We start from the raw sequence: 72,089 nt of genomic DNA on the forward strand, positions 1-72,089 counted from the left end.
GCCATGGTGGGATTTGATCCCTAGAGCATTACCCTGGGCTTCTGGATGACTAGTGTGGTGATAATACCACCAGGCATTGCCTATTGTGAAAGGCAGTATAGAACATATTCTATTTTGAGAAGATTTTATAACATCACTTCACAATATTCTGGAACAGATCTTCCAGTTCAGAATCTCCTGATGTGACTTTTGTCAGGTGAACATTTTCTCAGTTTGTCTTCAAGAAAAACAATGTTTTGTAAAGTCTTAAACAAATTAAAAGAAAGGACCTTCATTTATATGGACCTTCCATGACTTTAGGACACCCAAACTGCAGACAGTGAAGCACCTTTAAAGCATAGCCACTGTTGTAATATAGCAGGGTAATGCTCTAGGGATCAAATCCCACCATGGCAGATGGTGTAAATTAATTCAATTTTTAAAAATCTAAAAGTCTAATGATGACCATGAAACCATTGTCAACAGGTTCACTAATGTCCTTTAGGGAAAGAAATCTGCCATCCTTAGGTGGTCTGGCCTACATGTGACTCCAGATCCACAGCAGTTAATCTGTGCAATCAATGTCCCATATAAATGTTCAGAATTTTTAAATTGATGTTGGTTGAGAAATATCTTGATTGGCCAGGAAACCAGGGGAAAGATAGGTAGGAAAGTAAATTGTGCAAAGGACATAAGGAGGCTGCAAAAAGATATAGGCCAGAATTTTCCGACTGTTCACGCTATCAGGCTTTTCCCATCCCGCTGCAGTGAACTGAGATTTGGCTTGCTGCGGGAGTGTGGTGTTAATGGGTGGTAAGATCGTGCCCATAGATAGGTTAAGCGAGGGAGAAAGATCTGTATAAAGTGGGAAAAGAAATGGAGTATAAAGTGGGAAAATGTGAAATTGTCCATTTGGCAGGAAAGATACAAAAGAAGCATATTATCTAGAGGGCAAGAGATTGCAGAGTTCTGAGTGCAGAGGAATCTGGGTGTATTCATCTATGAATTGCAGATGGCTAGTATGCAGGTACAGCATGTAATTAGGAAAGCTAATACAATTTTATTTATTGCGAGGATATTGAATACAAAAGTAGGAAGCTTAAGCTTCAGTTGTCGGGGCACTAGTGAGGCTACATCTGAAATACTGTGTATTGTATTGGTCACCTCATTTAAGGATGTAAGTGTGTTAGCAGTAGTCCAGAGAAGGTTTACCAGATTAATATGCAGAATGTGTGTGTTGTCTTATGATGGAAGGTTGAATAGGCTAGTCTTGTATATGTTGGTGCTTAGAAGAGTAACATATAAGATCTTGAGAGGTCTTGACAGGGTGGATGTGGAATGGTGGTGTCCTCTTGTGGGAGAATCTAGAATTTGAGGTCATTGTTTAAAAATAAGGGATTGCCCATTTAAAATGGCGATGAGGTGAATTATTTTCCCTCAGAGGGTTGTGTCTCTTTGGAACTCTCGTCCTGAAAAGACAGTGGAAGCAAAGTCTTTGAATATTTTTAAGGCAGAGCTGGATTGATTATTGGTGAGCAAGGAGGTGATAAGTTATGGGGGGTAGGCAGGATGCAGATTTGAGGCCACGATCAGATTAGCTGTGATCTTGTTAAATGGCAGAGCATACTCAAGGGGCTGAATGGCCTATTTCTGCTCCTTGATCATATATTCATTCATATGAGAACACCCCTGCTGTTTTTGTAAATAATGCCATGTGATCCTTTGCAGAGTCAAAGCAAATTATGTGCTCCAGTTTGAAGTGGGGCCTGAATTCATAAACTTCAGAATTATAGATGGAATTACTACCAGAGTTTTAGGCTGACAACTAAAATCTTGTGATACAGTTGGCCATGAGAACACAACCTTTCATAATATATCTATTTGTTTATTGTTAATGTCAAGTGCCTGTGGAGGCCGAGACGTTGAGCGTCTTCAAGACAGAAATTGATAAATTCTTGATTTCTCGAGGAATTAAGGGCTATGGGGAGAGAGCGGGTAAATGGAGTTGAAATCAACCATGATTGAATGGTGGAGTGGACTCAATGGGCCGAATGGCCTTACTTCCGCTCCTATGTCTTATGGTTATGACCATTAGACATTACAAGATGGTTATGTTTTAAACTGTCTCCTGTAATTCAAGGTAAAATGGAATAGTTAGGAGTGGGGCATGTGACCTCCAATGGGAAGTGTCTGGAGACAAACCAAGAAGCCTGTTTATTAAGTTTAAATTTTAGTCTTCATAATAAAGTGCAACTTTTAACACCTGGACACAAAGAATCAAGCAGCCAGCCTTAAAGCAGTCCAGACTCCAAGACCCTCAGAGGCAGTCAAATCAACAATTTTGGGGAAGACCTACAATAAGACCAATATCAATACAATAGGGGCGGCACAATGGTTAGCATAGCTGCCTCACAGCGCCAGGGACCTGGGTTCGATTCCTGGCTTGGGTCACTGCCTATGTGGAATTTGCACATTCTCCTTGTGTCTGCATGGGTTTCCTCCTGCAGTTCAAAGATGTGCTGGTTAGATGCATTGGTTATGCTAAATTCTCCCTCAGTGTACCCAAACAGGTGCTGGAATGTGGTGACTAGGGGATTTTCACAGTAACTTCATTGCAGTGTGAATGTAATTCTACTTGTGACTGCTAAAGGTTGCTGGGTGAGCAGTTATGCTGTGCTAAAAACTGCAAGTTTTAAAAAATATACTTTTCCAATTCAATCAAATCAAGTCCAATTCAGAGTCTCAACAAGTTGAGACATTTCCGATCCAGGCTGACAAGACCTGTTCACACCTGTCTTGGGCCTGATCTACATGAGCCCAGCTGATTGGAGGAGGGGCTGGATCTCATTTGCATCTTAGCCAAAAGGCCGAGATGCCGCTTTTAAAAATTGCTTCATATGAATATGAAGCTTAAATGTAACCTAATGACCTCAACCAAGCGCAGCATCCTATCCATACTACACTTGATCTTAGCCAAAAGGCTGAGAAGCGAAACTGCAATTCCAGTATTTTACTGAGACTCACCAATGAAATATACAAAACGATGTGAAGTTACTGTGCATACCTGATATACACACACACGTAAAACTTAGCCATTCCAGTGGAAGTAAATTTGTAATGGCATGTTTAATCAGGCTGCCAAATCACCTTTTTGATATTGAAAACTAACATTGTCTCTAATCTCCATTTTTTTCCCTTTCCCTACTCAATTTGACATTCAAACTGACACTTCTTGGCACAGACTCTGCACTGCTCATTAGCAATTCTTCAATTTGATTGGCTAAGTGTTCATGCAGGTCTTCAGATTCCCTGAAGATGCTGCACTTTTGGGATGGTTACGTAACCTGCAGTTGTCCATGGACAAGTGTAATAGTCCTGCCTAATAAAATAATTCATTTTACAGCATAGACCCAAAATCAGTGTTTTCAGCCAATTTCTCTCACTCCCTTCCTAATGATTATACCAATAAAGGCAACGCCTCCCCCATACCACGAGATCTTAAGGAAACTATCAATACCTTTCAACCCCATCAGATAAAATACAGGACCTCAACTGTTGGATTCATCTAATTTTGTAATAATGGTAACCATCGGTAGCTTGCTTCTTTTAAAAATTAGCAATGATCTCCAGCCTCTAAAGCCCCGATTTTAATCTGATCCATCTGCTAAAAACAGAGGGGGGGGGGGGGGGGGGGGGGGTTGAATCTGCATTTTCATTTCAGAGTTAAAGCAGTATATGGTGCAAATTGTGTCTTGATCCCAAACAAACCTGCTTCTTAATTCACTTTGTTAACTCTACATTTGACAATTCCAATGCACAGCTGGTCAGTTGCCTACATTGTTCTGCATAAACTGGATGTCACCCAAAACATTGCTGGCTGTGATTAGTTCACCCATCACCTGTGCACATTGACCCACATAGGCCCCCAGTTAAGCAATGCCTCAAATTTTAATACTTATTTTCAAATCATGCATGGCCTCACCCTTCTGCATTCACCACCAACCCAAAATTTCAAATATCTGCACTATGCTGGAATACAACAGTTGTGGCATCTGCAAATAAAAGGTGCTCCACCATTAGTAGCTGTATCTTCCTTTGTCAATGTTATAAAGGTGCATCAGCTGAGGCTCAGTTGGGAGCACTCAAATTCAAGTTTGCTCAAGGGCTAGGACAGACACCCCAGGGGTGGGGCGGTGGTGTCTTTTGGGTGACATGTGCCCCAAAGATCTCATGTACTATTGCGAGGGAGTTATCCACACTGTCTTGGCTAATATTTTTAATCTCAAAATTGACATCTGGGTAGGATCACATTGCTGTTTGTGGAGAGTCAGGAGTCAGTACTGGCTTCTGCATTTCTAACAATGATTGCAGGTCAAAAGTTTTCACTGCAGAATTGTCCAATGGTCATGAAAATCCTTCCTCCCTAAAATTCTCCCTTGCTTTCCAAAAAAAACTACATTGCCCAAAGCCCCATTTCAACTTTCTCAGCAAGCTAGCCTAAACAGCAGTTTGTCCTAAAAATGCTAATAGTTTTGAATGGTCTGCAATTAAAAGGTGGCAGCTGTGGCTCAGTACCTCTGAGCCACTTGAGTTCAAGTTCTGCTCAAGGGCTTAAGCACAGAAATAAATGCAGGGCAGACACCCCCAGCGTAGTTTTTTTTTTGGGGGGGGGGGGGGGGGAAGAAGAGGGAGGAGATGGAAGAGAAGGGAGTATAGCACTGTCAGAGTTGATTTGATGGTCTGCTGAACTATTGAACTCCTTCTGGTGTGGATCAGTGGCATCTTGTTTTAGAATGTGAATCACCGTGGGATGTTTGATTGTAGGCACTATAAAAAATAAACATTTGTTGCATGTAATAAAATCCAATTTCTCTTCCATTTCTTTCAGTACCCAATTTGACTCATTGTCCCCATCTTTTGTTTGCAATTCCAATGAAGAAAATCCAGCTGGTCCTGGTTGTCCCTCCAGCCAATTGCAGTGTGAACAATGGAGCTGAAAGGAGCAGAACAAATTACAACCAAATGTCATGAGATGCCCTGCTCCATCAAGATTAGGCCCATTTACTTTAAATTCTGCCTAACTCTTGACCCCTGAACGTGATCCATTTAATCTCTTGAGTTTGGCATACCAAGCATTCAGCTCCTTTTTGAATACTATGACTATTACCTTGTGGGACAGCAGCTTTGTTTAAAAAAAAGGTACCAAACATCTAGCCTACTTCTCTGCTGACTAGAAGTTTGGGTTCTCCCAAACCTATGGATCTCAAATAATCTACCAAATATAAATTAAGATTTTGAAGTAGCAGCACTTGTGTGTGTGTATATATATATAGTCACCCACAAAGTTGCTTTAGACTTGCTGGAATGAAAATTCAATAGTGTAGTGCCCTCTGCAGGGGACTTAGAACCTGCATGTCAAGGGTAAGGACTGGTGTTCAACCAACGAGATTGAAAAACTGCAGAACAGTGCAAGACTAAAGGAAGTGCCAGTTAGAATTGGTGGGAAATTCAATACCAGATCAGGTACAGGAAAAGAGAAATTAAGTTAATTACAACTTCAAGGAATTAAAATGCACAATTGTAATAACTAATTGAACAGAGGCAGATTTGCAGCAGTAATTAAGTGGTTGTGCAGTTTAAAGAGGCACTTACTGGAATAGATAGGGCTCAGATCCCACATACAGCAGCTTTATGCCAATGTGATGTAATTTAAGCTAATGGAGCAACATAACTAGGAATGTTTTGAATTAAGAGTTTAATTCTACATCTGCCCCTAAAGTTGCCATATTAGTGCATACATATACAATATTAGCACTTGACAGAAAGATCCCAGCCAGGGAGGCAGTGGCACCATGGCATTGTCACTGGACTAGTAATCCAGAGAGCCTTGTGGACCAGGGCTCAAATCCCAAAGACTGAATTCAATAAAATCTAGAATTAAAAAAGTCTAGTGACCATGGGGTTGATTGTTGTAAATATCCATCTGGTTGTCATTTAGGGAAGAAAATCTGCTATCCTTCCCTGGCCCACGTGACTTCAGACCTACAGCAACATGGTTGACTCAATTCAAGGGCAAGTAGGGATGGGCAACAAATGCTGGTCCAGCCAGCAACACCCACATTGCATGAAAGAAACTTTCCCACTTAAATCTCCTTGGGGTGCTAGAATGAACAGCCTCTGCTTTGAATGAACCTTTTCTACAAGACTAAAACTGGGCAAAGCCTTCATGAAGCCTTTGTGCAGGGACAGAACATTATCCATTTCATCTTCCTGCCAATGTCTGTGGGGGTTTAATCTACTGGCATTCACACTTAAGGAATTAGGTATTCAAATCCCATTTTTAAAAAAAAAAATGAATGTATACTTCCAGTTAAAGAAAAGTAGACCACCACTCATGTAATAGATGGCATGAAATACCCATCTATCCCAAAGAAAAAAAATCTGCCCAAGAGTCTTTTACTCCTAAATCACTGTTAAACTCAATTTGCACCAGCAAATTTCAGTGCTATATTCCCCAAGTTTGCAGCAATACATCACACCCCTCAAAATCTCTCCAATCCAGACATTACACTTAGGATTTGGGACCTAATATCAAGCAGAACTGTTTTGTTGTAAGGTACTAAACAGTCTGGGAGAAGACAGACATTGTGTAAACACACTCCTTCCATTGGAAGCAAGCAGAGTGAAAAAGATCACAAAACCACAATCGGCTTCTATAATTAGTTTATTTAAATCAGGTAGCATACATATACCAAGGAAATCATTGAAAGATATTACATGTTCCTTTACACCTCATCTACACATTTAGTGCTAATTGAGAAATGGTAGGAGGCATAAATAGAAATCTACACTAAACTGACCCAGTGGAGAAAACTAGTCATCCATTTTCTATATGTCCATGTTCATCTCTTTCAGCCTTTTTTAAAAAGGGTATATCAAGAGTTTAATCAAGAAAGGTTGATGTCTTGCAGTGTGGCTCAGATATTTCCATAGTTTTCTATTTGATGCCAATGAAGTTCATTAATGATTAAAGGTTACATTATACAGTCCAAGTAACCCACTGGATCAAAATTGCAAACTTAAATGGTGAATTTTTCACATAAAAATAGTACTTTAGAACACTAAAAAAGTTGAAGATACGTCACCCATATATATGCAAGATACAACTACTTTCTTTGTAGCATTAGTGTTGTTAGATACATTCACCAGAGAGAGAATGTTTGAAATCCTAAGTAAGCACACAATATTGTGTTGGTGATTGTGATTACAGAAATTAAAAAAATCTAGGAAAGCATTGCTTTGCCTTTAGAAAATGCAGTAGTGTCTGTAAAATAGTTCATACCCACTACATCGTAGAAAAATAACTTTTAGTGTTCTATTACTTCCAATAGCATAAACTTCAATTTAAAAAAGTAAAATCTTCATGTCTGATGATTAAATTTTTGAAACAAGACAATGATCATAAATTCAAAGCTGTGAAAGTCTGAAACACAAGGCTCAAGTTAGTAAGTTCATAGCAGAGTGAAACTACAATACAAGGCCTTGCTGATTAAACAGATGTCTACATTTCTTACCAACCAGTTCGGCCGTACATACCTAAACTTCAAAAGATAAATGTGAAGAGTTTAAAAACTATTTTGTAGTACATTACACCATAAGCATGCAAAACATCTGTATGGTTTTGCTTGGGAGTAAATAACTCTGCTGGCTTGGTTCCTTCAACTGTACTGAGGTTCTGATGTTGATACAAGGGTCCTAAAAGAGAGCAAAATGTTTGAGTGAACCAAAGACAGCGATTAGTGTAATAAGCAAAACACTGGAATCTGAAAGAGGGTGCTGGAAAGCTCAGCAGCTGCTTTTCTCCTGATGGATACTGGAAGAACACTAGATTTTTCTAGCATCCTCTGTTCTTGATTAGTGCAATATTTGCTCATAGTGCCAGAAGTGGACAGGCTACCCTTCAAGCTATTTACAATTGCACTGCAATTTGTTTCCACGTTGAATGGCAGTTAAAGGGTAGAATGTATCATGTCAAATCCTGGGGAGTGGGATGGGGCAGGGGGGTGTGTGTGTCTGGATTTCACTATACAAAGTTTAGAATTTGTTTTACTCATTCATGGGAGGAGAACCATTGGCAAGACCAGCATATATTGACCATCACCAATTGTTCTCATGAAGAGTTGCCTTCTTGAACTGCTAGTGTTGTAGCTACACCCAGTGCTGTTAGGGAGGCAGTTTCAACATTTTAACCCAGTGACAGTGAAGGAAAAGCAATATATTTTCAAGTCAGCATGGTGAGTGGCTGCGAAGGGAATGGTCAGATGGTGTTCTCATTTATCTGGTGCCCTTCTCCTAATAGTGGAGGTGGGTTTGGAAGATGCTGCCTAAGGAGTCTTGGTGGGTTCCTGCAGTGCATCTTGTAGATGGTACACAATGCTGCCAGTGTATCAGTGCTGGAAGTACTGAACAGGCAGCTTTGTCCTGGATGGTGTCAAGCTTCTAGAGTATGGTTGGAGCTGCACTCATCCAGGCAGGTGGAGAGTATTCCATCAAACTCTTGAACTGTGGCTTGTAGATGGTGGACAGGCTTTGGGAGTAGGTGGCAAGTTACTCACCTCAGAATTCTTAGCCTCAGACTTGCTCTTATAGCCACTGTATTTTAGCTAGTCTAGTTCCTGATCAATGGTAATCCCATGATGTTGATCATGGGGGATTCAGCAATGGTAATGCCATTGAATGATGGTTAAATTCTCTTGGAGATGGTCATTGCCTAGCACTTGGAGCAAATGTTACCAGTCATTCATCAGCCCAAGCCTAGATATGGTCCAGGTCTTGCTGCATTTGGACAAGGATGGCTTCAGTATCTTTGTTGTTGTAAATAATGCTGAACATTGGATAATCAGCAAACATCCCACTTGACCTTATGACAGAAGGAAGCTCATTGATGATAAAGCAGATGACAATAGTTGGGTGTACAACACTACTGAGGAACTCCTACAGTGATGTCCTCGAACCAAGAGGATTGCCCTCCAACAACCAATATAACTTCCTTCCCCTGTCCCCCATTTCCACGGATTTCAATTTTGCTAGGGCTCTCCAATGCTATAGTCTGTCAAATGCTGCCTTGATGTCAAGGCCAGTCACTCCCACCTCACCTCTGGAATTCAGCTCTTTTGTCCATGTTTGAACCAAGGTGGTAATGAAATCAAGAGCTGAGTGACCCTGACAGAACCCAAACTGAAATTATCTTGAGGGAAAAAAAGGCACTGTCTAGGTTCATCACCCCTCGAGAACTGGAATCTCAACATGCCAGAGACAAACTGCACAGTCCAAAGATGTGCAAGTTAGGTTGGATTAGTTATGCTAAATTGACCATGTGTGTCAGGGGGACTAGCTAGGGCAAATACATGGGTTATGGGGATAGGGTCTGGATGTGATTGGTGGTCAGTGCAGACTTGATGGGCTAAATGGCCTCCTTCTGCAGTGTAGAATTCTATGATAATGGAGAAAATTTTACAGAATGCAAACATCCAACCAGTGATCAAAATGAGATTGTGCAATTCAGTTATGCAAAAACAAGATTGGGGGATTTGAATTCATACATCACCTGGCTAAGTCTGTTAAACCATTTCATATTGGTTGTTTGTGATATACCTAGACAGACAACAGGCCAGCAAGATCCCAATCAACTGTGGAGCAGGGAGGAGAAAGAGGAAATACAATTACCATTCAAATTAAAAACTATTTTTAAATACAGTTGCAAGGTAATGGAAATCTGGATGCTAGTTTACATAAATAATTCCTGAATGCAGATGCAATGAGAGACATAATAAAACCTTGTGCACATGGGTTTACAGCAGAGTTTGTGCACTATTTGGATGGAGTTTCTGTTGAACTGATAAGAGACAAGTTGGAAAATGATTCACATCATTGTATTGAAAGCCACAGGGAACACCATGGCAAGTATATCCTTCCTTAACCAAGCACACAATACTCCAGGTGCAGTCTCACCAAGGCTTTACACAATTACAGTTAAGACATTTTATTTTTTTGTTCAAGTCCTCTTGCAATAAAGCATTTGACTTCCCAATTGCTTGCTACACCTGCAAGTTAGCAAGACACCACTGAGCATTCAAGATGCTCTGCATTTGAGTTTCCTACCAAAGTGGAAAACTTCACTTTTCCATATTAAATTCCATCTGCTGTGTTCTTGCCCACTCTTTGGCCTGTCTAAATACACTAAGCCTTTTTACATTCTTAATTCAAATTCTCTAGTGTCAATCAAACTTGGGCATATTACATTTGATCCCCACATCCAAATCATTGATTAGATTGCAAATAGTTGGGGCCAAGTACTGACCCTTGTGGTACCCCACTAGTCATAGCCTGCCAACTGGACAAGGACTCACTTATTCCTACCATTTTCTATCCTTTAATCTATATACCACAAACCCATGGCTATCAAAAGCCTTCCAAAATACACCACATCCACTGATTTCCCCCCCCCCTTACCTGTTATCCTAGTTACATCCTCCACATTCTAAATAGATTTGAGCATTTTCTATTTACACGATGAGCCTGGGACCAAAGTCCACAGACAACTCATTTATGATCAACATTATGAAAGTCTAGTTGCAGGGCTATGTCACAGTACTGAACAACTGAAAAGGTGATTCACTTCTACAAAACTGGGCTGAGTCTATTGCAGCTCAATGACTGGAACCCTCCTAGATTAATTGCGAATACAGGCTCATGAAGACAATTGCTGCACTTGAAGAGTAATGCATCTGGAATATAGCCATGCTAGAATGAAACCGAATTAGTTCAAGTCAGAGTTTCACATTCAATAGAAAGTGAGGACCATGGCTGAATCTTCTGAAATGACCTTGCAAGGAAGCCACTAGAATTTTAACAGAACTCAAATCACGGAAATAGGAACAGAATCTCTTCAAACTGGAATTTAAATCTATACATGTGGATTGTCAGCAATTGCTTAAACCATGAAACATTGAAATTACACATCAGTCTTTGACAATACCAAACCAACATTAACTCAAAACTGTAGAACACATACCTGGAAAAAGCCAATTCCAAAAGCAATTCCAGCAATGATTCCAATATTCATCTCCATGAAATTAATGACCAATAGAATGCAACCCTGCAATAAAATGAAACCAGGCAATCAGTTGCCTCAGATACAAGTTTAATCTTCAATTTTAGACTGCAAAAATACTAGCAAAGCCTGTGCCCTTTTTCAGAACTAAAATGTTTAGATTTATCAGTTTCAAGTAGATAAATGCTGGAAGAAACAAACTTTAAATTGTTTTGGAAAATAGGTCACCTGTCTGAACATCATTTTTCCTTTCCACTAGAAGTTGGAGTTCCATCAATTACAATGGAGCATCAGCAATGTTAAAAGTAGTGTTACGTCCTGGTGCCAACTGGTTGATTTTTCTCCATGTTGGTATTGTATGCTTTCAATGGCCCACTAAGGATGTGTATCTGCATGCCAGGGTTGACAGCAAGCTGCTCTACTTGGCATGACTGTCAAGTGCATAATGTCCTGTTTTGAATTGCTGTCTGTCTTCGGAAGACACCACACTTGCATCCCATACTGCAGTTCAGCTTGTAGATTAGTTTGCCTGTGGTGCCTGCAAGACTTTTATACTGACAGTAAAAGCAAAGCTATTGGCTAGGACAGACTCCACATTCCATCAACCTCTCTGATCAACAGCTTCATATGCCTTAGATCAATTATCAGCAATCTGTCACTCGATGCCAAAGTCAGCACCAGGATTGATAGAAGAGCAGCTGCCTTATCAAAGTTGAGATTTGAGTGTTAGTCACCCGAAATACAAAAATTCTGTATTAGTCTTACAGGAGTGACACATGGACAATTCATGCTCGCCACGAAAAAGCAGCTGAACAGTTTCCACCTCCTCTACTTCCGATGAATATTGGATAAGATAGAGTACAACAGTGTGTAAGGATCCCCAGTTGCCACTGCTCATCTCCAGGCACTCTGCTCAAGTCAGGAAGGGTGTTGGAAGAGCAGAGGACAAAAGGAACTAACCACATGTTGGAATAAGGGCCCATCAGAAGGGGAAAAAGTGAACGTAAAAGTAGTCGATGCTATAATTTGTGTGTCAGCTGCAGATGGGGCCACTGCTCACAATTGGCCTTTAAAGTCAGATGGTTTTAAATGGAGAAGTGACATCTCCTGATGGACAGATGATTTGATTCATAATTTAGTATTTTAAATGCAGCATAACAATGGCATAACCAAAACAGGCAAGGCAGAAAAGGAATCAAGGATCCTGCTTAGTGACTACATGGACAGGTTCAAATTCTACACAATTTAAACACCATTTCTGCTTGTAAAAAGCTGATATTTTGGTGAGGGCTGTTGGCAACCAGGGATCTTCAGAAGTATCACTTTTACTGAAGGTGCTGACTAGGTTTCTTTGGAGGAGATAGGCAGGGTAATGAACATAAATGCTGGTGCTGGCAATGGAGGGACAAGACGACTGAAAGTAAATGTGACCATCAAATCATGGCTAAATCAAACAAAACTGCAAGTTTAACTTCTTTGCATTTCTATACATCAAATTTGAAGGAGGTCTTGAGAGCAAGTGACTTTACAATATCCAGCGTTTATATATACATACACACCATGATTAGATTTTTCAGTGAGTGATTGGATCAGACTCAAAGCAAGAGATGGTTATAACAATGAAGTTGGATCATCTATTATCAAACCTTTTGAAAGACTTTGTCTTTAGCAGTAGTCATGTTTTTCAGATCTCCTGGCTTACAGTCAGTATTATTTTTACAGCAGCTAACTGGAATTCCATGCATTTTGAAGTAGGCAGTTTCATTCCAATCAGTGTAGTTTTGAACACCACAGCAATGCAACTGGAAAACAAAAAAAATTAAAGTGCAAAGACAATTACAAGGTTCTGTACTATTTTGTAAGGTTGTCCACCATTTATCCTCTCAAAAGTTCATCATTTATAGCCAGTAGAGAAAACAAATGCTCTCCTGCTTGACAAGACAGCATAATGTGGAGTAAGTGCACTGGACATTGTTAACATGCAATTATAAAAATAGCGACAAGGACAGTAGTCTTTTTAAACAGAAAGATACTAGAACTTACGCAGAGGTAGGTTGGAGCTTGAACAACCACTATGCATTTCTAGCCATGTTCCAGTTTTGACCGAACATTAAGCAATGCTCAGATGAGAGCTAACGGTAATGTCAGTTTAGTGTTTGGAGTCTCAGAACTTGGATTCTACAATCTGGATTACAAAACTGGGCTTGATAAGAATGACCCAGACTAGGTGTGGCTGAACTGGATTGTTTTTACAGTGAAGGCAAGTGCTGTTAGCCAACACGTTTACATCAGCAGGGCTGTCACTGAACGTGCTGTGTTTTTTTTTAAATACTCAGAAGTGTTGAATTTGTTTGAAAGTATAGATCAATTACTTATTACAAAATAATTGCCATCTTGACAAACATCCAGGCAGTAGTTTAGATGAAGGTTGGGAAGAGGGTCACAATTTTGATGTAAAAGTTGAAAGGAGAAGATTCAACATGAACAGATGACCAACTTTAGATGGAGACACCTTGGAAAAACAGGGATTTAAATTATTAACTTGCACAACTACTTGTATACATCTTGGAACATCTGAAAGCAGTGGCCAAGAGGTGCAACACAAAAGGACAGAGGAACCAAAAATTAAGTGGGGAAGGGGAAACATTACAGCAGGAGAGTCAGATTGGCAGGCAAAACATGAAAGGAAGCCCACTATTCTGAGAGAAAAGAATTTGGAAAATATCAAAGTCAAAGACCATGGAACAAAAGGGGCAGCACGGGCCGAGAAGTTGGCTGAATGACAAGAACTGTTGAGTAGGGCAAAGGCTGTTTTCCCACTGGAGGAAGGTTCACAGAAGGATGCTGCTTTTCTTGGCAATATATTAAATGACCAAGATGTGTGTAGAGGGTGCAATCAAAAATTGCACTCAACATGAAGAATTGTGAACAGTGATGGACATGCTGGGCAAGTGGGATGATGCCTGAAAGATGAAATTTCATGGAGAAGCAATTTTCTGGGCAGGGAGGGGGTGGGTGAAGAAACAGGAGCCAATATCACCAAAAGGGAATACGAAAGGAGTGCAGAAACAGACATCTGGAGATTAACTTGCACACAATTTAGGCTGGAATTCATAAACAGAACCATAGTACAAAGGCAGGGACTTTTTAAAAAAAAATCATTGTAGGATGAGGGCATTGCTGGCAAGACCTGCATTTATTACCCATCCTTAGGTGCTCTTAAGGTGGTGAGCCACTGCAGTTGATGGTGTAGGTACAGCCAGTTAGAGGGGGAGTTCCAGGCTTTTGACCCAGGGACAGTGAAGAGAAAATTATACATTTAAGTCAGGATGGTCAATGGCTTGGAGAGGAACCTTCAGGTGTTCCAATTCATCTGCTGCCTTTGACCTTCTAGACAATAGCAGTCTTCATTTTGGAAGGTGTTGCCCAAGGAGCCTTGGTGAGTTCCTGCAGTATACCTTAAAGATGATACACACGGCTATTACTGTTAGTGGCAGAGGGATGTTTGTGGAATAGGTACCAAATGGGCTGCTTTGTCCAGGATGATGTCAAGCTTCTTCAGTGTTATTGGAACTGCACACATCCAGGCAAGTGGAGAGTATTCCATCACACTCCTGTCTTGTGCCTTTTGGAATGTGGACAGGTTTTGGGAGGTGTTGAGTTAGAGTTTCTGATCAATGGTAACTCCCAGGATGTTGATAGCGGGGGATTCATTGATGGTAATATCAAGGGACAATGGTTAGATTTTAGTTTGGAGTTACTTGCCAGTTGTCAGCTCACACCTGGATATTGTCTGGTCTTGTGCTGAAACATTGCCAGAACATCACTATTTCTGACAGAAGGAAGGTCATTGATGAAGAGCTGAAGATGACTAACCTCAATCACCACAACTATCTTCTAATGTGCCAGGTATGGCTCCAACTCGTGGTGGGTTGTCCTGATGTTACCACTGACTCCAGTTTTGCTAGGGCTCTTTGATGACAGTCAAATGCTGCTTTGATCAGGGACAGTTACTGTCACCTCTGAAAATCAGTTATTTTGCCCATGTCTGAACCAAGGCTGTGAGGAGGTCAGGAGTTGAATAACTCCTTTCATCACATTGATGAAGTGTAGACTGGTGGGCCTGTAATTGGTTGGGTTGATCCCATTAATTATGTAATAAGTAATTACATATTAAATACTACTCTGGACAATTTCCTACATTGCTGGCTCGATACCAATGTTGTACTGAAATGACTTGGCTAGGGGCATGTTCTGGAGCACAAGTCTGCTGTACCATTTCTGGATTATCAGGGTCCATAGCCTTTTGATATCATGTCATATCAAATAGGGCAGCACTGTGGTTAGCACTGCTGCCCCACATCACCAGGGATCCAGGTTTGATTCCCAGTTTGGGTCACTGGAGTTTCCACATTCTCCCCATGTCTGTGTGGGTTCCCTCCCACATTCTGAAAGACATGCTGGTTAGGGTACATTGACCCTAACAGGAGCTGGAGTGTGGCAACTTGGGGAATTTCACTGCCGTGTTAGTGCAAGCCTCACTTGTGACTCATAAATAAACTTCAACTGAAGACTGATATGATGCTGGGACTGCCAGAGGAAACAGAAATGAATCATGCACTTGCGGATGAAGATTGCAAAAGTTTCAGCCCTTTCTTTTGCACTGGTGCCAAGCTTCTCCACCATGGCAGATGGGGATATTAGCAGAACCTCTGCCTCTAGTGGGTTGTTAATTGGCTACCACCATTCACAACTGAATGTGGCAGGACTGCAGAGCTTAGCTCTGATCTGTTGGTTATATGATGGCTCAGCTTGATCTATACCTTACTCATGTTGTTTGGCACAAAAGTTGCCTTGTGTTTAATTTCACCAGGTTGACACTTCATTTTAGGAATGCCTGGTGTTGCTCTTGGCATGCTCTCCTGCACTTCATTGACTGGGGTTGATTCATTACCTTGGTGGTAATGGCAGAATGGAGGAATGCCAGGCCATGAGGTTACAGATTGGTGGAGCACAATCTGCTGCTGATGGATGCCCAGTCTGGAGTTGTTAAATTGGTTCAAATTCTATACCATTTAGCAGAGTGGTTGACAGATGACAATGTGGCTTTGAGGAAAGGTTGAGCCTTGGTGATAGAATAAAAGACAATCTTGTTGAAATGAAGGATTGAGGGGGCTTAACATGAGGATGTTTCCCCTCAATGGGGAAAATCTAGAACTAGAGAATGTAGTTCAGAATTAGAAGTGTCCCACAAAAGGAGAAACTCCTTTTTAAGGTTAACTAATCTTTGGAATGGTTCCCCCCCCCCCCCCCCCCCCCCACACAGTAAGCAGAGGGGGGTTGGGGATATGACAATTGAATACATTAATTGTTGAGTTAGGCAGATTGACCTACAAGCCAAAGTCATGCAGAGAATGCAGGAAGTAGAGTTCAAGGCCAGAGACCAACCATAATCTTGCTGAATGACAAAGCAGACTTGATGAGCCAAGTGGCCTACTCCCATCAATGATTTGGAATGCAGTGTAGATGAGTCAGATCTAATTGTGGATTTCAAAATGGAATGGAGAAATACCCAACGAGAGAAAACAACTGGAATGCAATTTGGTGGAATTAGCAACTTCCTTTGGACAGCCAATCATGACTGTCTGAATGTCTTCCACCTGCATGAAGTGTAGAATTCTTGAATCAAATGCACTGCTGCAAATTGGAAGTGTGAATCAAGAAACCAATGTAGGTGAGGATTGGGTCATTCAAATTCCACAGATGCTGCTGACCCAGTGTTTCCAGCATCTAAAAGTTTTTTTAAAAAGCACTCGTTTTGCAATATAGGAAACAAGGCAGCCAATTTGCACATAAGGTCCAAGAAACAGCACAATAAATGGCCAAATCCTTTGTACGAATGGACAGACCCCTTCAACTGCAACACTTGGTCAGCATTGCTCTGAAGTGCCAGCTTAAGATGGTGTTGTTTGATCTCATGGCCTTCTGATTTCAGTAACTGTGCTACTGCTAAGCCTAGGCTGAGCTCAGCAGCACAACAGAAGTTGCAAATAGTCTGGCTCAAGACACTGGTCAAGAAGGGGAGAGAATCTGCATCAGTGACTGAATTAGCAACTGTTTACAACTAGAACATGCAGTTGGGGGAAGGGGGAGACTGCACATGGTGCTGTGGGCATATATGGAAGACTCATTCCTTCTGATACTTGAAAAGGGCAGCATGTGATGGATAATGAGGCGTAAAGAGATTACTGCAAATTCTCTGGAAGAGTGGAACCAAGCAAGGGCAAATCTCAATGACCTAGAAACCAGGAGAAATTTGTAGGTGAACTGGTGAAGCACTGCAGGAAGAGGACAAGGACAGAAAAGGCACCCCTGACCATACAATGTTTGAATCTCCCAATTCTGGGCACAATATCCCAGTTGAAGCTGGACCAGTGTTTTTGCTGCAACTTATTTGTACTCTACTCCACCAAAAAGTCAAGGATACCTTAAGCCTTGTTAACCATATTCTAAATCTGTCCTGCCACCTTCAATTTGTGCAAATATACCTTCAAGTCCCTCTGATCCTGCACTCAAATTGCACCCTTCATATTGCTCTTCTCTATAAATGTATAATTTCAGTTTTTGGTATCAATTCTCATTGACCACCAGCCCATGTCCTCTTGGATGTTTTGTCACTATCCTCCTTAAGCTTCCAAGTTCAGTGTCATCTGCAAACATTGAAATTGTAGCTTGCGCACAACATAAATCAAATAGTCTATGAAAGAACCCAATGATAGTCCTCAAGTGAAAAAACAGCCATTCACACAATGTTTCCCCTCACTCAACCAACTTCACATCCATGTTGCCATTGCCCTTTTTATTCCATGGAGTTCAATTTTGCTTTTGGTAGTCCAACATTAGCAAACCAGCCGTTTAGTTTTTTAAAAAACTAGTCTAATGACTTTATGCCACTGTCCTCCCACCTGTTCCCCATTTACATTATACTCATCCCTCAAGAAACCTGTCAATGTCCATTTCCCCTTAAATCTATGATGGCTCATCATAATCAAATCAACACCTATTCACATTATTTAATTTTGTACTAAGTGGCATAAAATGTTTTCCACTAGAGGGTAAACTGACTTGCCTGAAGTAGTCAGGTGTTTTTCTTTCCACTTTTGTTCAAAATAGGTCAATTCTCTAGCCCCCTGGTACCACCCCTATATCTAAAAAAGGAGATAACCAAGTGATTATAGCCCAAGCCTCAGCAATGTTCACCCTTAATTCCTGTAGTACCTTTGATCAATCTAGCCCACCCTGCATCTCAACTTTGTGATTCTAGGTATGGAGGGATTTTCTTCTGAGTAGTGAATAGGTCAGGCTTGTACTCATTGGAGTACAGGATGAGGGGCAATTTTAAGACATGTAGGAGTCTAGGACTAGAGGGAATAATCTCAGACATTGAAGACAAATGAGGCAGTATTTCTTCTGAAGAGGGTAGTGAACTGGTGGATTCTTTACCACAGGGCTGTAGAGGCTGGGTTGTTAAATATGTTCAAGGCTGAGATAGACAGATTTTAAAAATCTGTAAGGGAATCAATCTGTAAGGTTATGGGGATAAGGCAGGAGTGGCGCTCATCTCATTCAATAGTGGAGCAGTCTTGATGGATTGAATGGCCTACCTTTGCTGCTACATCTTATGGCCTTCAATTGTTCGGTGGAATCCTGGCATCAGGGAGGGCAATATCATCCTGGATTAACATTTGCAACTACAATTATAGAATCCTTCAAATTTAATAAATCCTGTTCAAGGACTTGGAGGCAAGGGAAACTGGAGATGGGACCAAAGATAGCAGGTGGTGTTTTTTGATGTGCAACAGTTGTGTTCAAAGGAGTCAGCACCCAAGCAGAAGGAGCATTTGCAATGTCAACAGATATGGACCTGGAAGGGAAGCTAAACATTTACTATGAATATGAAACAGGTTCATACACAAACTCAGAGGAAATGAGGTTATTTGATTAGTACTAATCAGATATGCAATCTACCAGAGAGAGTGTTGGTATCGAGTAAACTGGACACCAAGAACTGATGCATAGAAATGTATTGTCAAAACCCCCGAGAAGTGCTTTGAGATATTTTAAGAGTTGCTATATAAATGCAATTTGCTGCTGTTTCAATGGACTGTAGACTATGTCAGCGATTTCATATTAGTCAAAATCCAGACAGGTGAAAAATATAGTAGCTGGTCATTTTTTAATGCAATACAAATGAGCAGCCTATTTAAAACTTATCTTTGCATTAAATTAGTCCAATTACCTCCAATGATGAAGCAGGAAGGGCTAACTAATAAACTGTGTGTAGGGGGAAAGGGGAGGAAAAGCAATGGTAGAAAAAAGCATCTGATCCCACTCCAAGGTGACAAGTATATTTTGTTGGTGAACTTTCCAGTTATTCGAGTGGTCATTAATTACAAAGGTCACTTGGCTTCATCTTACTTACATTTCGCTGAATGTAATCCACAGAGGACCCTGTTGCATTATATGTCTGTACAGCGTTTCGGAAATTGTCCTTGAAAATGGTATTAATCTAAAAACACAAATATAATCATCAACTAATGTGCAAATAAAGCTCCATAAAAAAGGCACAGCTTAGCATTTGATCCAAGTTTACTTGTGATCAATTTTTTGAAAGATCACTCAGTGCAATTTATCTTGTCAAATGGTCAAGTAAACCGCCAGTAATGCAAAAGCTGAGGAAATGCACAAGCAGTTATCCCTCTTGGAATTCAACAGCTGCAGAGCACCAAGCCAAACTTTTACAGCTGCTGAGAACTGAATCCAACATCTGCATTGAATTTGGGGTCCTAGGAGTCCAAGACCTGCACTTTTGCAGGCAATTATATTTTCTCTTTACTGTTCTATAGCAAGGAGCAACTTTGCACGTGTTCATGTTTTTGACAAAGGTTATGCATCCCAAATGAAATGGAATTCTAAACAGTCATTTATAAAATGTCATGTTGGTGGGCCACCATTTCATTTGGAAAAAAAAAGATGGACAAGTGTCACAGAAATAGATGGAGTTTCCCCAAGGGAAAAAATACAGGACACCTAATCAGATAGCAAATCACAATGCTGATATTGTTTGCCAGACTTCTCCCACAGATTCTGGTTGACTACATTTAGAATGAGTGTTTCAGACTATTAGTTCAATTGCAATTGGCTTCAAAACATTCCTGGAATGCAAAATAAGAATGGCTGAATTATCTGGAAAGAAACAGCTCTGATACAGGGATTAGGTACATGTTAATACACTTGCATCATGGAAAAGCACAATGCAATCATTCAGATGAACAGAAGTGGTTATGCATTTAATAACAATCTGAATTATATGCAAATGACCTAGTGGGTATGGGAAGGAGACAGGGCAAGATGGAACATTTTCCCCCTCAAGCCAGCAACATTTTATCCAGTCTGCTATTATGCAAATCCACTGACTATGTACAAATGACTTGTCATTCTTGATTGCAAGAAGGAAAATCAAGCTTTTTTTAAAAAATAAAAATATTGTAATCAATTCAATAAGACTGGAAACTTAACAGCATAGTTTTCTAGTTAGGGCTACATCAATATTTGGTATCCACAAGAACACAGATGAATGAACTGAAGTGTTCTAAGAGCAGATTGCAACTTCTGGTTTGATTTTACATTAGAACTTTGCTTAATTGACAGTTCTGTAAACAAATTTTTAGTTGCCAAGACACAGGCAACAGCTTATTGCAAAGTCACATTCTACCTTTAACATCTAGGAATATGCTTCCAAGTCAGTTTATGCAGGGAATTTGCTAATGCAAATTAACTTCTCCACACCACTGACTCTTTCTATTGTATTCAGGTGTCCAACCCTCAAGTGCAGAATTGCCTCATTGAAAAACACTATGCAACTCATCGGAAATCAGTGCAGCCACTTTTCATTAGAGATCTTAAAAAACCACAGGAAATTGAAAGCCAAAAAATGGGAATATCTGCAGTTTAAATTTTAACCTCAAATCTATAGTGGAATGAACTATTTTACAGGCATATCCATACAACCCCCCTGTACTGAAGTCCCTTTGCAAAAATTCATGCTACAGTCTAGTCAGTTAATGCATTTGAATTTTAACCATAATACAAAAAGCACTTCAAAAACTTACTGCAAAAGAGTTGTCCCTACCTCGTGTCGAAACACAAATCCAGAAATTCCAGCTACAAGTTGTGCCAAGAACAGTAGTGACAGGATCATAGCATACTGAGGAGGAACAAAAAGGGGTTATTTCACTTGACAGTGCGGATTTGTCTGAGCAACAGGCAGCTCAGATGTTGAATGCAGGATAATGACTGATTTTAGCCAATAGAGTGTTTATAAATGCATGTGTTTACTAGGGTTTATTGACAAAAGACAGTCGTGTGCTAATGGGAGGAGTTAAGCTTGCAGGGAAGATATAATTTCTCTTATTTTAAGACGAGTTTTCTGCCTAGTCCCAAAAGCAGCAAGAGGCATCCGTCTCCCTTCTGTGCTCGTTGGGCACCACAGAGACTTGGGTATATTATTGATCCCTTTAACCACATTTTGTTTTGATGTTTTAAGTTTCCTTGCTGCTTTGTTTTTGTTTTGAGCAGTTACCTATTTTTTTAGGGGGTTGCCCCGCCAAAAAGAATGATGTCTGTCTCACTGGAGGCGGCCAGAAGACAGGTATCTTGCTGCTCTAGGACCAAGTATAAGCACGCAAGCCTAGGATTTGTTAACTGAGGGGCTTTAAGTCTGTAAGAGGAATATGTATTTTGTCATGTTTAAGTATAGTTCAATTGGTAAATGTTAACTAAATCAATTTATTAAATTGTATTGTTAATTAGGGTGTGGTTTGATAAAAGCTTGGAGTCAGTGCCAAAATAGCAATAACTGGGGTCAAGTCCAACTTCATAATATATCTTAGGGTTTCAGATTTCAAAGAACAAAACATTACAGTTCAGGAACAGGCCCTTCGGCCCTCCAAGCCTGCACTGACCGTGCTGCCCAACTTAACTAAAACCTCCTACCCTTCTGGGGACCATATCCTTCTATTCCCATCCTATTCATGTACTTGTCAAGATGCCCCTTACCGTATCCACTTCCACCACCTCCCCTGACAACAGGTTCCAGGCACCCACTGCTCAGAAAAAATCTGCCTCGGACATCTCCTTTAAACCTTGCCTCTCGCACCTTGAACCTATGTCCCCTAGTAATTGACTCTTCCACCCTGGGAAAAAGCTTCTGACTATCCACACCTCAATCTTGTAGACTTCTATCAGGCCTCCTCTCAACCTCCAACATTCCAGTGAGAACAAACCAAGTTTCTCTAACCTCTCCTCATAGCTAATGCCTTCCATACCAGGCAACATCCTGGTAAATCTTCTTTACCCTGTCCAAAGCCTCCACATCCTTCTGCTGGCGACCAGCGTGGCAACCAGAATTGAACACTGTATTCCAAGTGCAGCCTAACTAAGGTTCCATAAAGCTGCAACATGATTTGCCAATTTGTAAACTCAATACCCTGGCTGATGAAGGCAAGCATTCCATATGCCTTCTTGACTACCTTCTCCACCTGCATTGCCACTTTCAGTGACCTGTGTACCTGTACACCCAGATCCCTTTGCCTATCAATACTCTTAAGGGTTCTGCCATTTACTGTATATTTCCTATCTGTATTAGACCTTCCAAAATACATTACCTCAACATTTGTCCAGATTAAACTCCATCTGCCATCTCTCCAACCAAGTCTCCAACTATTCTACATCTTGCTGTATCCTCTGATGGTCCTCACTATCTGCAAATCCACCAACCTTTGTCGTCTGCAAACTAATCAATCCAGTTACATTTTCCTCCAAATCATTTATATACATTACAAACAGCAAAAGGTCCCAGCACTGATCCCCGAGGAACACCACTTGTCACAGCCCTCCATTCAGAAACACACCTTTCACTGTTACCCTCTTTGACCGAGCCAGTTTTGTATCCACCTTACCAGCTCACCTCTGATCCCATGCAACTTCACTTCTGCACCAGTCTGCCATGAGGGACCTGGTCAAAGGCCTTACTGAAGTCCATGTTGATAACATCCACTGCCCTACCCTCAATCATCTTCGTCACTTCCTTGAAAAAAACTCGATCAAATTTGAGACACAACCTCCCCTTCACAAAACCATGTTGCCTCTCACTAATACGTCCACTTATTTCCAAGTGGGAATAAATCCTGTCTCGAAGAATCCTCTCCAATAATTTCCCTACCACTGATGTAAGGCTCACCAGCCTGTAATTACCTGGATTATTCTTGCTACCCTTCTTAAACAAAGGAACAACATTGGGGCTATTCTCCAATCCTCTGGGACCTCCCCTGTAGCCAGTGAGGATACAAAGATTTCTCTCAAGGCCCCAGTAATTTCCTCTTGCCTCAGTATTCTGGGGTATATCCCATCAGGCCCTCTGGACTTGTCTACCTTAATGTTTCTCAAGAAACCCAGTACCACCTCCTTTTTAATCTCAAAATGACTCAAACTATCTACACATCCTTTCCGAGACTCCATCCACCAAGCCCTTCTCTTTGGTGAATACTGATGCAAAGTACTCATTTAATACCTCGCCCATTTCCTCTGGCTCCACCCATAGATTCCCTCCCTTGTCCTTGAGTGGGCCAACCCTCTTGCTCTTTATATACACACACACGTATAAAAAAGCCTTGGGATTTTCATTAATCCTGCTGGCCAATGCTTTTTCATGACCTCTTTTAGCCCTTCTTACTCTTTGCTTAAGTTTCTTTCTACTTTCCTTGTACCTGAAAACTTTCTAGAGAAAGTTAACAAACAAACATGGAAACACTGGTCCAGTTTGGTGTACAAATCAAGACCTAGCAAACATTCTGCACTAGAGATTCACTAGTTAAGGGCTCAGTTTTAATAGTGACAGATATAAACTTTTCCCAATTCAAAGGAGTGCCAACACAGCTGCCCAAGCTCTACACTTCAAAAAAAAGTCTTTAAATAGGTCTCATTTTGGTAATAGAACAGCACTGAACTTCAATTTCTTTGTGAAGCCAGTTAATCAATGAAGTTGAATGGGAGAGAAGGGCAGAGATCTAGGGATATATTGAAAAAAAAGTTAATCATAGGCCAGCAAAGTAATTCAAAATACCAATGAAACACTAGGATTTATTTCCAATGGTGTAAAATTCAGAAGTAATGAAGTGTGCAAAGGGCCCTGGCCAGACTACATTTGCAGTACTGCACAGAGTTATGGTTGCTAAACTATTTCAAGGTGATAGAAGCATTGGAGAAAGTGCCAAAGATTTACCTGAAAAAACACCATAACAGATTACAGCTATCAGAAAAGCTAGGTAGTTACTAATTAATTCCTGATTGGGTTTTAGAGAAATGGTTTTTTGCACAAGTTGGGTTAGAATTCATAACCCACTACCACTGGAAGCAAGTTAAATGCATTCAAAATCAAACTGGAAATGACAATGCAGAGAGGCTAGTGTGAAGTATAAACACCCAAACAATGAACAAAAGAATTAACACTTGTGCAATTGAATTAAACCAATAATCCAGAGTAATCAGTAGCAATCTCTAAACCTTTAATTGAAAGAATACACTACAAAAACACAAGATATATAAACAGACTTACTAATTTTAACATCCATGTGCTTCCTCGGCATGTTGCAAAGCATCCAAAGAAACCAAATATGATGATAGCCGCACCAGTTCCAATCAGTACATAAGGAGCATTTGTACTTTTCTCAGCCACACGAGACAGATATTCTTCCAGACTCACCTTGCCCCAAACACCCACAGCCAAAAGCACACTACCTGCAAACTAAGAACAAACAGTTCAACCGTAATGACAAATTGTAACAAGGATGCACTATTAAATAAATAGTACAATTAAAATGACATTTTCTTTTAAACAAAACTGCATTTCAAAGAAGATTTTAAAAAAAATTTCCGGTTTCATCCCCAGAAGTCCAAGGTGCCAATGGTGAGCTGTTGCTATCCATGTGGTACGCATACATCCACAATGCAGTTATGGAGAGTGCCCCAGGGTGTGATCCAACAATATAATTCCAAGTCAGATGGTACATGGCTTGGAGCAGAACATCTACTCATTTCTATTGTTTGCATGTAATGAGTTGTGTTATAGTTTGTATGTAATTAGTTTTGTATGCAATTTATGGCCATGGTTCCATTACCAAGGGTAGCACACACATTTCAATTCATCAATAACGATTCAATCTTTTGACCTTCTGCCGTGTGGTCAGAGGTGAAAATTTAGTCAAAAAGACAAATTGGCAGTAGTCAAGTTTTGAAACTTCTGAATGACTCAAAACATAACTAGGGAAATAAACATCTAAAGCCAAAGCAAAAATTAAACATTTTTAGACTTGAGGGAGGAAGAAAACTGCAAGTGGATTAAAAATTTGGCTTAAATAAGATGGCCCAACTGGTTCCACAGCTCTGTTCTTTAACACTTCCAGTGGATCAGCTGAATCCCTACACAAAGAGCATTACATTAGAAGCCTTCTCAAAATTCACATTCAAAAGACCAAGCTCAGGATTGTTTTTCCCCCTTCGATAATGCTGTTCCAGACTAACATCCATACCAGTTTGCAATAGTAAAAGGATTATGTTCTACTGTCTTTTATACAGTTTAAAAACTAGTTGCTTGAGTTTTGACTATATATCTATTCGACTTGCCCCCTAACAAGATTTTGTCCACTGTAGTCCAACATTTGCAGCACCACACACAAGATATGGGAAAAGCAGGTGGTGACAGAGGAAATCAGAGCTTGGAGGAACTTTAAAATTCCACTAGTAACTCAATTACACAATAGCATTGAGAACTCCCCCCATAGCAGTGCAACTTGTTTGTAACACCAACTAAAATGCCACCTCCCCCTCCCCAATAGGTGCAGTCAGGCTCCCCATGATGAGAATTACAGCACATGGTCAACCATCCAGGCTGTAGTGCAGACATTATGTGCACAGTCAATAAAATGGTACAGTATATTGGATTGCACTGCTTGACACACACTCCAATCTCTGGTTTTGAAAAACTGTGGAGATGATCCCCAACTGAGTGTTTTCACTCAGCAACACCAAACAAAATCCATTCATGTTCTAGAGCCTCCTGGCGTTAGGACAGAGCATGGTTTTAAATGCCCACTTTTAATAAGGGAAAATGGGCCCCACCTTATTGCATGCAAAGATAAAGCAACAACAAAAAAAAATCAGAAATAATTTTATTGTAGAAAGCCTTTTAAGAATTATCTGCATCATATTGTTAAATGTGGTAACAACCAGCAGTGACCAAAAACACTGGGGTGGAGGTTGCTCCATCTGTGAGTCCTAGCATATGGATGTGTAATCTTGGGACAAATTTTCAACTAGTTTAAAGCTTTCTGCGAACAGTGGACACTGCAGCACCAGTATGGGGTTAGCTTAATGTCATTAATGACTTAAGAAAATGTCAAGAAATAGAGGTAGTTTTAAATATTCTATACTTGGGGGTATTAGAAACAAGGTGTCGCTTGTATTTCTGTACAATGTTGAAATTTTAGTTAGCCCCATGCTAACCAAGGTGTGTGCATGTCTGTGGGTTTGGGTCATTTTAAACTGTGCTGCATTGTAATTAGGGTTCACAACATGAAAGTAAACAGGGCTTAAAGGAAAACTAGGTTAGTTTAACAACCAGGGCCACCAAGGTTAGAAAGAACTTCTGTCTTTAGCTTAAAGCTGGACCCAGAACAAGGAATCATCAGGGAGCAGAGATTCCCAAAGGAACAAGAGAAATTGAAGGCACCAGGGAGCAGAGACAAAAAGAATGCCTCAGAAAGATAGTCAAGTTAAATGAACAAAGAACAAGAAATTGATCAAGGTCCAGTTGGGTCAAGTATAGTGCAGATAAAATTCATGGAGTTAAAAAAAACAGCTGCAAGAATCAGATTTAAAGGTGAGAAGACAGATAAAGAGACAATTTAAAAGTTTGGTGATATCTTAGCTTGTGGAGCACCAGCAGCAAGGTTGGGTACATGAAAGATTGTGGAAAAGCTGGCAATTCAAGGCAGAGGAATACTGAAAGGAGATTGAAGTCCAGGAAGTGTACCCTTGAAGGCAGAGAGAGAAAAAGAGTGTTGTTTGAAAGACAATTCTGGAGTGGAGTTTGGAAACACAAGCGGAAGCCAGAGTTCCAGTTAGACCCCAATTGGCAGACAGGGGGTTTAATGAAAAATCTGCCACTTGGTGGTTTGTCTGACCACATTTCACCTATTGGTTTACATGGACTATATACCCATCAAGAACATTAGAATCAATTTTTATAACTTGTAAAAAAAGCTGTAGTGGGAGTGAGGGAGTAAATTATGGTTGAAAGTTAATCAGCTGTCCTGCAGCTCTGTTCATGCATGTCTTTAAACAAACTATATTTGCACAGATCAAAACTGAAGCAGACACCCAGATAGATGCACTACGAACAGCTGCATATTCTTTGCATTGTCAAATGAAACAGTCAACTAAAGTTTTAGTAATTTATGCCCAAGACCCAAGTTATGTTGCATGCACATGACAGTAATCTGGGTAACAAATCTGGAGTTTTGTTCATTTGGTCCTACAAGTTCTTACAGGCAACCAACGAATGCAATTCATTGCTATTCTCATGACCACAGCACAGACACCATGCCCTATGCCGATTCCTACAAAGCGCAGAGCTTCAGCAGTTGCTTGCTTCTCCAAGTCAAACATAACCAAGCACAGGACTCTATATCCAAGCAACCTGTGTTATCTACCAACAGCTGTCATTCCAAGTTAGATTTCTTCAGCAAAACAAATGGTATTGGCATTCACCATATCAAGACAGTTGACATCATCTCAATATTCCAAATGATCAAATCCAATGCCACATACCAGACCTACTCACTGGTTGCAAAGCCCCTTCTTCACAGGCAGATTCAGATTAAGCAAAGAGGCATACTGAAGAAGAGATTCCCTCTCCTGAAGTACTCCACAATAGGAATGGAGGCCTGAGCCCTCATTTGTCCTTTGGTCACATTCACTGTGCACCTTTGTTTTGGATTTTGTTGGCTAGAGGCAACTCAAAAAAAGGTAGAAGTTCTGAATGGAGAACAGTCAATACTTGTCTGATACATTGCAAGCTTAGCTCACATTGGGATAAATAGTTGGTTACAACAGGGTCATTAATTGGTGCATCCATTTTTTTTTAAGCCACCAAACGCTCACTCTTCAAGTTATTAGATTTTGCAAAATCTCATTTAGCAATCAAACCCCAGCAGCTATGATAGTTTACAGCTCAAATTTCATTTGGAAAAGTTTGGATGCTTGGTTGCAAGCCAACTTGAATACTAGACCTGGACTGCAACTAAGTGAATTGGACACATGCCTTAGAATACAACCAGGAAATAGTTGATGGCAGAAACACTGGTTATTGATGGGTAATCAGTATAGGCCAACACCAAGACATGTCGTCCTTCCTTCCCCCCCCCCCACCAAAAAAAAGCTACATTCATATTCTGCAGACTGTCTGTACTGATGTCCAATTCCTATACTCTTGCTCCAGGGAAGATTGGTGGGGGGGGGGGGGGTCGCGTCGTCACAAGGCTACTCCATGCCAAGCTTTCAGAAGGGGAAAGAATTAATAGCAAAGATTATTGAAAAGTACCCAAGGCAGCAAGTGCACAAACTGATATGACAATCTGGAATGCAAGAGAACTGGATAAATATGACAAAAAAATTACAGCTCCAAGGTAAAGAGCAGGCAGTGGGATTTATGAATAACTCTCAATGTGTTGGAACAGACACAAGCAGGCCAAATGGCTTATGGCGTTGTTAGTTTCTTCACTCATCTAATCTGGCAAGACCATTCTTCCTCAAAGCATCCACTGCCACCTGACTTTTGATGTTGAACTCTAATTAATCCCTTTCATAACTTCAAGGAAATATCCTCTTTGCAGAACCTCCACCACCTACAGTAGAGCTTTACATTTAGTTTTAAACCAGTAAAGCTCACATTTAAACTTTGCCTGTGTAACAGAATGTGCATCATCTTCAAATCCTTTCTCATTTCCCATTCTCTACCCACTAGTCCCATCCATTTTATCAACACCCCCACATTCAAACCTTATCATACTTTTAAAAGCTTTCCTTAGAACCATATACTTTTCCTTCTACTGACAGACCACTTCCCTGAATCATTAAAATACAAGTAATTCTTATATCTTCCAAAATTGGTAGAGTGCATAGCAAGGCCTTTTTCCTCAAGTCAGATTCAAAAGTGTCTCCAAAATACTTAATTGTTTCAAGGATAGACTCCTTTCATCTAGAGCACATGGTTAAGGAAGAATTAAGATAAGCTTATATGCAAGTGATGTTTACTGTTCATTTCTCAGCCCCATCTTCCACAGGCCATAATTTCAGTGTTTAGATTTAGAAGTGGAAGGCTTCCATTTAAATGGAGAGGTCCTTGCAACATAATGGAATATAGCTTTATCTTTTCTTCTAAAAAGGATGGTCTACTGTGACCTATCCAAGCCCACTTTGTTCATGCTCAAAGCAAATTGCAAGGAAGTCCCTGACATTTGGAAAAGGTCTTTCACTAAATAAAGTACAAAATAAACTTCCTAGGTTGAAGCATACCTGGATTCCTTTTGATGCTTAGGTACACTAGCCAAGGAGGAAAAACAGCAAAATGATCAGATAAAAATACTGCAGAAGCTGGAAATTTGAAATAAAAAAATTGGAAAAACAGGGCAGGTCTGGCAGCATCTGAGATAGAAAGAAATCAAGTTAACAATGCAATTGCAATGATTCTGAAGGAGACATCCATGGTGAAGAGAAGTTAGGACTGGGAAACTGGAACTTGATGACCAAGTATCTATATTTTCACTGATGTTGACTGAGGGATAAACAGCAGCTAGAGCACGAGGGATAACTATCTTGCTCCTCTTTGAAATAGTGCCAAAGGAATTTTTTTTTTAACATCCACCCAAGCAACCAGATGAAGCCTCAGTTTAATGCCTCATTAGGCACATGCAAAAGATCATGCAGCACTCCCTCAGCCCTGCACGCAGGTGTCAGTGTAGATTTTTGTCCTTGAGACTTTAATCTGGAACATATGACTCAGGCAACAGAGCCAGTTGACATTACTACAGGTACATCTGACAATTTGCAGAGCCTTTCAGTTTATCTGGAGAGAGAGAAAATTACCCAAATTTGTGTAGATCCATTTACAACTGTTTGAGGAGCCTTTTGAGAATGTACAGATGTGGTCATTTTAAATCTATGATCTTTCTACTAAAAATTGGATTACTTGAAAGAGTGTGGGTATTAGAAAACAAAAAAAGCATAATCCAGTGTTCTCCCTTTGAGCAATACTATAAATCAAAAGGAGGCAACAATGCATTTGATGAACTATCGTTAAAATTCCTGCACACAAGTTGCCAGCCTTATTCACATTAACTCCATTATCTTTGCCATGTATACATCAAGTAAAAACCATCCACACTCGCCTGGAGCAAGTATGGGGTGAGGAAGACACAAAATTAAAACATCACAAACAAGACCTGGAAATGTCAATTGTACCAGGATGAAATATGGAGGTCTGAGGAACAATATTGTTGGAGTGAAAATGTTGCAGACAGATCACCCAGGGAAGAAGCAACTCAGCTGCAGAAATACTGCTGCATTTGCTGATTGAACAAGTAGAACATTTCCAAACACCTCAACATAAAAGGAACTCGTTTATGTTTTAAACATGCCTCAAAATGATTAATCTATATTCCAAAAGACAGCAAGGTTGATATGGCAAAGTCATTTCAAAAATATGTATTTATACAGCACATTTAAGTGTCCCAAGGTGTTTCATTAGAGTATTAAGAAAAATCTGACATAATGGGGGGGGGGTAATTTTCCTATCCTACCCACCATGGGAATTGTAGCAGGCAGGTGGATGGAGGCAGGGTACAATCATACAAAGGTCCATTGACTTGGGGCAGGATTTTCCTGTTTTTGGGCGAGCATGGCTGGAAAATCATGCTCAATGTCACAGAAATAATATAATATAAATGGCTAAAAGCTTGATCAAAGTGCTATGCTCCAAGGAACACCTTAAAAAGGTAGAGAAGTTAAGGGAAAATTCCAGAGATTTGTGCTGAGGCAGTTGAAGGCACACCCAATGGTGGAGCTATTAAACTCAGGGGTGGCTCAAAGACCAGAATTAGCTGAGTGCAGACACCACAGAGCAGAGTGGGGCTGAAGGAGATTGCACAGATGTAGGGACTGACTCGGCCAGGAAGGGATTTGAAAACGATGAGAATTTTAAAATTAAAGGTTTTTCCTCAACCAGGAGTCAGCATAGGTCAGTGAGCGCAGGGGTGATGGGCAAACAGGAATTGGTGCAATAAGAACGCAGGTCAGAGTACTGAGGACTGTATGTAAAATAAGCCAGTTTTTAAAAACAAGACATCCATGCTACAATGTCCAGACCATGCTTAGATTTGGATCAGTAAAAAGTTAGGAGGCATTAGAGAACACCCCTTCCCAGGAGCAGCCAGTGACAATGAACCCAAAAGCATACCCAAGTGAAAAACCTGAAAATTATATATGCTGAGAAATGTCAACAACATTTGGCCCAGTTTGGAACTTGTACAAAGCCTATTTAAAAATTACATCACACTAATGAAGGGGTTTAATCTACACCCCATGACTAATAGCATATTCTGCACCCCCTTTTCCTTCTCCCCCATGTACTCTATAAATGGTATGCTTTGTGCTACACAGAAAACAATACTGCACTGTATATCAATAAATGTGACAATAATAAATCAGATCTTAAGGTAGCACGTCATACTTCAAAGCTATCTTTGATATCACTGGTGTACCCAAACAGGTGCCAGTGTGGCAACTAGGGGGATTTCCACAATAACTTCATTGCAATGTCAATGTAAGCCTACTTGTGATACTAATACAAAAATAAATTTTAAAAAGAAAAGGCACGTTTTTTCTTTAAAGTATGCACACAATCTGGTACACACAGAACTAAAAATAGTAAAGGAAACAATTTCCATTTAAATGTCCAAAGCCTGGGATAGGCATGGAATGACCAGCCTACATGGGAGGAAATTTGAACGAGATTATCTTGAAGGTTAGTCGGCCCGATAACCCTGCAAGGAGTCAGAATTCACAGGAACTTCCGGACTTGGGCTGGCCGCACGGTTATAAAGGCTATAAAAAAGTATAGTTACTCGGGGGAGGTGGGGGAACATTAGTGCCGCGGAGTGTGAAGAATTTCCTCATCGCTCCAAACCACCCGCTAGCGACGTAAGAAACACAAAAGCAGCCGCCGCAGAGACAGCAACTTCCAACAAAAGGAGCTTCCAAAGTCCGCAAGAACTGGGAAGAGAAAGAAATAATCCAACAGCTGGCAAAGGAGTTAGATCATTAAAATCAAGCTTCAAAATCTTTCACACTTCAGACTTTTAAGCGCAGGTTTTCCCCCAAAAAGAAAGTTTTTTAAAAAATACTTTAAACGGCGACATTTTAAAAGGAGTTGAGCACAAATACCAACCGACCCTGGGCTTGAAGCGGGGGGGGGGGGGGGGGGCGAGGGGAGTCACTCTCATAAAATGATCTAAACATTGAGTAAACTCTTTGGTTTTCGAACAAAGAGTGAAGGAAAGTTTGGAAAGCGACAGTTGGTGTCTCTCCCCCCCGGAGCCCGGAGTGTCAGCATCGCCCCGGCTCTTTGTGTAGCGGCTGCCTCCCCCCCCCCCCCCGGGGCCCCACTCGACCCCCGGGGCCGGGACCCCTCGCACTCACTCAGGGCCACGGGGCCCGCCATTCCCGCTCTCTCTCACTAACTCACCCAGAAGACGAAGCTGAAGACGATGAGGAAGGTTTTGAGGCAGGTGATGACCGGCTTGGTCTGCAAGCGCCTCGAAGAAGACGCTGCCATGGTTCCAGCCGAAAAGACACTGGGTTCCAGCAACCCGGTTATAACCCCTCCCCCAACCAACGGGCCGGCCCGGACCCCCAGGCCCCGCCCCCTCCTCCAGCCCCGCCCCGCCCCCTCCTCCAGCCCCGCCCCGCCCTCCAACCCCGCCCCGCCCCCTCCTCCAGCCCCGCACCGCCCCCCAACCCCGCCCCCTCCTCCAGCCCCGCACCGCCCCCCAACCCCGCCCCGCCCCCTCCTCCAGGCCCGCCCCGCCCCCCAACCCCGCCCCGCCCCCTCCTCCAGCCCCACCATTCAGCCCCGCCCCTCCTTCCAGCCCCGCCCCCTTCTTCCAGCCCCGCCCCCTTCTTTCAGCCCCGCCCCCTCCACCGCGCCGGTTGCCAGGGAAGTGACGCTAACCCAGAACACCCCCCCTCCCGCTTCTGGTGCATCCCTTCATTGCTCTTCCCAGCTGTCAATCATCCTAATTGTCAGTCATCCCACCTGTCAATCAATCCAACCCAGTGAGAAGTCTCACAACACCAGGTTAAAGTCCAACAGGTTTATTTGGTAGCAAATACTATCAATCAATCCAACCGTCGGTCGATTAGGCGCTGTTATAAAAAGTTACCGCCCAAGATTAGAGTTTAAGGTGTTGGGGGTGGTATACGAGGTGATATATTAGCCTAGATGGAGGACTGACGATTTAATAGCTTCGAAGGCAACTTGCAGTAACTTCAAGCTATGAAGGGTTCCTTATCAATTATATATGTATGTACAAGCGATGGTCTGACAAAACTGTGTACATGTCTACACTCCTCTGCTCCCTGACCAAGGACACATGCCCTTGCACCTGATTCGCTTTAGCCATGATTCTCCCGAACTGAGACTAAATTCCCATGCCAGCACGCTCATTTATTCAGTAAGTGTAACATGACTTGGGTGCCACGGTGAAACAGTCGCTGAAGGTTGGCATGAAGGTACAGCAGGCGGTGAGGAAAACTAATGGCATGCTGCTCTTCATGTCAAGAGGATTTGAGTACAGGAGTAAGGATTTCTTGCTGCAGTTATACATGGCCTTGGTGAGGCCACACCTTGAGTATTGTGTGCACTATGGTCTCCTAGTCTGAGAAAGAATATTCTTGCTATTAAGGGAGCCTAGTTCAGCCATTGAGGATTGAGATGAGGAAGAACATCTTCACTCAGAGCTGTGAACCTATGGAATTTCCTACCATAGAAAGCTGTTGGGGCCAGTTCGTTCGATATGGTCAAGAGGGAGCTGGACATGGCCCTTGCGACTAACGGGATCAAGGGCTATGGAGAGAAAGCGGGAGTGGGACACAAAGTGCATGATCAGCCATGATCATATTGAATAGTGGTGCAGGCTCGAAGGGCTGAATGGCCTACTCCTACACCTATTTTCTATGATGTGGAGATGCTGGCATTAGACTGGGGTAAACACAGTAAGAAGTCTTACAACGCCAGGTTAAAGGCAACAGGTTTATTTGGTAGCAAAAGCCACTAGCTTTCGGAGCGCTGCCCCTTCATCAGGTAAGTGGGAGTTCTATTCACAAACAGGGTATATAAAGACACAAACTTAATTTACAAAATAATGGTTGGAATGCGAGTCTTTACAGGTAATCAAGTCTTAAAGGTACAGACAATGAGTGGAGAGAGGGTTAAGCATAGGTTAAAGAGATGTGTATTGTCTCCAGCAGGACAATTAGTGAGATTTTGCAAGCCCAGGCAAGTCGTGGGGGTTACAGATAGTGTGACATGAACCCAAGATCCCGGTTGAGGCCGTCCTCATGTGTGCGGAACTTGGCTATCAGTCTCTGCTCAGCAACTCTGCGCTGTCATGTGTTGTCAAGGCCGCCTTGGAGAACGCTTACCCGAAGATCAGAGGCCGATTGCCTGTGACTGCTCAAGTGTTCCCCAACAGGAAGAGAACACTCTTGCCTGGTGATTGTCGAGCGGTGTTCATTCATCCGTTGTCGTAGTGTCTGCATAGTCTCCCCAATGTACCATGCCTTGGGACATCCTTTCCTGCAGCGTATCAGGTAGACAACGCTGGCCGAATTGCAAGTGTATGTACCGTGTACCTGGTGGATGGTGTTCTCACGTGAGATGATGGCATCCGTGTCGATGATCTGGCACGTCTTGCAGAGGTTGCTGTGGCAGGGTTGTGTGGTGTCATGGTCACTGTTCTCCTGAAGGCTGGGTAGTTTGCTGCGGACAATGGTCTGTTTGAGGTTGTTTGGTTGTTTGAAGGCAAGAAGTAGGAGTGTGGGGATGGCCTTGGCGAGATGTTCGTCTTCATCAATGACATGTTGAAGGCTCCAGAGAAGATGCCGTAGCTTCTCTGCTCCGGAGATGTAGTGGACGATGAAGGCTACTCTGTCTGCTGTGTCCCGTGTTTATCTTCTGAGGAGGTTGGTGCGATTTTTCGCTGTGGCGCGTCGGAACTGTCGATCGATGAGTCAAGCGCCATATCCTGTTCTTATGAGGGCATCTTTCAGCGTGTGGAGGTGTCTGTTGCGATCCTCCTCATCTGAGCTGATCCTGTGTATATGGAGGGCTTGTCCATAGGGTATGGCTTCTTTAACGTGTTTAGGGTGGGAGCTGGAGAAGTGGAGCATCGTGAGGTTATCCATGGGCTTGCGGTACAGCGAAGTACTGAGGTGACCGGTCCTTGATGGAGATGCGTGTGTCCAAGAATGCAATCGATTCCGGAGAGTAGTCCATGGTGAGTCTGATGGTGGGATGGAACTTGTTGATGTCATCATATAGTTGTTTCAGTGATTGTTCACCATGAGTCCAAAGGAAGAAAATGTCATCGATGTATCTAGTGTATAGCATCGGTTGAAGGTCCTGTGTGGTGAAGAAGTCTTGTTTGAACCTGTGCATGAAGATGTTGGCATACTGAGGTGCGAATTTGGTCCCCATGGCTGTTCCGTGTGTCTGGATGAAGAACTGGTTGTTGAAGGTGAAGACATTGTGGTCCAGGATGAAGCGGATGAGTTGTAAAATTGCATCTGGAGACTGGCAGTTGTCGGCGTTGAGTACAGAGAGGTGAAGGGGCTCGGAGGCCAATGAAGGCTTTGGTGGTTGAGGACATGGTTAGGCATTGCCCATCTGGCAGTGCCGACCAGATGGATACTGCCAAGGATCCTGCTCCTGCATGAGGGAGATGGGACATGGGGGGTATCAGGAGAGGAGGAGCAGTCATGAAGGGGAATGACAGGGGCATGAAGGGGTGATCATGGATGGGGGGGGTCATGAGGCGGGGTCATAAAGTGGATCGTAAAGGGGGACCCATTGGGAACGCCCCAATCACCCAATGCTGGCAATCTTTGTTGGGAAATGGGGTGGGTAAATATCCCTTCAATGAGGCGGGGGGGGGGGGGGTGGTCCTCAATTTTAATTTGAGATCGTGGTGCTCTTTGAAAATGGGTCCCGATCTCTGTGAAGCCAGACTTATCAGTGTGTTTAGTCCTCATCCTTCTCAGAACCAGTGCAAAACTCACCACTCTCCCAAAAAATGATAAGTTGTGGGAAAATGCGAATCTAATTCACACTGGCATGTCTGGCATGAATCACACCAGTAAAACGTTTGCCCATTATCCTCTCTTTCTGCTGTGTATTCCTGTACTTATGGATACATTTCATGTAAACACCATTCCTTCAATATCTTTGTTGATGCCTATCCATTACACAGCTGATCTGGCTCTGAGCTTACACTTCTCTATTCCCACATGGCCTTCACATATCTTCTGGAAAAGTTATTTCTGAATTATTTTCTTTTGTGTGTCCCTCTGATTTGGATTGTTTCTGGCTGTCAAGTCTCTTTTCCCCAGTGTCCCTTACCGTGTCTTTGCTCAGTTTCAAAGTGTCTTCCCTTGGGTAATCATTTTCTTTAAGATTTTCAGGGAAGATCCTCTGGTATGTCTGGTGGGGTAATGTTACTTTGTGCTCTGTTATCAACCTTCAGTTCTAGATTTGTGTTTGTGAGCTTATTTCCTACCCTCTTCCTGATCTGAATGGTTGGTATGTATTTTCTTTCTCTGGCAATTGCCCCATCCCCATCTAGCCATTTCATGCAGTTGGATGGTCCCTATGCCCATTTTTCACCGGAATTCTGTCGCCCCGCCCGCCCCGGGAATCGGAGCGGGCGAAGGGCAGACAATGGAAAGGTCCGTTAACCTTGGGTAGTGTTTTCCGATCTCGGGTCGAGCAAGGCTGTAAATTCCCGCCCTTTGTCACCTTTCAGGGGATGGATATTTTGGTTTCTTTTCCTTCTCGCTCACCCTAGCTCTAATAACTTGTTTATCTTTGTTCTGCACATCTTTTCCCAAGCTCTGCTTTTCAGAAGCTCTGCAGTTGGCCATCCACAGCTCTTGTACGTCTTTCTCTCTGTCTGATGTGTATTTTATTGTTGCTGTTTCACTGAATTAACTGGGCTGGAAGCCCTTCAAAAATGGAGAATTGCATTTTTATCTTTGTAAGGCCCAGGGTATCATCTCTCTTGATCTACCTTGCAACTGTTAACTGCAATGGGTGTCTATCTGCTATCACAATTTGCTGGCAGCACTTAAATTTTGAATCAGAATATTGTTCAAGCTTGATGATGCCAGTGGGTGCTCCGCCTACTTTGTGTTCATTACTGGTGTAGTTTGACTCTTCCCGCCTGACTCACTCTGTGTCTTGTTTTAATTCTGGAAACTTCTAAACAGTTTATTTATTCATTCATGTGGTGTGGCCAGCAATTATTGCCATTCTCTATTTGCCTTTGAAAAGATGTTTTTGAGTTGCTTCTTGGCAGCAGTCCATGTGGTAAAGGTATCCACACAGTTCTATTGGGGAAGGGGGTTCCTGTAATTAAGCCAAGATGATGTGTGACTTAGAAGGGAACTTCCAGATGGTGATGTTCCCATGTGCCTGCTATACTTGTCCTATGCAGTAGAGGTTGTGCATTTTGGAGGTGCTGTTGAAGAAGCTTTGGTAAGTTGTTGAATGCATCCTGTCGATGGTACATACTCCTGTCACTGCGGCTGAAATGATTGGCCTCCAACAATTGAAACCACCTTCTTCTGTTCTAAGTATGACTGCAAGCAGTTATGAGCTCACTTTGATTCGCACTGATTTCAATTTTACCAAGGCTTCTTGATGGCACCCTTGGTCAATTGCTGCCTCACCTCGGGAACTCAGCTCTTTTGTCCATGTTTGGACCAAGGTCCAGAGCCAAGTAATTCTGGTGGCACATAAAACGTAACATTTGTGAACAAGTTAATGGTGAATAATTGCCTGAATAATTGCAGCATGATAGCATGGTCAGATACCTTGCATCATTTTGGTGATGATTGAAAATAGACTGACAGAGGGCAGTAATTTTCTTATATTTTGCACCTTTATTTAATTTGGGGAAATCTTCATTGTGGCTGGATTTGCACCTATCACATTGATCTATCTTTGACCCTGGCTGAGTTTCAGCCTTGGCATCAATTGCATAAATTGGCCTCTGCTGGGGAGCCTGTCTGTGCAGGGAGGGTTTAGAGATTGGCTTCAGCTGCACTTGGAGATCAACTGCAGCAAATTGTTAGCCTTTACTCATTGGTAACACTCTCATGTCTGAGTTAGGAGGTTGTGTGGTCACGTCCCATTTCTGAGACTTTTTCAAGTTAACAACTGAATGACAGCAATCTGAAATTTCTAATGAACTAAAATCTATGTGCTTAATTTTGAGTTATTTTTCCTCAGGTCTAACAATTAGCCCAGTCTTCCTGAATTGCATATTAGGGAATACAAAAGACACCTTCTACAACTTCCTCTCAATGCAGCAGATGGAAAATATCATATCCTATATTTAGGTTTAATTACTATTACAGATTTATTTAGAAATAAAATGTTGCACAGAAGCAAAATGTCATATACAAAACATAATAAGCACAATAGTAAATGGAATAAAAACATTGAAATCAACCACAAGAAGTTTATAACAAGAACTAAGCATTTTGGTTGAAAATCTGTGGTTCTCTTGAAGTATTTTTGCTGTGGGTCCAATGGGAATATGGTGGAAAAGCTTTCAGGCTGGGATCCACTTACATTGCAGGACATTGCTAGGGAAGGACCCTTTATCTGCCTCAAACAGATTTATTAATGTAAAATGTAGCAGGGCCAATGAACATAGAACAGTACAGCACAGAACAGGCCCTTCGGTCCACAATGTTGTGCTGAGCTTTATCTGAAACCAAGATCAAGCTATCCCACTCCCTATCATCCTGGTGTGCTCCATGTGCCTATCCAATAACCAATTAAATGTTCCTAAAGTGTCTGACTCCACTATCACTACAGGCAGTCCATTCCACACCCCAACCACTCTCTGCGTAAAGAACCTACCTCTGATATCCTTCCTATATCTCCCACCATGAACCCTATAGTTATGCCCCCTTGTAATAGCTCCATCCACCCGAGGAAATAGTCTTTGAACATTCACTCTATCTATCCCCTTCATCATTTTATAAACCTCTATTAAATCTCCCCTCAACCTCCTCCGCTCCAGAGAGAACAGCCCTAGCTCCCTCAACCTTTCCTCATAAGACCTACCCTCCAAACCAGGCAGCATCCTGGTAAATCTCCTTTGCACTCTTTCCAGCGCTTCCACATCCTTCTTATAGTGAGGTGACCAGAACTGCACACAATATTCCAAATGTGGTCTCACCAAGGTCCTGTACAGTTGCAGCATAACCCCACGGCTCTTAAACTCCAACCCCCTGTTAATAAAAGCTAACACACTATAGGCCTTCTTCACAGCTCTATCCACTTGAGTGGCAACCTTTAGAGATCTGTGGATGTGGACCCCAAGATCTCTCTGTTCCTCCACAGTCTTCAGAACCCTACCTTTGACCCTGTAATCCACATTTAAATTAGTCCTACCAAAATGAATCACCTCACATTTATCAGGGTTAAACTCCATTTGCCATTTTTCAGCCCAACTTTGCATCCAATCTATGTCTCTTTGCAGTCTACAACAGCCCTCCACTTCATCCACTACTCCACCAATCTTGGTGTCATCAGCAAATTTACTGATCCACCCTTCAGCCCCCTCCTCCAAGTCATTGATAAAAATCACAAAGAGCAGAGGACCAGGCACTGATCCCTGTGGCACTCCGCTAGCAACCTGCCTCCAGTCCGAAAATTTTCCATCCACCACCACCCTCTGTCTTCGATCAGATAGCCAGTTACCTATCCAATCGGCCAACTTTCCCTCTATCCCACACCTCCTCACTTTCATCATAAGCCGATCATGGGGGGCCTTATCAAACGCCTTACTAAAATCCATGTATATGACATCAACTGCCCTACCTTCATCAACACACTTAGTTACCTCCTCAAAAAATTCTATCAAATTTGTGAGGCACGACTTGCCCTTCACAAATCCGTGCTGACTATCCCGGATTAATCCGCAAGTTTCTAAATGGTCATAAATCCCATCCCTAAGGACCTTTTCCATCAACTTACCAACCACCGAAGTAAGACTAACCGGCCTATAATTACCAGGATCATTCCTATTCCCTTTCTTAAACAGAGGAACAACATTCGCCACTCCCCAGTCCTCTGGCACCATCCCCGTGGATAGTGAGGACCCAAAGATCAAAGCCAAAGGCTCTGCAATCTCATCCCTTGCCTCCCAAAGAATCCTAGGATATATTTCATCAGGCCCAGGGGACTTATCGACCTTCAGTTCATTCAAAACTGCTAGTACATCCTCCCTCCGAACATCTACTTCCTCCAGCCTATTAGCCTGTAACCCCTTCTCTTCCTCAAAAACATGGTCCCTCTCCTTGGTGAACACTGAAGAAAAGTATTCATTCATCACCTCTCCTATCTCTACTGACTCCATACACAAGTTCCCACTACTGTCCTTGACCGGCCCTAACCTCACCCTGGTCATTCTTTTATTCCTCACATAAGAGTAAAAAGCCTTGGGGTTTTCCTTGATTCGACCCGCCAAGGACTTCTCATGCCCCCTCCTAGCTCTCCTCAGCCCCTTTTTCAGCTCAATGGAGCTCAATGGAGGAGACTTCCAATTCCTGGCCAGGCACCAGCAGATTGGTACATTGAGTGAAAGCAAGATGTATCAGCATAGCATTGACAGTTGTCAGGGCAATATTGATTGCCCAGGCTAGGTCCAAATATTTAAACATGTTACATTTTTCTCAAACCTCTGATAAACAGGGACAGACCGATGCTGAGGCACATTAAAGCCATAATAAACAGAAACTACAAACGCTGGCAGATTCAGGGCAGTTCACTTCAGGTGACCTGTACCTAATCAAGACGCCAGTCGGGCTGATGGGTGTGGGGGAGAGAAGAACATAGCAGCCAATGCACCTAACTATGCTCCAAGGTCTTTTTCAAAGTTCAAAATAACCGAAGTATAACAATTTCTGGTTCCTGCTGTTGTACCTGTTAATTCTCAGATACTTTCAACCAGTTTACTTACTCCAAGGTTTTACCCCGGTGTCCTTATTTGCAAGATGGACAAAGGACAAACACAAGTAAAGGTTCAACAAGTTTATTCATAATAACACTATTAAATTACCCACATAAAACAAGAGGATACCCCAGCAGATTCAAGTATACTACCCGTAAAGAAGCTTTGGTTGAACTGCAGGCCCGATTCTCTGAGTCCCTCTGGTCCGTCGTCACGAAGGTGAGTCTCGATGGCAGCTTCTTCCTGCCTCCCTTCTCTGGTCAGTCTTCCGAATGGTCACGGCCGTCTCCCCTGTCGAGTCTTCGCTCCTGTGTGACTCGGAGTGTGTCCCTTTATCCCCCAGCCTGCTTGCCTTTCCAGAAACTTCTCTGGCTTCTGGCCAATGAGGTCCCAGGAGGGGGATCCAATACCCGGTGGGTTTCTTGATGTCTGCCTGACAGGACACCAGGGTCCGCCCCCCCAGGTGTCCATCTCCATGTTGTTGAACTTGTTATCAGATAAGGCATCTACAGGAACTCTTGGTGACAGAAAGTCTGGCTCGATCTGCGCTTCTAACAATAGGCCGATGCATTTCAATGAGGTGCCATGATCTCCTGCTAAGTCTCAAGTAGAGTGTAATGACCTTTGATGGGTGATTGATGGGTCAGGCCCAGACATGTTTGTGTATTGTACAATTGGCCTGCCTGAGGTTTGACTGTGTTTGATTTCAATATGCCCAATTCTTTAATTTAGGATATCCAATTTTATCTGCCTTAAAACTAGGCCCTGTTTATATCACCACACTGCCAAAATCCCCCTGCGCAACTCTCCTCAGTGCAGCTACCAAGCTTTCCATTTACTCACAAAGCTGCTTATTTACATTAATGTTTTAATTCTTGCAATTCACATGGAAATTTTAAATGTAGCTTTCTACAAGTCTAACTTGCACAAGTGCAGCATGATCCTTTCACAAGACAGGTTTAGATGTTCTGCAACTTATCTGATCTCAAAAAGTTCCACAAATAATGGGACCAGCAAGTGCAATGCTGCAATAAGTTAGCTGGTAAATAGAACAAAAATAGTTTAAATAGCTGTTCCCTAGTCAATTGTTTACTCAAGGACACATCCAATCTGAGCAGTGACTTAACCTCAAACAACAGAGTGAAGCAACATTTATTGCATGAAATGCTGTAATTTCCTGTCTAGCCATCAAACAAAGTCACCCTAACCAACAATAATTACAATCCTGAACTCAAATCGAGGGAGTGCATTTTAAACTCTATAATGATTCAAAGTACTTGTAGAGGCCCGCCAGTGTATAATGGGTCAGATTTGAGTGCTGCATCAGAGCCATATTGAACAAAGGGTTGGATTTTCTGGCCTTTCCCACTGGCGGAATCTTCCAGTCCCGCTGAAGGCAATCCCCTGCAGTGGGATGAGCGAGCTATGCAAAATGCCACAGACATTGGTGAGACTGAAAGATCCTGTTGGCAGCCAGTGGTGAGCCAGCTCTGCTGCTGTCAAACAGACTGGGGGAGCGGAAACTCTTGCCCAAAATTAAATTATATTGAATTAAATTTGACCTTTCCATACACTAAGGGCAAAGTTTTATGATCGGCCGCTGCTGTATTTGCAGGAGGCGGAGACTCATAAAGTACCCCGTGTGGCCATCCTGTCTCCTCCCCGCAGCCCTGATCTGTCCACAATTTTACATGGAGCAGGTGGTCCACCTGCACTTGCCCCATTTGAGACCTGTAAGTGGCCACTTATGGGTCACTTCCCACCCAGCTTCAATTTTGAGGCTAGCAGAGGGTGTTCAGGGACATAGGGAAGGTCTAACAGGTCATCTTGCTCAGGCCATGGGAAGAAAAGGGATCCCTTAATGGGCCACTTTCCACATTAGGCAGCCACCCCCCCCCCTACATTGGGTGCTCCTCTCTCCCCACCCTTCTCCCCCAACCTCTCCATTAAGACTCTCTCCCCTCTCCCTGCCTCCTCCCTGGGCCTCACTTCCCCTCCCTGCTGTGAGACGCCTCATAATTGTCTACTGCACAGTGACTACATTTCAAAAGTACTTATTTTTTGTAAAGTTTGTTGGGACGTATGTAAGTTCTTTTTTGAACATCATGGTTTTGTGTTTGATAATTCACCAAAATAGACCACCAAAATTCACCAAAGATCCTTAGATGGCACCTTGCAAACCCACAACCACTTCCATCTAGAAGGGCAAGGGCAAGGGCAACAGATACATGGGGACACCACCACCTGCAAGTTCTCCTCCAAACCCACTCACCATCCTGACTTGGAAATATACCGTTGTTCCTTCGCAGCCGTTGGGTCAAAATCCTGGAATTCCCTCCCTAACGGCATTGTGGGTCAACCCACAGCACATGAAGTACAGCAATTCAAGAAGGCGGCTCACCACGACCTTCTCGGGGGCAGCTAGGGATGGGCAACAAATGCTGGCCAGCCAGCGACACCCATGTCCCACAAATGAATTTTTAAAAAAGGAAAAAAGGAGTGCTGGCAGAGTGATGTAGCAGTTGACTTGGGAATAGTAACAGAGCTGTCAACATCAGGAATATGTTAGGAATGAGATATATAATTAAAGGAATTGAGCTAGATTGCATTTAATGATGGAGCTTTGTTAATCTTAGGATTAAAAATAAAGTTCAAATCAATGAGCCTTGCTTGAAGTGAGTGAATGCTGAAATCATTATTCGTTGTATTCAGTGTTCGCTGTTCAGGTAGTCGACTCAGAAAAAGTTGATCCTGCAAGTTAGTCAGAAGGACATTAAGGTCAATTAGTCTTTTCTGGATTAAGTGTGGAAAATCCTTTTCCAAGCAGTGCGGTGGATTGTCATGAAATTCACAGTTTACAAGCTGTTATCTGTACTGACTGGTTTCAAACCCTGTGAGCAAAATCTTACCAAAAAATGGCAGTGTTGGTTCCAGCGAGGATAATCTACCATCAATGGGCGGGGCAAGCTGGTAAAATCACGCAAGAACCAATAAATCAGGGTCACACCCGACTCCTCGACTCTCGCCCTCTTACCGGCACTGGATATCCGGCACGATCAGCCTCTTGCCCATTTCCGGCGAGAGGCTAAATAAGTTATTTAAATGGAGATTTACATTGATTTAATGAGCCCGGAACCCAATCGTCTCAGCTGCCGCTCTGCAGGAGATTGGTGGCGTGATTGGTCTGGGTGGCGGAGTAGGACAGGGTGCAATATTTCCAGCTGGTGTGGGGCTTGCGATTGGCTGCAAACCCCCACTATAGCTGAGGGTGGGGGTGCCTGGGTCAAGGCCAGCTGCAATAGCAGAGGCGTGACAGGCCTCTCTCTCAGATCTGTCAGGCTGCTGCTGTTGGGGTTGCGCATGTGCAGCCACAGAGGTCTGCACATGCGCAGTAGTGCCCTCTGCTGCTACCGCAGGCTAGCTGCTGATTTAAGCCTCTCCCCTTCCCCTACAGGCAGGGAATGGTTTAGGCCATGTTTTCCTGCACTAAGTGCGTAAAATTCAGGATTTGAACTTGCCCCAAAAATGGGTGAGAAACTCTCCCATTTTTCCCGCCCATCCTGGACTTAGAATTTTTTTTGGTAAGATCGTTCCCACATGTTTCTCTCCAGAGAAACAGGCCAGTTTTCTTCCCAGAACTTACCACACTCTGTCACAAAAAATCAGATGGGCGTGTTTCACGCTATTGTACAGAGGGGCAGGGACTCAACACGCCAGCAAAGCCCTGCACTGAGATCAGGGCACCATGTTTAAAGGGCGTCCCAATCAGACCAAAGAGTAACTGCCTCCCACCCAAACACAGAGGTCTCAGTCGCTCCCCTCCTTCCCCCATCAAAGTCAGCATTCAACCCCGGTGATCAGAGCCAGCATTTACGATCCCACCCTCAAAGTCAGTGTCGGATTCTTCCCCACCTTTCCCCTGAACTTCGGACCCCTTACCCTCCAAACCACCCCCCCCCGCTCCCCCCTCCCCCCCTCCCCCCCCGTTCCCCCCCCTCCCCCCCCCCCCGCTCCCCCCTCACCCCCCCCCCCTCACCCCCCCCCCCCCTCATGCAGTCAATGCTAGCATTCCCACCTTCCCCTCCCCAACATCAAATCCCTTCCCTTGAGACCCCCATCCCACAGTCAATGCTGGCACCTACGCTCTCCCTCCCCCACCCAACGGCCATCGCCAGAATCTCCAGCTCCCACATTCACTCCCCCCACCACCACAAATAAATGAATCCATCCCCTACCCTCCCCCATGATGCTGCCACTGGGGTTCATCCTGGTACGGCTCCCTGGCACAGGTTAGTACTGCCAGGTTAGCATGGTGCCAACCTGTGCCAACATGCAGTACCAGGAGCCACTACCAGGGCACTGGGGTGTAAAGGTGGGTATAGCCCCTTGGTATCCCCACAACAGGTTCACATCTTGGTGAACCTGTTGTAAACTGTGCCGATGGGACGTCTCTTCGACACAGTTTGAAAATTCGCTTCAGGCTCAGTAAGTGATGAGGGCGTTTCTTTATAATATGCCAATGAATGGAGATGTATTTAAATCAGGTCCATGCCCTTCCTGGATGTGAACCTGGTTACATCGCCGGCAAGAGAGCAGCGAAAATCAGAAGTCGTGATCTCGCTGGCAAGGTTTGTGACTTTCGGGTTTCGCCGGATCTTGAGCCCTTGTCGCCATTCTGGCAGACGGCAAGTACATGTTCAAGATCACCCCCTGTGTCTTTTGAAACAGTTCCCAAACTGAAACAGAAATCAAATTTACAGATTTCTGGAAAAAGGCTGTAAATTGGAATTCCTGGCTGTGCCATCAGTGACTTAAATTGCTGAAGAAATGAAAGCTGTTTGGGGAGCAAAAGCACAAAGCTAGGTGGTAAAATTTCAGCCAGAGCAGATACACTGCTGGGAGTTCCATTTTTAAGCAGTAGTCAGAACAGACAAAAGATTCATGGGGAGGAGGAAAGCTGTTCAGACAGGCTGTAAGTAGCCTTTTGTGTTTGAGATATCTAAGGTCATGGCTTGGAGGGGAACTTTCAAGTGGTGGTGTTTTCATTTGTCTATTACCTTTGTCCTTGTAGGTGGTAGAGGTTGTGTATTTATCCTGTACTTAGTGAGTTGCTGCAGTGCACTCAACAAATATTTGCCAGAGTTCCATTTCTTGTTTACAACTGCTCCAGTTGAAAGTGTTTAAGCTATATATCAAATCAGTTGATCCATTGAAACTAAATATTTCTCCACAGTCGGTAAAATGTCCCAAAATGTTTTTTAAAAATTTATTCATGGGACATGGGTGTCGCTGGCTGGCCAGCATTTATTGCCCATCCCCAGTTGCCCTTAAGAAGGTGGTGGTGAGCTCCCTTCTTGAATCGCTGCAATCCATGTGCTGTGGGTTGACCCATAATGCCGTTAGGGAGGGAATTCCAGGATTTTGACCCAGCGACTGCAAAGGAACGATGATATATTTCCAAGTCAGGATGGTGAGTGGCTGGAGGGGAACTTGCAGGTGGTGGTGTTCCCATTTATCTGCTGCCTTTGTCCTTCTAGATGGAAACGGTCATGGGTTTGGAAGGTGCTGTCTAAAGATCTTTGGTGAATTGCTGCAGTGCATCTTGTAGATAGTACACACAGCTGTTATTGAGCATCGGAGAAGGAGGGATTGAATGTTTGTAGATGTGGTGCCAATCAAGCGGGCTGCTTTGTCCTGGATGGTGTCAAACTTCTTGAGTGTTGTTGGAGCTGCACCCATCCAGGCAAGTGGGGAGTATTCCTTCACACTCCTGACTTGTGCCTTGTAGATGGTGGATAGGCTTTGGGGAGTCAGCAGTATTCCTAGCCTCTGACCTGCTCTTGTGTTTATGTGGTGAGTCCAGTAGAGTTTCTGGTCAATGGTAACCCCAAAGATGTTGACAGTAGGATATTCAGTGATGGTTACACCATTGAATGTCAAAGGGCGGTGGTTAGAGTGCCTCTTATTGGTGATGGTCATTGCCTGGCATTTGTGTGGCATGAATGTTACTTGCCACTGGTCAGCCCAAGCCTGGATATTGTCCAGATCTTGTTGAATTTGAACATGGACTGCTTCAGTATCTGAGGAGTCGCGAATGGTGCTGAACATTGTGCAATCATCGGCGAACATCCCCATTTCTGATCTTATGATGGAGGAAGGTCATTGATGAAGCAGCTGAAGATTGTTGGGCCTAGGACACTAACCTGAGGGACCCCTGCAGAGATGTCCTGGAGCTGAGATGACTGACCCTCCACAATCACAACCATCTTCCTATGTGCCAGGTATGACTCCAACCAGCGGAGAGTTTTCCTCCTCATACCCATTGATTCCAGTTTTGCTAGGGCTCCTTGATGCCACACTCAATTGAATGCGGCTTTGATGTCAAGCGCAGTCACTCTCGCCTCACCTCTGGAATTCAGTTCTTTTGTCCATGTTTGAACCAAGGCTGTAATGAGATCAGGAGCTGAGTGACCCTGACAAAACCCAAACTGGGCGTCACTGAGCAGATTATTGCTGAACAGGTGCTGCTTGATAGCACTGTTGATGACCCCTTCCATCACTTTACTGATGATCAAGAGTAGACGGATTGGGTGGTAATTGGGGGCCTGGTTGGATTTGTCCTGCTTTTTGTGTACAGAACATACCTGGGCAATTTTCCACATTGTTGGGTAGATACCAGTGCTGTAACTGTACCGGAAGAGCTTGGCTAGGGGAGTGGCAAGTTCTGGAGCACAAGCCTTCAGGAGTATTGTCGGGATGTTATCAGAGCCCATTGCATTTGCAGTATCCAGTGCCTCCAACTGTTTCTTGATGTCACGTGGAGTGAATCGAATTGGCTGGAGACTGGCATCTGAGATGCTGGGGACCACTGGAGGAGCCCGAGATGGATCATTCACTCGGCACTTCTGGCTGAAGATTGTTACGAATACTTCAGCCTTATCGTTTGCACTGAAATGCTGGGCTCCTCCAACATTTAGGATGGGGATATTTGCAGAGCCTGCTCCTCCAGTGAGTTGTTTAATTGTCCACCGCCAATCCCGACTGGATGTGGAAGGACTGCAGAGCTTAGATCTGTTCCATTGGTTGTGAGATCACTTAGCTCTGTCTATGACTTGCTGTTTTTGCCATTTGGCAAGTAGTCCTGTTTGGTAGCTTCACCAGGTTGACACCTCATTTTTAGGTATGCCTGGTGCTGTTTGAGCAATGTTCCGAAAATGCAGTTTTAGTGTAAGTGACAACACAATATGCAGTTAGTGGTGAAACTAAATGTTGTGGACTGGTTGTGTAAACAAAACTAAGGCTTTTAGACAAAGGGCCCGATGTTACCATTTTCATTCTAAGTGCCGAATCTGGGCGTAGTACAGATCCGACTTAGAAATCTGCTTTCAGGCTCCCCCATACGCTCTCAGCCATTTCCAGTCCGAATCGCGCTGTGGGCGGGGCTTAGCGCTGCCGGAACGATCGGAGCTCCGAACCGCGCATGCGCAGTTTGAAAAAACATCGAAAAAGCGCACCCGTCACATCACTGCCGGGCCGGATAATCCCGCACAAGGCCCCATCCCACTTACACTCCGATGGCTGTGTGACACCCCCCTCTCTCTCCCCTGTCGCTAATCATTGAGGCACTCATCCACCACCCCCGCCCCCACCCCCCCCCCCACCCCCCGCCCCCCCCAGCAGCACACCTGCAAGTGCTCACTTGCCTTCCCCTCAGTGCTAACAAGCAAACAGCATGGAACTTGCTGGAATGCTCTGTCAAACTGCCTGCAGCTGATCTGCCCTAATGGGGGAAGCTCCATAAGAAACTCCAGAATGGACAGGCAGGCAGTACAGGACAATATGCGCACGACCAGCCCCCCGATTTTCTGATGACGACTTGGGGAGGCTGCTGGATGCAGCAGAGGTGAGGCGGGCCACCCTCTTCCTCCCAGGAGGGCGCAGACCCAGGGGGGCTGATGGCCATGCGGCCTGGGAGGCAGTCACCGCCTCGGTCAGTGCCAGGGCACTGGCCCCCCGAACCGCGAGGCAGTGCTGGAAAAACATCAGTGACCTCATCCATGCAGCAAGGGTGAGTGCTGAACCCCATTCAGCATGCTCCCCATATCTGCCCCAGATCCTCCTATTCCCAGCACCCTGCATGCTTCCAGCTCCTGACCCCCAAGCACCTCCGTCCTTTCCCCTCAATGAGCCTCACTGTGTTTGCACTCTAAGGGTCACCACCTGATTCTCTGCATGAGTCACGCCACCATTTATTTCATGGTTCCATCTGTCTCCACAGAGGAAGACCGAGCGCAACACTCATGAGAGGTCGAAGACAGGGGGTGGTGAGCCAGACCTCCAGGTCCTCACCCCGTTCAAGGAGTGGGCGCTGGAGCTCACCAGAGGAGGGGAGACACGGGCTGTCAGCGACAGCATGGTCGGTCTGCCATCCAGACGTGAGCACCTGTCATTCCTACACTCATGTTGAGGCAACTTCTTGGGGCATGGGTTTTCGGGTGCAAGGGGCAAGGTGTAAAGGAGATGTATGAGGCATTTTATTTGCATTGAGAGGATAGTGGGTGCCTGGAACTCACTATCCGGGGAGATCGTGGAAGCGGAAACTATAGGGACATTTAAGGGGCATGTCTACAGCTATCTGAATGTGATGGAAACAGAGGCATATGGGGGCAAACAAATCAGATGGGCAGCCTGGTCGCTACAGGTTTGGATGTCCGAAGGGCCTGTTCCTGTGATGTAATTGTCTGGGTTCAGTGTTCTATGTTCAAGGGAGCCATGTGATTCATGTGTTTGGCATCCCGGATTCCTCTCCCTCCCTTGCACTTAACTTTGTGTCCTGTGTTTCAGGGACAGATCCTGACGCCCCAGAGCCTTCTGAACCACAGGCCCCGGCTATAGCTCCCATCCATCCTGGGAACGATAGCTCGGACGAGTCCCCGGAGGATATGGGTGAAGGGACTTCTGAGGGTGGCACCGTTTATCCGTCAGCTTCTACCTCACAAATCACCATCGCAGAAACACACACGTCAGAGGGTCCAGTTAGTGTTGAGGCTTCTGGGTCACTCTCTGGTGAGCACGACACATCTGCTGATGTACATCGGGTGAAGGAGGAAACGTCCGACGCCTCTGGAACGCGGGGGCACACTGGAGGCGAGGACTCAGCTGGCCCCAGGCTACATGCTGGGCCTCTGAGATCACTTCTCCCTCAGCTGCTGGAGATGCAGCAACAGAGCCAGGGAATGCAGGAGGGGCTGACGGCCACACTGGACCAACTGTGAGGCTGCTGGGAGGAGTCCCAAAGCTTTCAGGCGGACCACCTATTGCCTGTCATGCGTGCTTCCAATGGCAACACTGCAAGGGTGGCGTCTGCAGTGGAAAGCCTGGGGCAGGGGATCCTCACCATGGGTGGCAGGCTCCAAGCAATGGCCGAGTCACAGCAGGCCACAGCGGAGGGACTGGGCAGGCTTCTTGAGATTCTGCGGCCCATGGTTGAGAGGCTCGAGAACGTGCAGGAGACCCAGAGGGACAGCACTGAGACACAGCGGGCAATGGCAGCAACCCTTGAGAAGGTGGCCCAGTCTCAGAGGCCCATGGCTGAAGGCTTGCAAGAGCCTGGCCCAGTCTCAGAGGGACACGGCTGAGGGCTTGCGGAGCATGGCCCAGTCTCAGAGGGCACTTGCTGCGGCCATTAAGAGATGGCCCATGACTCAAGTGGCCATCGCGGAGGGGTCGACCACCATGGGTAGGACGCAGGTGGTCCTCCAGGACTGGCATGCAAGGTGATGCCGGAACTTCTGGAGCTCACTGCAGAAGCACCAGTGTCCCATGGAGTGACCCAGGGGCCAAAAGGGACCTCAAGGGAGGAGGAATGGCGCGAGCCCACACCGGGGCCTTCCAGCCAGGAGACTGTGGCTATGGCAACACCTTCTGACTCCCCCCTTCCTGACACTGGGGCATCTCAGGGACAGCAGGATGAAGAGGGTGTCATGGAAACATCCCATACACCTGGAAGCCGGCCAGGGCCCTCAAGGTCCAGGGCCTCCAGAGGACGCTCACCACGCGCATCACAGGCCATGGGGCGAGGTCGGCAGCTGGCCCCCTCCACCTCCGATGTACATTCTGGGGAGTCACTGAGGCGCAGTGTGAGGCAGCGTAAGGTTAGGAAGCTGTAGTTGCACTGAGATGGCGCGGGTGACGGGCTGCACTAGTTAGAAAGAAATGTAAGCACCTTAGTGTTTTGTTGTCACAAGTATTTGTGTTTCACCAGCTTATCTGAACACCTTTACTGTAAATAAATGTTTTTTCTCCACAACCACCTGCGAATAGGTTGTCTCGAATAGGATTCCTGCCCCATTGACGATCACCCGATGGATGCCTCATGGTGATGTCAGTTGGGGTGGCCCCTCAATGCGGTGTCACTAAGAAAAGGAAGCCATTGGTCTCTCATACCCCATGAGCGATGATCTCCCGTCCCCCAACCCACCCGCCCAGGGCCATGTATGGGGGTTTCGGATCCCTGACCCACTGGACAGGCGTGGACCCAGGTGCTGGCGTGCATGTGGATCTCAGGCAGCAGTCAGACTGGTTTGCACCAGGGCATCATCAGAATGGTGCTTAACGAGTCGTCATCACCCTCCTGCCTGGAAAAAATATCGCGAGCACAGAGTACCCAGGCCCACCACTCTGGTGTGACAATGTGCAGGATAAATGGAAGGCATTTTTCTGGTGGGGGGGGGGGGGGAGGGGGTGGAATGGAACCCACAATCGCCATCCCCTAGCGACTGAACCGCCTGGTTATCAGAGCCTCCCTAGCCACCCTTGCATGCCTCAGCCGAGATGCCAGACCTGCACCACCTGGCAGGTGTTCCAAGGTGCTCTCATCCTCCTCTTCCTCCTCCTCCCCTTCCTCCTCCTCCTGCTGGTCATCCTCTCCAGTGATGGCCGGCTGGTCATTCTCCACGTCCTCTTCCTCCTCCAAGAGGTCACCTCACTGCAGAGCCAGATTGTGCAGGGCACAGCACACTACCACTATGCGTGAGGAGATCAGGGGGCTGTACTGGAGGGCTCCTCCGGATCGGTCAAGGCACCCGAATCGCATCTAGAGGAGCCCAATGCACCTCTCTACTGTCGCGCGGGTGGCTACATGGGCCTTATTATCGCGGGTCTCCGCCTCAGTCACAGGCCTCCACACAGGCGTCATCAGCCATGTCCGAAGTGGGTAACCTATATCACCCAGGAGCCACCCCCGCAGCCTGGGCTCCTCCTCAAATGCTTGCAGGATGTCCGAGCTCCTTATAATGAAGCTGTCATGCACGCTGCCTGGATGTTTGGTGCAGACGTGCATGATGGTCATATTGTGGTCACACACGATTTGTAATTCAGGGAGTGGAACCCCTTCCTATTGACAAATTGTCGTGGATTCTGTAGGGGGGCCCTGAGGGTGACATGGGTGCAGTCGACCGCCCCCTGCACATTCCGCATCCCCGCAATTGCAACGAACCCCGAGCCCGGGCTTCCTGATGGGCCTGGTCCAGGTTGAATTTGATGTACTGCCCAGCCCGGGCATACAGGGCCTCGGTGACCTGCTTGACACACATGTGGACTGCAGACTGGGAGATGCCACAGACATCTCCGCTCGGGCTCTGGAAGGCGCCAGTCGCATAGAAGTTCAGAGCAGCCATCAATCTGACAACCACTGAGAGTGGGTGCCCCCCCCCCCCCCCCCCACCACCCCTCGGCGCCAGGTCCTGCAACAGGTCGCACAGGTGTTGCACTGTCTCCTTTCGGAGTCGGAGACGTCGGCGGCACACGGTGTCCGACATCTCCTCGAAGGACGCTCGTGCACGGAACTGCCGGGGTCTCTGCTCCCTCCTTCTCCGCAGCCCCCGCTCTGGGTGAATGGCGGCCACCTTCTGCCTCAGATGGTCGTCTCCCTCCGGTCCTGCAAGTGGTACGGCCCGGGCCTCCTGGGCCCGCAGTTCTTCCTCCATGTCCTCCTCCTCAGCTCCAGCAGCAACCAGAAGAACAGCAAGATCAATTTGTTGCATTGCAAAAGCCATCTCGTCACTCTGAAAGGTGGGGGGGGAAGGGGAGGGCCGGGGGAGGGGGCGGGGGATGTGGATTGGGGGGAGGTGTGCGGTAAACCACTGTTAGTTTATTGCCTGTGTGTGTGACATGCCTGGACACATACAAACTAGTCTTTGCTTGATTGATGGTGCATCAATGTGGAGATGAACGAATGTTGGAGTCATGCAACGCTGCTTGCCCCAGGCACACCAACCATCACAGCCCCCCCATGCCCCCCAATCCCCCCAGCCACATGCTCCACACAGTCACAGCCCCTGGTAACGTTGAGAGCTGCAGCAGTGCTATCTGCAAGTGCTTTGTGCACATCCTTCAGCCTGAAGTGAGCTGCGGTGCTAGGACCCAGCAGCACTGCAGGACCCGAGGTCAGTGCTGAGACCCGGGTCTGTGCTGCCAGACAAACATCGGAGATCGTGCACAGCAACAGTTCCCCCCTCCCCCCCACACGCTCGCAGAGCCGCCACCGATCCGAGACAGCGAAATGGCCGCAACAACAGGACACCCGTGAGTAGCGGAGAGCTTTTGGACGCCATGAACCTACCTCCTTGCCAACCCTCACTGAGGAAGCGCCTGATTCAGACTTTTATTCAGCAGGTCCCTAAAAGCGCGATTCCGGATTGGTAAACGCGGTGCTAAAGGGGGAAATGCTGATAGAGTTGGGCGGGCAGTTCATTAATTCAATTTAAATGCATGCCCGATTTGGGCGCGGAACAGATCCCCGCCATTCGCGGGTCTCGGTAAAGTGGCGATCTGCACGGACGCGGGTGCAGATCGCGATAAAGGCCTCACACCCGACTTTACCATGATTTCACGCCTGAAAACGGGCGCAAATTGTTGGTAAAATCGGGCCCAAATGGTCATCTGGTCTCGAAACATCAACTCCTTTCTCTCCTTTCAGATGCTGTCAGACTTGCTGAGATTTTCCAGTATTTCTCTTTTGGTTTAAGGCTTTCAGATATGCATTTAACAAACAATCCATACCAGTTAATATTGATGGTTGCAATTGGAAATAATTTGTTAGCTGCATATAAATATGATGTTCCTTATCTAATCCTATGTATGACACCTTGCTAAAACAAATGAGGAAAATGTAGAAATTGGCCTTGCCTAAGTACCTTTGACAGCTTGAAGAACATTTTTTTGTGTTGGTTAGAAGTTTAAAGTTTATTTATTAGTGTCACAAGTAGGCTTACATTAACACAGCAATGAAGTTAAGCCTGTTTGGATACACTGAAAGAATTTACTATGGCCAATGCACCTAACCAGCATGTCTTTCGGACTTGGAGACTTGGAACAGGGAGATATTAAGTTGAACACGTGGCTAAAGCGCTGGTGTGGGAGGGAGGGCTTTAGATATATCGAGCACTGAGATGTCTTCTGGGGAAGGTGGGACCTGTACAAAAAGGACGGGTTCACCTGAACTGGAGGGGCATCAATATCCTGGGTGGGAAGTTTGCTAGTGCTGTTTGGGAGGGTTTAAATTAGGGTGGCAGGGGTATGGGAACCAGAACAGCAGGTCATTAAGTGTAGAGACTGGGGAAAAAGTGAGACTGAGATAAGCATAACGCAGAATAAGGGTAGGCAGAGGGAAGCTGCAGGGCTCAGCAGGACTGGAGGTCTGGAGTGCACTTGCTTCAATGCAAGAAGTAAAACAGGTAGAACAGACGAACTGAGAGCCTGGACTACTGCATGAAATTATGATGTAATTGCAATTACAGAGGCTTGGTTAAAGGAGGGACAGGACTGGCAACTCAACATTCCGGGATACCGTTGTTTTAGACGGACAGAAGGGGAAACAAAGGGCTGGAGGAGTTGTATTGCTGATTAGGGAGCAGATCACAGCTGTGTTGAGGGAGGACACTTTAGACGGATCTTGTAGTGAGGCATTGTGGGTATAGTTCAGGAATAAGAAGGGTGAAATTACAACGTTGGGAGTGTACTATAGATCTCCCAACAACCCGCAGGTGATAGAGGAGCAGTTGTGTAGTCAGATGCTGAAAAGGTGTGAAAAAAACAGGATAGTCGTGATGGGTAACTTTAACTTCCCCATATTGACTGTGAATCCTTTACAGTCAGGGGCTCGGATGGCCCCATTCTCCTTTGGCCTTGGGTGGGATCATATGAACCTCAGGCGGACGTGTCGGTAAAATCCCGCCCAGAGAGTAACGGTGGAAGGGGGTCTTTCAGACTGGGAACTGTAGCTAGTGGTGTTCTGCAGGGATCAGTGCTGCGACCTCTGTTGTTTGTAGTATATATAAATGATCTGGAGGAAAATGTGGGTGGTCTGATTAGTAAATTTGTGGCTGGCACTAAGTTTGGCGGAGTTGCTGATAGTGCCGAGGATTGTCAGAGGACACAACAGGGTATTGATAGATTGGAGACTTGGTCACAGAAAAGGCAGATGGAGTTTAATCCGGACAAATGCAAGGTGATGCATTTTGGAGGATCAAATTTAGGTATGAATTATATTGTAAACAGCAGAACCCTTAGGAACATTAACATTCAGGGGGATCTGGGCGTGCAGGTCCACAGTTCCCTAAAAGTGGCAACACAGTGGCCAAGGTGATTAAGAAGACATCTAGCATGCTTGCCTTCATCAGCCGGGGCATTGAGTATAGGAGTTGGGAAATCATGTTGCAGTTATATAAAACCTTGTTTAGGTCGCATTTGGAGTATTGCAAGCAGTTCTGGTCACCACTCTGTCAGAAGGACATGGCAGCTTTGGAGAGAGTGCCAAGAGCGTTCACCAGGATGTTGCCTAGTCTCTAAGATGTTGGCTATGAGGAGAGGTTGAATAAACTAGAGTTGTTTTCACTGGAAAGACGGAGGCTGAGGGGAGACCTGATAGAGGTACAAAATTATGAGAGGCATAGACAGGGTGGGTAGTCAGAAGATTTTTCAAAGGGTGGAAGTGTCAATTACAAGGGGACACAAGTTCAAGGTGAGAGGGGAAAGTTTAAGGGAGATGTGTGGGGGAAGTTTTTCATGAAGAGATTGGTGGGTGCCTGGAACGCGCTGCCAGAGGATGGGGTAGAAGCGGGCACATTCTCAACATTTAAGAGGCATCTTGATGGGCACATGAATAGGGAGGAAATAGAAGGATACAGATCTAGTAAGGGCAGATGGTATTTTGTTTTAGTTAGGGCATCATAACCGGCACAGGCTTGGAGAGCAGAAGGGCCTATTCCTGTGCTGTACTTTTCTTTGTTCTTTGTTAGAGGAAACTGGAGCACCCGGAGGGAACGCACGCAGACACGAGGAGAACGTGCAGACTCTGCACAGACAATGACCAAAGCCAGGAGTGGAACCTGGGTCCTTGGCACTGTGAGACAGTAGTGCTGGCACTGTGCCACCGTGCTGCCCATTGTGATTGATACTGAGGTGAACCCTTCAGACAAATGTGTCACCCAGATTAATTAATTATATGAAGCAAAGTTCTTTAAATTTAGGGGTGCTTGACATATCTCCTACAAATTCTCTGTCTTCGATGCAGTTTCTCTTTTATAACACCGTTGAAAGTTATGGGACAGGAGGTCATTCTGCTTGTTCTAGCTTTTTTGTAGAGCTATCTACTTAATCTTGTCCCCCAGCTTTTTCCCCATAGCTCTGTAAATTTATTCTTTTCAAGTATTTATTAAATTCCTTTTTGAATGTGATTCTTGAATATGCTTCCACTGCCCTTTCCAAGCTGTGCATTCCATATCACACAACCTCATTATGTAAAAAATTTCCTCATGTTCTCTCAAGTTCTTTTGACAATCACTTCAAATCTGTGCCTTCCGGTTACCGAGCCAGTTATTGAAAAAGTTTCTCTTTATTTACACTATTCAATAGTCTGAACATCTTTATCACATTCTTCTTCACCTTCTCTGCTTTAAAGAAAGCAACCCCTGTCTTACCACGTAAGTGAAATCATAGAATCCCTACAGCGCATAAGGAGGCCATTCGGCCCATCGAGTCTGCACTGACTACAATCCCACCCAGGCCCTATCCCTGTAACCTCACGTATTTACTCTGCTAATCCCCCTGACACTAAGGGTCAATTTTGCGTGGCCAATAAACCTAACCCGCACATCTCTGGAGTGTAGGAGGAAACCGGAGCATCCGGAGGAAACCCATGCAGACACAGGAAGAACGTGCAAACTTCACACAGTCATCCGGGGCCGGAATTGGACCTGGGTCCCTGGCGCTGTGAGTAAGCAGTGCTAACCACTGTGCCACCCATCACTGTTACCATTCCAGTAAATTTCTTTTGGAAACTCTTAAACGCCTTGATGTATTTCCTTAAGTTTGAATACAATACACCAACTGAGGCCGAAACTATGATTTATAAAGGTTCAGTATAATCTCTTGCCTTTTTGCAATACAGCTCTGTTAATAAAGCCAAGGATCCCATATGCTTTATTAACAGCCTTCTCAACTTCTTCTACCATCTTCAAAGGTTTGTATGCACACACTCCTAGGTTTCTCTGTTCCTGTATTTATTTTAAAATCATACCATTTAGTTTACATTGCCTCTCCCCAGTCTTCTTATCAAACCATATCACTTCATACTGTTCTGTGTTAATTTTTATCTGCCACATGTAAATACATTTTTGGTTAGAAGAAGATTCTCTTTGATTTCTTATGTTATCAAACAAATGTAGAAAGGTACTTCTACAGGTGCAGCTGTATAGAAGACAAAGTGTAAGAGACTATGAGAGTCAGATAGCACAAATATATGCGCCAGTTACAGGCAGAATAAGTTTAATCCACTAACTGAGATCAGGAAAGGTGATGGTTAATTGAATTAGCTAACATTAATCATGTGTAAGGCGAATTCAGCTGGAATAGACAGAAAGTGGAACAGACAAACACACCAACAAAGGGCTAATCAGCTGTATGTGTCAGAAGCTAATGCCACCATCCCAAGCAGGAAGAAGATCAATTTGTATAGTCTAATATCCCTACAATGCAGAAGGAGGCCATTTGGCCCATCGCGCCTGGATCAACAACAATCCCACCCAGGCCCCATCCCAGCAATCCCACGTATTTACCCCGCTCATCTCCCTGATACTAAGGGGCAATTTAGCATGGCCATCAACCTAACCTGCACATCTTTGGACTGTGGGAAGAAACCGGAGCACCCAGAGGAAACCCATGCAGACACGGGGAGAACGTGTCAACTCCACACAGACAGTCACCCAAGGCTGGAATTGAATCCGGGTCCCTAGCGCTGTGAGGTAGCAGTGCTAACTACTGTGCCACCATGCAACCATACTACCATTTGACCATACCATGCCACTCATAAGGCTATAGTGATAAACACTCTTGAAACATTGCTAATAGCTACATGCAGAACATAATCTGTTCAGTAGATTAGTTGCTGTTAGTTTGTCAACTATACAAAGGTGTTTATTCCTCGAGTAATCTCACAATTTAGCAGTTATCTCTGATGCTGGGTGTCATGATCTGTGAATTCCTGGCTCAGTGAGACTGATCATTACAATTAGCAGCCCGCAGTTCCTATTTTGGTTCTGAGGTAAGGAGATGCTGGGGTGGAGGTCTGGATTAGAAGTCAGACCCACTGTCTCCAGAATGTGTGCAGAGACTGCCGGGTGCAAAGATGGGCTGGGAAGAGAACCTGCTTCCAGCACTTTGTTCAATTCAATAAAATAAATTATCGAAACAAGAAACAGTTCTCCAGTTCTAACCCCCCAGAAACTCCCCATACTCTATCCATGCCACTATAATCCCTCATATCCTCTGTGCCAACCCTTGCGAATCACCCACCCCCACGGCCCCTCATACTCCCTATACCAACACATACAATTATATCCAACCCTCATATCCCCAATGCCACCCACATCCCTATAGCCCTTCATAGCTCCTATGCCAACAGTGCCAACTGCTATCAAGCACCCTTTACCTTTACCCAGTCCATGTCAACTCACCGAAAATCGATCATGGTGTCAGTCAATAAGATCTGAAAATAAATCAAAGCTGTGCATATAAAACGTTTTTTCTGCAATTTTAAAATGTACTTTTGCAGAACTAAAAGTTGGCTGCCATAGGTCACATGACTCACAGGATCAGCCATGTGTCCTGGAAGCTTCCAGCAGGAGAGTTTCTCTTCCATCCTTGCAGAATAGCACAGCCCAGGTGGAAACTTACCATATTTTTTCAAAGTGTCAGACCTGAAACTGAAAAGCAGTGTGTAGCACTCCAACTGCACAGCCCAGTTTTCACACCAAATCTTGAGCCTCTCTGAATTAAAAAAATGAGCGGGAGGGAGGTCACTTTGATGGTGCGGGGCCACATATTCAGTTCATTTACTTCAATATATTCCATGGACATCGGGGCACCCTTCTTAAAGCATGCCCCGATCAGCAATGAAGTGGAACCCCTCCCCAACCCTCCACCCCCCCATCCCCCCCCCCCCCCCAACTGCCACAGAGGTATCGGGAGTTCCCCCCCCACCCCCACTGGACATAATCATCAGGGACCACTCCTCTTCCCCCAGCACAATCATTTGGGGCTCATCCTGTCCCCCCTCCTCCCCTCCTGCACAATCATCAAAGTTTTTCCCCTCCACTACCGTGGAATAATTGTCAGCGGCTCCTCCCTCACTTTCCCCCTTATGCTGGCATGTTCCCCCTCACTGCCCACTGTCCCCTGCCCCCCTACCATACTTAACTGTAAATGCCCCCTCCCTCCCCCCCAGTGCAACTCCCATGAGGGCCTGGTTCTTGGCCCTCATATGTAAATGCATTAAATTGTACTAAAATTAGGTAATCACCCTTTGTGGGTGTGAACCTCATTATGTTACCTGCAAGGCGTGTAGAAAACTAGGAAACATGATCACCTTTCCCGATTCTCTCCGGATTGTCCACTCGCTTCACTATTCTCGCTGATGGCGACATTAGGCTGAAAACTGCCTCCCTCATTTTAAGGACATTATCATTATGAAACCAGGGGACTCGCAGAGATCAAAACTCATTACTTCTGCAGAGTTGTTAACACACCAATCCCGCACCTGGGACTGTCCAGTTACATTTCACAACATTTCCATTGAGGGGACAATGGGTGTAATTTACAGCTCGATAAGTTTAACCCCTCTGGTGGAGCCACACATTCTGTCCAGACAACGGCTCTCTGAAAGAAAATCTTCAACTTGGATTGGCGATTCTTTCAGAGGCCACCGACTGGGACGTTATATGCCATAAACAAAGGCCAGATACCGGATAAACATCTCTTTTTATATCACTGTGGAGGAACGAGGTCACATGACTCGAGTGACCATTTTGAAATTTCCATATTTTTTATTTATTCATTCGTGGGACATGGGCATCGCTGGCTGGCCAGCATTTATTGCCCATCCCTAGTTGTCCTTGAGAAGGTGGTGATGAGCTGCCTTGTTGAATCGCTGCAGTCCATGTTCTAAAGTAAAGTAAAAGTAAAGTTTATTTATTAGTCACAAGTAAGGCTTGCATTAACACTGCATTGAAGTTACTGTGAAATTCCCCTAGTCGCCACACTCCGGCACCTGTTCAGTTCAGTGCACCCAACCAGCACATCTTTCAGACTGTGGGAGGAAACCGGAGCGCCCAGAGGAAACTCATGCAGGGGAGAACGTGTAAACTCCTCACAGACAGTGACCCAAGCCGAGAATCAAACACGGGTCCCTGGCGCCGTGAGGCAGCAGTGCTAACCACTGTGCCACAGTGCGTCCCATGTTCTGTGGGTTGACCCACAATGCCGTTAGGGAGGGAATTCCAGGATTTTGACCCAGCGACTGCGAAGGTACGGCAATATGTTTCCAACTCAGTTAGAACTGAAACAAACAATCTGCTGATGAAACAACCAGCCACCATCTCTCAACTCCTCAAAGCCTGCTTATTTTAAAAGCACCCTCACTCACTTTCAAGATTTTACATGCTGCAGTTTTCAATCAGAAACTCATCTGATTTGAACGACACCATGAAGGAAACATCCTCTGAACTTTGACTTTCTGAACTCTGGAAATCACATGAACTAATATTCATTTCTGTGGCACTTTTACTGTTATCCATTGTTGTACAAATTCCTTCTTTTCTATTCCCTGACTGTATATGTGACTGTGTGTGTATCTCTGTGTAATATTGCAAACAGCACTAAACCTACTCCCCACCCCCCGACCCAGATTTTAATGTAAAATAACGAACATTACACACTATGTGACTGAGACTTCATGACTACCATATCGTCCACCTCTGTCAAGTATTTGAGGGCAGAAGAAGAGAGAGCATTATTAAAGTTCATTTATAATCAAGGATAGTTTAACGGCTGCGGAAAGGCACTTCGTGGGGCATCTGCACACTGAGGTAATATGGGCTGAAGTTAGAAATAGGAAAGGAGCGGTCACGTTGCTAGGAGTTTACTATAGGCCCCCAAATAGTAATAGAGATGTGGAGGAAGAAATTGCTAAGCAGATTATGGATATGTGTGGGGGTCACAGGGTAGTTGTCATGGGGGACTTTAACTTTCCAAATATTGATTGGAACCTTTGTAGGTCAAATAGTTTGGATGGGGCAGTTTTTGTGCAGTGTGTGCGGGAGGGTTTCCTGACACAATATATGGATGGGCCGACTAGAGGTGAGGCCACATTGGATTTGGTACTGGGAAATGAACCGGGCCAAGTGTTAGATTTGGTTGTGGGAGAGCAATTTGTAGATAGTGACCACAATTCGGTGTTTTTTGTTATTGCAATGGAGAGGGATAGGGCCGTACGGCAGGGCAAGGTTTACAATTGGGGGAGGGGTAATTATGATGCGATTAGGCAAGAATTAGGGGGCATAAGTTGGGAACAGAAACTGTCAGAGAAAGGAACTAATGAAAAGTGGAACTTTTTCAAGGAACAAATACTGGATGTCCTTGATAGGTATGTTCCTGTCAGGCAGGGAGGAAATGGCCGAGTGAGGGAACCATGGTTCACAAAAGAGGTGGAATGTCTTGTGAAAAGGAAGAGGGAAGCTTATGTAGGGATGAGGAAACAAGGTTCAGATGGCTCGATTGAGGGTTACAAGTTAGCAAGGAATGAGCTGAAAAAGGGGCTTAGGAGAGCTAGGAGGGGACATGAGAAGTCCTTGGCGGGTCGGATCAAGGAAAACCCCAAGGCTTTTTACTCTTATGTGAGGAATAAAAGAATGACCAGGGTGAGGTTAGGGCCGGTCAAGGACAGTAGTGGGAACTTGTGTATGGAGTCAGTAGAGATAGGCGAGGTGATGAATGAATACTTTTCTTCAGTGTTCACCAAGGAGAGGGGCCATGTTTTTGAGGAAGAGAAGGTGTTACAGGCTAATAGGCTGGAGGAAATAGATGTTCGGAGGGAGGATGTCTTGGCAGTTTTGAATAAACTGAAGGTCAATAAGTCCCCTGGGCCTGATGAAATGTATCCTAGGATTCTGTGGGAGGCAAGGGATGAGATTGCAGAGCCTTTGGCGTTGATCTTTGGGTCCTCACTGTCCACGGGGATGGTGCCAGAGGACTGGAGAATGGCGAATGTTGTTCCTCTGTTTAAGAAAGGGAATAGAAATGACCCTGGTAATTATAGACCGGTTAGTCTTACTTCGGTGGTTGGTAAATTGATGGAAAGGGTCCTTAGGGATGGGATTTACGACCATTTAGAAAGATGCGGATTAATCCGAGATAGTCAGCACGGATTCGTGAAAGGCAAGTCGTGCCTCACAAATTTGATAGAATTTTTTGAGGAGGTAACTAAGTGTGTTGATGAAGGTAGGGCAGTTGATGTCATATACATGGATTTTAGTAAGGCGTTTGATAAGGTCCCCCATGGTCGGCTTATGATGAAAGTGAGGAGGTGTGGGATAGAGGGAAAGTTGGCCGATTGGATAGGTAACTGGCTGTCTGACCGAAGACAGAGGGTGGTGGTCGATGGAAAATTTTCGGATTGGAGGCAGGTTGCTAGCGGTGTGCCGCAGGGATCAGTGCTTGGTCCTCTGCTCTTTGTGATTTTTATTAATGACTTAGAGGAGGGGGCTGAAGGGTGGATCAGTAAATTTGCTGATGACACCAAGATTGGTGGAGTAGTGGATGAGGTGGAGGGCTGTTGTAGGCTGCAAAGAGACATAGATAGGATGCAAAGCTGGGCTGAAAAATGGCAAATGGAGTTTAACCCTGATAAATGTGAGGTGATTCATTTTGGTAGGACAAATTTAAATGTGGATTACAGGGTCAAAGGTAGGATTCTGAAGACTGTGGAGGAACAGAGAGATCTTGGGGTCCATATCCACAGATCTCTAAAGGTTGCCAGTCAAGTGGATAGAGCTGTGAAGAAAGCCTATAGTGTGTTAGCTTTTATTAACAGGGGGTTGGAGTTTAAGAGCCGTGGGGTTATGCTGCAACTGTACAGGACCTTGGTGAGACCACATTTAGAATATTGTGTGCAGTTCTGGTCACCTCACTATAAGAAGGATGTGGAAGCGCTGGAAAGAGTGCAGAGGAGATTTACCAGGATGCTGCCTGGTTTGGAGGGTAGGTCATATGAGGAAAGGTTGAGGGAGCTAGGGCTGTTCTCTCTGGAGCGGAGGAGGCTGAGGGGAGACTTAATAGAGGTGTATAAAATGATGAAGGGGATAGATAGAGTGAACGTTCAAAGACTATTTCCTCGGGTGGATGGAGCTATTACAAGGGGGCATAACTATAGGGTTCGTGGTGGGAGATACAGGACGGATATCAGAGGTAGGTTCTTTACGCAGAGAGTGGTTGGGGTGTGGAATGGACTGCCTGCAGTGATAGTGGAGTCAGACACTTTAGAAACATTTAAGCGGTTATTGGATAGGCACATGGAGCACACCAGGATGATAGGGAGTGGGATAGCTTGATCTTGGTTTCAGATAAAGCTCGGGACAACATTGTGGGCCGAAGGGCCTGTTCTGTGCTGTACTGTTCTATGTTCTATAAGTCACAAGTAAGGCTTACATTAATACTGCAATGAAGTTACTGTGAAATTGCCCTAGTTGCCACACTCTGGCGCCTGTTCGGGTCAATGCACCTAACCAGCACATCTTTCAGACTTATGAGGGTTGGGCAAAGAATTGGCACTAGTCAAATGTCTTGAGGGAGACTTACTGTTAAAGGAATAATTTTGGATCGGCAACCATGATATCTGACACATTGAATTAAGTCAGCAATCTGAAGATTGGGAGAAAATAGTTACGGCATTGCATCATGAACTGTACAGCTGGGAGCAAGCAGCCCTATCAAAGAAAAATAAAATACACTTATATGTTTGAAAAGCAGGTCATCTATGTAATGGTAGGAAAAAATATGTATTGCAAATAGTGAATCAATAGATTATGCTTCTAAAAATCTCTCATTCTGGACATTTTGACTAATGATGCAGCTTGTTCAAATCAGTGTCTGATAGTTTATTCAGTCAGACTGCCATCTAGTGAAGATTTATATACAGTGAGTTTTAAATAGCAAAATAACTCCCAGCAACCATCTCATAGCCCACAAGCATCAACTGGTAAAAAATACTGTCTGTTCTGATCCTCAAAAAATGTTAATTAAAGGGGTCCTCAAACACTTCCAGGTTAGTTGATGATTAAGTTCTGCTGACTCTGTTTAAGTTTGTAGAAGTGCTTGGTTGTTTGCAAGATTTAGTTGGTAAGGTTGTCAGGGTGTGGTATTGAATGTGGTGAAGGCCTTGGTTCTTACTACAAAGGTTCTGGTGAGGCCACTTGCTCCCTGTCAAGGGTGTACTAGTTACCATTATCCTTGGGCTGCAGGAGATGGAGTTGAGGCAGCAGAGGACAAGGTGCACGCAGAGGTAGGAAGAGGAGGAGGGAGGTGAGTCTTCAAAAGGAGGCTTGATCCATCTAGGCATTTCCAGGAACACTTTTCCTACTTGCAGCAAAGCCAGGAGCAGAGTCTGTATTGTTTGTGATTCATCTCCCTGTTCACTGTCTACTGCTGCTTGAGAGAGCTGACAGATGCCCTTTATGTCAGGAGAGGGGAGTATATTCCATTCTGTTTGACCAGAGAGGAGCAAACAGATCACCGACGTGGCTTCGCCAGGATAGCAGGAACCCCCATGGTACACAATGCCCGTGACTGCATGCATGTGACTTTGCAGGTGCCACTTCTAAATGTTGAGATGTACCACAACTACAAAGTTTCCTGCTCTTTGAATATGCATTGGTATACGACCATGCTCAGCATGTCATGCTGGTCAACAGCCATTATCTTGGCAGCAGTCATGGGGTACTTTTATTCTGTGCCAGCCCACGGTTTCCTCAGTCTTTGAGCCACCACATCAAAGCAGAGGGTAGCTTTGATTTCCCTGTTGAGGTGCGCAACTGCTCAGGAATGTGCTTAGCATGGGGCTGCATGCAATTATCGTTCACATTCGCATACAGCACAAAGTTTGTCTGCTTCCCAAAGCACTGCAGACAGGCACAGGTTAATTGCGCATTGTGATTCTTACACGTGTTTTCCGGCCTAATCCCAATTTTAACCGCATTGAATTTGTAGGTGGTTGGAATGGATATACACTGCCATTGCCCTAGCTCAACACCAGGAGGCTGTAGCTTCAAACACATGGCACCTCCATATCATGGCTTCAAGGATTTACAGGCAAGGGATCAGTTTCAGTCACTCTGAATGGATTCTCCACTTTGATGGGAAGTTTGGACATGGGTGCCAGGATTTCCTTTCCATTCGATTGCTTTGCTAACACGGGAAAAAGCGGTGGTTAAGCCCCTGGAAGTGGCAGTAAAAACCGTGATGCTCTGTTGCGGGGGCAAAGGACAGTATACTGGCCTTTATTTCCTTCCATCTTGGACTTTACTTACCTTGGTGATGCTGGCCTCAACCTACCCCATAGACTGCCTGGTTGCTTCTTTTGGTGGGTGCTGCTGTGATGGCATTGCTGGGATTTTTCTGTCAAGCATTGGCAGCATCGTCCTTGGTGTTAGGTATCCTGGCATTTCATGCTGGGATGGAACTGAACCCAAGGAATTAAACCCAAGGATTGTGGCATTTTTACGGCAACAAGTGAATGCCCTGTGCCACTGGAACACCAACTCTTGGAAAAGAATCACAGGCATAATGTACGCCATTCTCCACTGCATTGATTCAGATGGTACATGCCTATGCAAGGAAAACTTTTAAAATGCTGATTTACTTTTCATATCATGGAGTGTGCTGGAAGGTAGAACAGCAACGTATCAGCTGATCTACGAGTTTAGGAAACAGCTACACAAAGTCCGAGTCTTTGATGAGAACATTTTCTTTAATTTGCTTGACCAGTTTTCTCTTATTATTTACATTCCCCTCCTGAAGCTATTGACCTGAATTCCACACTCCGCTGACTTGCAAGTTTTTAAGCGGGGGTTGGGGAAGCATGAAAAAGAAGGAATGGGCTTCCTTCTGGTTTCCAGCCCTCTCTGACCTCACAGCGATTTTATGGTGAGGTGGGTAAGGCCTCGCTCGGATGGGCTGTACACATTCCCCTCCACTGAGGCCCTTGAGTGGCCAATTATTGGCTACTTAATGGCCATTTCCCACTCGCCTCAATTATTAGGATGTTGAGATGATTTCTGGGGCATGGGGAAACCCGGAAATGATTTGTAGCTGAACTCAACTGCATGAGTTGCAGAGTTCATTAGTCCGATGAATGCTGATTTAGTCAATGGTGGCTCGGTCACCATGATATAGTGCTGCAGTGCAAATATCTATGGCTTCCTTAAGTGGAACATTGGTGAATAGGCTTGCAATATCAAATGAGAACATGGACACTCGATATACAAGCCCTGCATGGTCTTTGAAAATATAAATTTGTTGATTTCCTTTACTTTGCATTTTTGTGAATGTTCTGTTGAGTGCAAGATGAAAAACTTCGACAAAGAATGTATCTTTTTTCAACAATTCCTTGGATCTGCTTTGCTTAAGTCCTAAAGGAAGATTTATGTTAGAAGTCATACAATCAGATGGGGGATAGTCATCATGATTGGACCAGCTCTTTGAATGAGTTTTCCAAGTAATCCCACAGTCTTGCCCGTTTCCCAAAGCTCTGCAAATTATTCCGCTTCAAACATCTAGTCAATTTCCTTTTAAAAAGTATTTATGATTCAGCCTCTACTACTGTTTCCAGACAGGGCATTCGAGATGAGAACAATTCGCTGCATTAAATATTTTCTCCTCACCTTCCCTCTGTCGCCAACTTAAATCTATGCCTTTGCTCATTCATTCTCCTGCCAATGGAAGCAATTTTTCCTCATTTATTCCATCAAAACCAATGACTTTGAAGATCTCTATTAAATTTTCCTTTAACCTGCTCTTCTTCAAGGAGAATGGCCCCAGCTTCTCTAGTCTCTACATTTTATATGTCCCTCATGCCTGGAACAGGATTTTCCTTGCAGAATTCAGTATCCATTACTAGTCACAAGTAGGGCCAGGAGCCCAAGCTGTGGGAGAAACAGTCACCCAATGTGATTTTTACAGAGCAACAAATTAATGGCCAGAAAGATGGCATCCCTGGGATTAAAGATGACGGGTAGACTCTCGAAGCTGGAGAGTCAGTCTGAGACGTTCCGGTTTGAAAGCAGCAGCAGGCAGCAAAGGAATATGATTGAGGGAGGAGATTTTAAAATGGAGATGCCCTCTCTCCATCTAAGCCAGCATCTTGAAGGATGGGGGTGGAAGTTAAGGTCCCCTCTATGGTGTGGTCTCCAGCTGCTGCTGCACCCAGGCAGGCAATAAGGTCTCTAAGACTTCTGGAAAACCGCCGCTCTCACCCCACCCTGGTCTGCTGATGGAAGGCCACCTCCAGCAGCTAAACTGGCTCACTCTGCCTCCCAGAGCCTGGGGCAGAAATTTACATCATGGAGGTGAGCGGATGACTCACCCAACATGCTGTAAACATGACCATGATGGGAGAGGTTCCCAATGCCATCATGCCAGACCACTATATTGCAGGAAATGAGCTGCCCGTCAGCAGCCCACCCACCCTCAAACAAACCCCAATTAATATTGTTGACAAGCCATTGACTTAAATTGTATGCAGCCCGTGCAATTTTTCCAGTCAGCTCACAGGTTCTATGGGTAAGCAGTAATCTCGACAGGCAGATCCAGGGCAGGCTAAAAAGGTATATCAACTCAGACAAGTGTGGAGGTAGGAGGCTACATTTGAGATTGGAGGTCCGGTTAATCTTGTGTTTTGCTTATTGTATCAAGAATAATGTGCTCCATTTCCACCGTCTGTACATTTTCAGAAGCCTGTAGATTCAGGGAGCCTCTGATGGAGTGTGCTGAGAAAAACAACCTGGCTGCACTTCTGAAATCCTTATTTAGGCAAATAGAGATTGTGGCCTCTGATGGAGGTTTGTCATCCACGGAGAAGGATCTGAGAAGGAGGACGAGGAGACGAGCTGGCCAGGGGCAGCAGCAACATACTTATCAACATGAAAGAGCAGCAAATGCTGAAGGGGCTGAAGGCCAGCAAGGGTTGTATGGGAGAAGAGGCCAATGGAGAATGCTCCAGCTACCTGGTGCGTGAGGCGCAATGTGGAAGACTTCACCTTTCCAGGATGAGAGCCCCCTCTATTTGTGACTTATCCTCAGACTGCGCTGGGGGATACCCCAAGCCCATCGCTTTGAAAATGACTGTTGCCCTTATCTTATACACTTCCACGATATTCCAGGGCCCTGCAAGGGATCTCTATGGAGTATCACAATCTGCTGCTCACCACCGTGTAAACATTGTGACCAATGCATTATTCAGGAGAGTGGATGCCTTGGTTAAGTCAGCCGCTGAGGAGTGAACAAGAAGCTTTGTTGGCTTCACAAATGGTAATTAAAGGCATCTGTAGGCTAGCCAGTGGCTTTTGTAAATCAGAAGGACTGAATGTCCAGTTTGTGTGCAATCATCAGCAATGGGTTCTCCAGGTTTGTGCACAGTATTCTGGGAGTGACCTTCACATTCTCTCACCCTTCCAGGTGCCATGGCTTTTCACCCCTGCCACCCGCATACCCTGCCCTCCCAACCCCAATTAGATAACTGGTTGGTGGGTGATAAAGGGTATCACTGAAAAGGTGGCTGATGATGCCAATTAGACATTTGAGTATAGGAATAAGGATGTTTTACTGCAATTGTATCGGGCGTTGGAGTACCTGGAATATTTTGTGCAGTTTTGGTGTCCTTGCTATAGGGGGAGTGCAGCGAAGGTTTACCAGATCAATTCCTGAGATGGCAGGTCTGTCATATAAGGAGAGACTAAGTTGGTTAGGATTATATTCACTGGAATTTAGAACAATGAGAGGGAATCCCATAGAAACTTACAAATTTCTAACAGGGTTAGAAGGGTAGATTCAGAAAGAATGTTTCCAATGGTGGGGGAGTCCAGAACTAGGGGTCATAGTTTGAGGACAAAGTGTAAACATTTTAGAACTAAGGTGAGGAGAAATTTCTTCACTGTGAGGGCGTTGAATGTGTGGAATTCACTACAGAAAGTAGTTGAGGCCAAAACATGTGATTTCAAGAAGAAATTAGAAATAGCTCTAGGGCCTAAATGGATCAAGGGAGATGGGGGGAAAGGGGGATCAGGCTATTGAATTAGATGGTCAGCCATGATCATAATGAATGGCGGAGCAGGCTCGAAGGGCTGAATGGCCTACTCCTGCTTCTAGTTTCTATATTTCTGTTTGTATGACATCCTTGAACCTCTGTTGAGGAGAGATATATGCTGGAATTCTACCACCCTGCCCGCCACGGAACTGGAACGTTAGATGGTAGATTGTGAAATTTGAATTCAATACAAAATCTGCAATTAAAAGTTGAATGATGAAACCACTGTTGATTGTTGTAAAAAAGCATTTGGTTTACTAATGTCCTTTAGGGGAGCACAGCAACATGGCTGACTCTTAAATGCTCTCTGAAATGGCCTAGCAAGCCACTCCGTTCATGGACAGTTCGGGGTGGGTAATAAACGCTGGCCCAGTCAGCGACACACACATCCCGTGCCAGAACTAAAAAAAAATGAACATTTCAGTCTTCCTACTAATGTCTGTGCCCCTCAGCAACAACTGGCAGAGATTTCAACAGCAGACACCCTTGTCACCAGATTCCATGCTTTTCAAGGGACCTGCTAGCAGCTGACCATCTCTAGGACCCCCTTTACATTCTTAGACACTGTGAGCTGCTCTTTAAACCTCCCCTTTACCACCCCCTCTCCCCCCCACAGCAGCACCCTGTTCTACCCAATGCCCACCTCGCTCCACCGCCCCCCACCGCCACCCTCCCCCCCCCCCCCCCCCCCCCCCCCACCCATTTGCTCATAGTTTCTCCGAGGATAACATTCCTGCTGGCCAACTCTTAATCGGTTGGCTCGTTTGTGATTTTGTTCGGCTTCTGATAACAGGCAGGAGCGTTGGTTAACTCCACTTCAGCCTCTGCACACGGGACCTGCTTGCTGACTGATAAATGCTGCTCCTGGAAAATCTCAGTTGGCCCTAAGCGGTTCATAACCAACCTAACCAGCTACACATCATGTGTGGGTGAGTAGCCATGCCATCACCCCTCCTATCACATCTTCCCTCATCCCACTTTGGGACATTGGCCTCGGGGTGAGATGGAGCCCTGGAACTGACCCCACCAGCCGGAGATGCTGCCCATCTCCATTCCCAACCCTGGCATGGGATCACAATTCAGTCCCTGGAATCAATCTAGTGAATCTCCGCCATTCCCTCCCTCAGTCCTTCAAACCTTTCTCAAAGGTTGATGTCCAGAATTGGACATGATACTCCAGTTGAGACCTAACCAGTCATTTATAAAGCTTTAGAATAAATTCATTACTTTTATACTCATATATTTTAAATTGTATATTTCCGTTTATATTGCCTCTCCTCATTCTTGCTACCAAAACACATCACTCCCCAGTTTCCTGCATCAAATTTAATCTGCCGTTGCTTCAGGCTATGTTACTCTCTTCCTTATTCTTTACTACATTTCAGAGTTTGATGTCAACTGCAAACACAATGGGCGGGACTTTCCAGCCGTATTCGCCCTGAAACCGGAAAATCTCGCCTGAGGTCAATGGGCCTTTCCGAGGGCAGAATGGGAAAATTCACCCCTGACAGTGTGCCCAATGCACCAAGCCAACGTCATTAATATATATTCAAAATCCTTCAAAAGGTAGTTTTAATTACAGCTTCCTGTAATTTTCTCCATGCTGTTGACGGATTGGTTGAGCAGTTTCCTATTTTTGGGGGGATTTTTTTCCCCATTCCAATACTTAGTTTCAAAATTCTTTGTTGTTGCTGACTTTGAAATCACACCTTGCAAAACAGTGAGGATGGGTATTTATCGTGTGGTTCCCAGTTGAATTAAGGAATGTGTGAGTGGTTACGAAGTGCAGGAACAAAAATAGTGAATTATTTAACCACAGCTGTCACCA

General features: G+C 44.6%; 1 protein-coding gene and 1 non-coding gene across 2 annotated transcripts; both read right to left on the reverse strand.

The window, feature by feature from the left end:
- Nucleotides 1–2,781: 2,781 nt before the first annotated feature.
- On the reverse strand, nucleotides 2,782–2,972 carry LOC144493280 (U2 spliceosomal RNA). The gene has a single exon (XR_013497721.1). It is a non-coding gene; the product is annotated as a U2 spliceosomal RNA (small nuclear RNA).
- A 3,715-nt stretch (nucleotides 2,973–6,687) lies between these two features.
- LOC144492918 (tetraspanin-7-like) lies at nucleotides 6,688–33,197 on the reverse strand. Its single transcript, XM_078211542.1, has 8 exons — nucleotides 33,012–33,197; nucleotides 24,768–24,956; nucleotides 21,285–21,359; nucleotides 19,575–19,661; nucleotides 12,739–12,894; nucleotides 11,054–11,137; nucleotides 9,587–9,668; nucleotides 6,688–7,734 (listed from the first exon to the last, which is right to left on the reverse strand). Exons 1-7 carry the CDS (start codon nucleotides 33,099–33,101, stop codon nucleotides 9,600–9,602), a joined length of 750 nt encoding a protein of 249 aa, XP_078067668.1. The 5' UTR covers nucleotides 33,102–33,197; the 3' UTR covers nucleotides 6,688–7,734; nucleotides 9,587–9,599.
- Between the last annotated feature and the right edge of the window lie 38,892 nt (nucleotides 33,198–72,089).

This window comes from Mustelus asterias, chromosome 4, assembly GCF_964213995.1.
Source record: "Mustelus asterias chromosome 4, sMusAst1.hap1.1, whole genome shotgun sequence".
Taxonomy (NCBI): domain Eukaryota; kingdom Metazoa; phylum Chordata; class Chondrichthyes; order Carcharhiniformes; family Triakidae; genus Mustelus; species Mustelus asterias.

Bases quoted from the DNA above. Each gene is read 5' to 3' on its own strand.
- LOC144492918 (XM_078211542.1), bottom strand. From the start codon at position 33,101: ATGGCAGCGTCTTCTTCGAGGCGCTTGCAGACCAAGCCGGTCATCACC. The intron at 19,662-21,284 runs GTAGGGACAACT...TTGTGTTTTTAG, and splicing joins GATTTGTGTTTCGACACGAG to ATTAATACCATTTTCAAGGA. The intron at 11,138-12,738 runs GTTTGATAATAG...ATTTTATTGCAG, and splicing joins AAGACAAAGTCTTTCAAAAG to GGTTGCATTCTATTGGTCAT.